Below are 72,089 nucleotides of genomic sequence, written 5' to 3'. Positions count from 1 at the left end.
CAAGATAATCCGGGCAGCGGAATGAAGAATAGACTGAAGTGGGGAGAGACAGGAGAAAGGGAGATCAGAGAGGAGGCTGACACAGTAATCCAGTTGGGATATTAGGAGCGCCTATACCAGCACAATAGTCATTTGGATGGAGAGGAAAGGGCGGTTCTTGGCAATATTGTGAAGCTAAAACAGGCAGGTGTTGGTGACGGATTGGATATGTGGGGTGAATGAGAGAACTGAGTCAGGGACGACACCAAGGTTGTGGACCTGTGAGACTGGAAGGATGGTAGTTCTGTCCACAGCGACAGGGAAGTCAGGGAGAGGACAGGGTATGGGAGGGAAGATAAGGTGCTCAGTTTTAGACATGTTGAGTTTTAGCTAGAGGGCAGACATCCAGGTGGAGACATCCTGGAGGCAGGAGGAGATACGAGCCTGGAGGGAGGAGGAGAGAACAGGGGAGGAGATGTAGATTTGGGTGTCATCTGTGTAGAGATGATAATTGAAGCCTTGAGAGCGAATGAGTTCACCAAGGGAGTCAGTCTAGATGGAGAAGAGAAGAGGGCCAAGAACTGAGCCTTAAGGAGCCCCTTACAGTTAGTGGATGGGAGGGGGAGGAGGAGCCTGCGAAGGAGACCGAGAATGAATGGCCAGAAAGATGAGGAGAACCAGGAGAGGACAGAGTCCATGAAGCTAGGATGAGATAAAGTGTGGAGGAGAAAGGGATGGTCGACAGTGTCAAAGGCAGTTGAGAGGTCAAGGAGAATTATATTAGAGTAGGAGCCATTGGATTTGCCAAGAAGAAAGTCATGGGTGACCTTTGAGAGGGCAGTTTCAGTGGAGTGGAGGGGACGGAAGCCTCATTGGAGGGGGTCCAGGAGAGAGTTGGAGTTGAGGAACTCAAGGCAGCGAGTGTAGATGACACGTTCTGGAAGTTTGGAAAGGAAGGGTAAGAGGGAGACAGGACGATAACTGGAATGGAAAGTGGGATCGAGAGAGGGTTTTTTTTAGGATGGGGGAGACATGGGACTGTTTGAAGGCAGAGGGGAAGAAGCCATTGGAGAGTGAGTGGTTAAAGATAGAAGTTGAGGAGAGGAGGGAAGGGGCGATAGTTTTTGTCCCTCTACAGTATGCTTTCTCTCCTGTGCCTGAGCTGCGGAGTGCTGTTGGAGAAAATACAGACATCACTCTGACTTTGTCCACCTAAAATTCATTCTTCTTGCTTCAATTCAGCCCTCTCCACTTCCAGACAACAATACTTCTCCTTTTAATTCACTCCCATACCCACTGCCCGCTCCACCTGTTCCAGATATTTAACTGCCTCCTCCTACCTCCTCCCCCGACCCACAACATCTCTTTCCCCTAATGACCTGGCTACATACTTCATCAACAAAAATGAAACCATCAGTCATGAGCTCCCTAAAATCTCCTCCGCTCCTCTCCTATCCCTCCCTCCTCTTCCACACTCTTCAACTCTCTCTATATTCCCTGAAGTAATTCAAGGTGAAATCTCTCTTCTCATCTCTAAATCTGCCCACTCCAGCTGTGCTTCTGACCCCATCCCTTCATATCTTTTTTAAAGCACTCACCCCTCGCTGAAGATCAGCCAACTAAGGTAGGAGAGAGAGTGCTACATTCCAATTGTCATTATTGATGATCCTGTTTTGTCATTTGAAGTGTAGTATGGTTTCTAGGTGACGTTGATGAAACTGAATTAGCCTCCTTTAGAAGGCTAAGGTAACACAGTCATAAAGAAGGTTAGATACCACTAGCGCTTTGTAGACCTTCAGTTTGCTATGAAGGGAACTCATTGCTAATAAATTCAGTCAATCATTTTTGGAAGGATAGGCTAGTGTTTTTCTTTTTTTTTTTTTTTTTTTTACTTTTTTTCCTGAAATGCATCTTTGAATAGATTTTTGTTTATGTAGCTGAATTCTCTGACAGCATTAAGTTTTGCATTATCGATTAAAACCACAGTTTTTCCATAGAATTCCCTTGTATGGGTTGTGTATAAACATTTTCTTTGAAAGTGATAGCTAGGGCACACATTACTAAACTATCTGGGAAAACAAACTTTAATAATTGTCTTTCTCCAGGCAAGGCATTCAAAAGAAGCCAAAGAGATAGACTCTGGCCAGAGTCCATAAAATACTTCTACGTATTTTGAAGAACTATAAAAGTTGGATTATTCAATCAACCAATCATATTTACTGAGTGCTTACCAGGTGCTAGGTATTAGATACTAAGCACTCTGCTCAGAAGCAATATGTGAATTGGAGATACAAATAGAACTTACCATCTTCCCACCTAAATTCTGTCCTCCCCCCTGACTTTCCCATCACTATTGAAGCAGCATGGCTTAGCGGAAAGAGCCCGGGCTTGGGCGTCAGAGGTCATGGGTTCGAATCCCGGCTCTGCCACTTGTCAGCTGTGTGACTGTGGGCAAGTCACTTAACTTCTCTGTGCCTCAGTTACCTCATCTGTAAAATGGGAATTAAGACTGTGAGCCTCATGTGGAATAATCTGATTACCCTGTATCTACCCCAGCGCTTAGAACAGTGCTCTGCACAAAGTAAGTGCTTAACAAATACCAACATTATTATTATTATAGCAACAGTCAGTTAATCATGTATATTGATTATGTATTGTGTGCAGAGCACTGTAGTAAGCACCAGGGAGAGTAAAATATAACAATATAACACTACCATCCTCCCTGTCTCACAAGTCTGTTACCTTGGTATTGTCCTCAACTTATCTCTCTAATTCAACTCAAATATTAAATCTGTTAGCAAATCCAGTTGGTTCTACCTTAAAATCTGCCCTTTCTTCTCCATCCAAACTGCTATCATGTTTATCCAAGAACTTATCCTATCTCACCTTGACTACTGAATCAACCTCCTTGCTGACCTCCCGGCTTCCTGTATCTTCCCACTTCAGTATATATTTCACTCTGCTTCCCAGATAATTTTTCTAAAAAAAATTCAGTCCGCATCTCCCCAGTCCTCAGGAGCCTCTAGTGGTTGCCAATTCTCCTCCGCATCAAACAGAAACTCTTTACCATTAGCTCTAAAGCACTCAAGCACCTTGGTCAGTCCTACCTTAATGACTTCCTACTACAACTTAGCCCCTCTCTATGCTCTTCTAAAGCCCACTTACTCACTGTACCTTGATCTCATCTATCTTACCACTGAACTCTCTCCAACGTCCTGCCTCTGGTCTGGAACTCGCTCCCCCTTCTGCCCACCTTCAAAACATGTTTAAAAGCACATCTCTTCTGAGGCCTTCCCTGATCTAGCCCTCATTTCCTCTTCTCCCATTTCCTTTTGCGTTACTCTTTTACTTGGATTTGTACACTTTACTCAACCCACCCTTGGCACCACAGCACTTAAATACATATCCATAATTTATTTTTATTAATGTCTGACTCCCCCTCTTTCCAGCCCCCTTGTGGGCAGAGAACAAGTCTACCAGCTCTCTTATATTGTATTTTCATAAGTGTTTAGTACAGCACCCAATAAATATGATTGGTTGATTGATCGATACAGTCAAAAAGAATGCAAGAACATAAATTCAAACTGTATTTCAAAATCACAAACTAAGATTCAGACCAGAAAAACTCCAAAATATCTTCCCCTCAGCTTAATTAGTGATATTGATATACTCAAGAGGGGCCAGACATGAAGAGGCTCCTCACTGCCAGTGTCAGGAGATTGAAGAGACATCAGAAATCCTTCCCCACCAATATCAAGACCAGGCAGGACCACCCACTACTGCAGTGGAAAGGTATGGTGAATCAGCACCTTTGTTTCATGCAATTTACCCTTTCCTTCCTTATAATTCCCATGCCAAATTTCAACAGGATCTTTTGGGTGACTTTTGGATGACTTTTGTACTGCTATCACTTAATGATTGGATTGTAATCTCCTACAGGGTAGCGATTGTATATACTTACTCTATTGGGACACACCATAGTTTTGCAGCTTGCTAACCTATGATTCCCAAGACAAATGAAATGCTTTTGGGAAACCTTTGTGATTTGGATTCTTCTGATTAAATCACTGGTTTAGGATCTGCCCTTCCCACCTACTCCTCTAATTGGTTTCCTAAAACAGCACCTGATAGGAGAGAAAATCTGCCTGTTCAGTCATGATAGCATGGTTTAAAGGTATGAAGATGAGTATGGTGGGAACTGAAAATTCACTGTAATTTGCTTGTCACTGCAGCAGGCAGTCTCTTTCCAAGGTCTTCTGGCTACCAGAAACTGCAGGAGATCCTTGAAACTTTATCCAACCTTGGATTCACTGGCACTGTTTTCTCTTGGTTCTCCTCCTGTCTCTTTGACTGCTCTTTCTCATTCTCTTTTGCTGGTTCCTTCTCTGCTTCCTACCCTCTGACAATAGGGGTCCCTCAGGGCACAGTTCTAGGTCTCCGTCTATTCTCCCTCTACACCCACTCCCTTGGAGAACTCATTCATTCTTATGACTTCAATTTCCATCTCTAGGCAGTTAATTCCCTAATCTACATCTCTAACCCTGACTTCTCTCCTTGCCTACAATTTCGTATCTCCTTCTGTCCTCAGGACATATTATCTGGTTGTCTTGCCAATACCTCAAATAAAACATGTCCAAAGCTGAACTCTTTGTCTTTCCACCCAAACCTTGTCTCCGCTGGTCTTTTCCATGACTGTGGACAACACCACTATCCTCCCTATCTCACAAGCCCATAACCTTGGCATAGTTCTTGACTCCTCTTTCATTCCACCCATATATTAAAACTATCACCAAATCCACCAAATTGGTTCTACCTTCACAACACTGCTTAAATCAGTCCTTTCCTCTCCATCCAAACTGCTACCATGCTGATCCAAGAACTTATCCTATTCCCCTTGACTACTGCATCTTCTTCCTTTCTGAACTCCTGTTCTTTTGTCTCTTTCCACTCTAATCCATACTTCACTATGTTGTACAGATCATTCATTAACAAAAATGTACAGTCCATGTCGTCTCACTCCTCAAGAACCTCCAATGGCTGTCCATCCACCTACACAACTAACAGAAACTCCTTCTCAGTGACTTTAAAGCACTGTCAGCTCATCCCATCCTATCTCACTTCACTGATCTCCTACTACAGCCCAGCCTGCACACTCCGCTCTTCCAGTGCCAGCTTATTCACTGGGTCCTGATCTCATCTATTTCTCCATTGACCCTTTTCCCACATCCTCCCCTTAGCCTAGAACTCCCTCCCCTTCCATATATGCCAGGACCATGACCCTCTCCACCTTCAAAGCATTAATAAGGTTACATGTCCTCCAAGAGGCCTTCCTTGATTAAACCCTCTTTTCCTCAGCTCTCTCTCCCTTCTGTGTCATCTGTGACCTTTGGACATTTGATTCTTTCCCCACCCTTAACTCAGCACATGTACATATCTTTAAATTATATATTATAAATTATTTATTTATATTAATGTCTGTCACCCCTCTACAATGTGTGTTCATTTAGGGCAGAGAATGTATCTGCTAATTCTGTTGTTTTGTACTCTTTCTTCCAAATACTTAGCATATTGCTCTGCATATAGTAAGTGCTTAATCAGTATGATTTAATGAGAGAGATGAGTTGAGGATAATGCCAAGTCTAATGGTTTATGAGACAGGAAGGTTGGTGGTGCTGCCTACAGTGATAGGAAAGTCATGGAGAGGATAGGGTTTGGGTGGGAGATAGGAATTTCTGTTTTGGACATGTTAAATTTAAGGTGTTGTTGGGCCATCCAAATAGAGATGTCCTGAAGGCAAGAGGAAATACAAGACTGCAGAGAAGGAGAGTGATGAGGGCTGGGATATAGATTTGGGAATCATCTGCATAGAGATGGTTGTTGAAGTCATGGGAGCAAATGAGCAAACTGAAGACTGCCCTAAGGGTCTTTGATCTGCCTATATTTTGTATTTCCTGGCAATTAGCACAGTGCGTGGCACATGGTAAGCCTTACCAAATAACGTTGGTATTTGTTAAGCGCTTACTATGTGCAGAGCACTGTTCTAAGTGCTGGGGTAGACACAAGGGAATCAGGTTGTCCCAGTGGGGCTCACACTCTTAATCCCCATTTTACAGATGAGGTAACTGAGGCACAGAGAAGATAAGTGACTTGCCCAAAGTCACACAGCTGACAAGTGGCAGAGCTGGGATTCGAACCCATAATCTCTGACTCCAAAGCCCATGCTCTTTCCACTGAGCCATGCTGCTTCTCTAAATACCACAATTACACATAGTTCCTTCATCACGGAATAAAAATGAGGACTTTTGTTTGAGTGTTTAGCGAATATTTGCAAGGTTGTTTCTGTTTTGTCTTATTTCTGTCATCTTAAAGAGTGCTAGAAACCCTGGTCCTTCCTATTTTATCCTTTTGGTTCATGGTAGGTGATATTTGGACAATTGCTTCTGTTTTTTTCTTAAAATTCCACTCTTTGCTTCATCATTTTGCATTTTAAAGAAATATATTATCATCAACTTTAGACTTAAATGGTGGAGCAATTTAACAGGTGTTCATTGTAGAACCTCTGTTTGCATTTTATTCAAGCATATATCCTGAATTTTTGTTAGTTTTACTGTAATTCTCAGGATGTAGACTCCAAAAAAGGCATTTTTCTTTTTGACTCTGTGGTGTTAATTAATAAATTCAACAGTACTTTATGTCAATGTTAAGAATTCTATTGAACAAGGGTTTTATCTCAAACTCAGAAGGGGTTTTAATGAAACAATCCCTTTAGCAGAAGGGGGATCATTTATCTATGTAATTGCTTCCCCAAGAGGGAGAAAAATGAACCCATTAGAAAAGAATATAGTTGTTGTTCCAAATATCCTTATTGGCCTTAAGCAGTGTAGAAGAGGGGATTGATAGAGAAGGTTGGCAAACATCCCTAGAGGCCAATAGCATAAAGTTCCTCATTAAGGCCTTTGGCATATGAAGAGCATTGATGAGGAGGGAGTGCAGTGAGGGGAGTTCAGCGACGAGGGGAAGCTCTTTCTATCAACCTCGAAGCTCATTGTTATCTTTTGGCCAGAAATATGTTTATTTTGTGTTTCAAATAAAATATATCTCCAGGGAAATAGGTCCTTTCGATGTATCAAAAAATAACCAAAAGGTGACTTCAAAGTGGATGACCTTAGCTTTGCAGACACCTTGGCAAAACTAAGGTCATTGACTTGGGAGGTGTCTCTAAGGGACTTGGAGGTAGTTATGTGTTCATTACACCACCCATTTTTCTTGATTTGCATCTAGCTTGTCCTTAAATAAATGAGCTTGTGCATATGGAAAGTGCCTATGTATCTACAGGCAGATAGCCTGGGGCTATGTTGTGTCCTCTTCCAAAGCTATTTAGATGCCTACTTCATATTTCTGTCTGCTGATATCATTTGAAAGATATTTGCTTTATCTATATATCTATCTATCTATGTGGAGTTATCACATAGAGGTATTTATGGAAATAGGATTATAGGGTCTTCTGAGGATAGTGCTGAGTGACCTTATTCAGATGCTGAGCTAAGAGCTAATGGGCATGGAATATTTTAGATTTTGTTGTTTTTATAACTATTTTGCATGTAAAAGTATAGATCAAAATCAAAAAATGTTGACAAACTAAAACATATATAGACTTAATATTTAAATATCTCATACCCACAGTCAGTTCAAGAATAACATGAGCTAATTAATATGTGGTTTTCAAAATTCCAACAGCATCTAAATAAATTGCATTAAATAAATCATAGGGAATATAAGGAATGCCATAACTATGTCAGACCAACGGTTCAACCAAACCACTATTGAGGAAGTGCCAGTACTTGAATAAAATGGGTGACATTTTCATCCTTGGCATATATCGGCTTCCTCACTGGTTTCCTGCCTCTACTCTTTCCCCTCAACAGACCATGCCTCACTTTTCTGCTCAGATCATTTTCCTAAGACATTGTACTGCATGTGTCTTCCCACTCCTAAAAAACCTCCAGAGTTTACCAATTCTTCTCATCAAACAGAAACTTTGTTGTGGTCAGAAAACATGTCTAAGCTCTCCCAAGCACTTACTACAGTGCTCTACACACAGTTAAGTGCTCCATAAATTCATTCATTTATTCATTAATCATATTTATTGAGCACTTACTGTGTGCAGAGTACTGTACTAAGCTCTTAGAATTCACCAACAGAAAGAAACAATCCCTGCCCAATGTCTAGAATGGGGGGGAGACAAAAATGAAAACAAGTAAACAGTCATCGCTAACATCAATATAAATTAAGATTATAGATATATGTACACATCAAAACACGTAAATGGCCATTAATATAAATAGAAGTATAGATACATACATATATTCATTCATTCAACCATATTGAATTCCATATTGAGTTCCTCAAGGGTCAGTTCTTGGCCCTCTTCTGTTCTCCATTTACACTCACTCCCTTAGTGAACTCATTCGCTCTCACGGCTTTGACTACCATCTCTACGCAGATGACACGCAGATCTACATCTCCGCCCCGTCCTCTCCCCTTCCCTTCAGGCTCGCATCTCCTCCTGCCTTAAGGATGTCTCCACCTGGATGTCGGCCCGCCACCTAAAACTCAACATGAGCAAGACTGAGCTCCTCATCTTCCCTCCCAAACCCGGTCCTCTCCCAGACCTCCCTATCACCGTGGATGGCACGACCATCCTTCCTGTCTCTCAGGCCCGCAATCTCAGTGTCATCCTTGACTCGTCTCTCTCGTTCACCCCACACATCCTATCCGTTACCAAGACCTGCCGGTTTCACCTTTACAATATCGCCAAGATCCGCCCTTTCCTCTCCACCCAAACGGCTACCTTACTGCTACGGGCTCTCGTTATATCCCGGCTAGACTACTGTGTCAGCCTTCTCTCTGACCTCCCTTCCTCCTCTCTCGCCGCGCTCCAGTCTATTCTTCACTCCGCTGCCCGGCTCATCTTCCTGCAAAAACGATCTGGGCATGTCACTCCCCTTCTTAAACAACTCCAGTGGTTGCTTATCAACCTCCGTTCCAAACAAAAACTCTTCACTCTAGGCTTCAAGGCTCTCCATCACCTTGCCCCTTCCTACCTCTCCTCCCTTCTCTCCTTCTACTGCCCACCCCACATGCTCCGCTCCTCTGCCGCCCACCTCCTCACCGTCCCTTGGTCTCGCCTATCCCGCCGTCGACCCCTGGGCCACGTCCTCCCGCGGTCCTGGAACGTCCTCCCTCCTCACCTCTTCCCCTCTTCAAAACCCTACTTAAAACTCACCTCCTCCAAGAGGCCTTCCCAGACTGAGCTCCTCTTCTCCCTCTACTCCCTCTACTGCCCCCCCTCACCTCTCCGCAGCTTAACCCTCTTTTCCCCCCATTTCCCTCTGCTCCTCCCCCCTCCCTTCCCATCCCCTCAGCACTGTACTCGTCTGCTCAACTGTATATATTTTCATTACCCTATTTATTTTGTTAATGAAATGTACATCACCTTGATTCTATTTAGTTGCCATTGTTTTTACGAGATGTTCTTCCCCTTGACTCTTTTTTTTGCCATTGTTCTTGTCTGTCTGTCTCACCCGATTAGACTGTAAGCCTGTCAAATGGCAGGGACTGTCTCTGTTGCCGACTTGTTCATTCCAAGCGCTTAGTACAGTGCTCTGCACATAGTAAGCGCTCAATAAATACTATTGAATGAATGAATTGAGCGCTTACTGTGTGGAGAGGACTGTACTAAGCACTTGGAAGGTACAATTCGGCAACAGAGAGAGACAATCCCTACCCAATAACAGGCTCACAGTCTAGAAGATAATAATGGTATTTGTTAAGTGCCTACTATGTGTCAAGCACTGCTCTAAGTGCTGGGGTAGGTACAAGGTATTCAGGTTGTCCCACGTGGGGCTCACAGTCTTAATTCCCATTTTACAGATGAGGTAACTGAGGCACAGAGAAGTTAAGTGACTTGCCCAAAGTCACACAGGTGATACATAGCAGAGCTGGGATTAGAACCCATGACCTCTGGCTCCCAAGCCCGTGCTCTTTCCACTAAGCCACACTGTTTCACACAAGTGCTGTGGGGCAGAAAGGGGTGGGTAGAGCAAAGGGAAGGAAGGGGAAGCTGAGGAAAAGGGGTGCTTAGTCTGGGAAGACCTTCTGGAGGAGGTGAGTCTTCAGTAAGGTGTTGAAATGGGGAAGTGTGGTTGTTCAGGTAATTTGAGGAGGGGAGGCATTCTAGGCCAGAGATAAGATGTGGGCCGGGGTTGATGGCAGGACAGGTGAGAACAAGGCACAAGGAACAAGGAGGTTAGCACTAGAGGAACAGAGTGTGTTGTAGTTTGGAATGTAGAGGGAGAGAACGGAGGTGATATAAGAGGGGGGCAAGGTGATCCCTATCAGGTTTTTGCTTAATAGTGAGGTTGTTAGGCAACCACTGGAGATTTTTGAGGTGGTGGTGGGGGGGGGGGGGGTGACGTGCCCAGAACGTTTCTGTAGAAGGATAATCCAGTCAGCAGAGTGAAGTTTAGATGGAAGTAGGGAGAGACAGGAGTTTGAGAGATCAGAAAGGATTCTGATGCAGTAATCTAGTTGGGATAGGATGAGTGATTGTACTAATGTGGTAGCAGTTTGGATGGAGAGAAAACGGTGGATCTTGGTGATGTTGTAAAGGTGAGACTGGCAGGTTTTGTTGATGGATTGGATATGTGGGGTGAATGAGGAAGTGGAATCAAGGATGACACCGAGGTTGCGGGTTTGTGAGACAGGAAGGATGGTAGTGCCTTCCACAGTGATGGGAAATTCAGGGAGAGGACAGGGTTTTGGAGGGAAGATAAGGAGCTCAGTCTTGGACATGTTGAGTTTTAGGTGGCAGGAGGACATCCAAGTAGAGATGATCTGCAGGCAGGAGGAGATGCAAGCCTGGAGGGAGGGAGAGAGAACAGGGGAGGAGATATAGATTTGGGTATCATCCATATAAAGATGATAGTTGAAGCCATGGGAGCCAATAAGTTCACAAAGGGAGTGAGTATAGATGGAGACTAGAAGAGGAACAAGAACTGACCCTTGAGGAACCCCTACAGTTAAGGGATGGGAGAGGGAGGAGGAGCCCATGACAGAGACTGAGAGTGACAGAGACTGAGAGATAAGGGGAGAGCCAGGAGAGGATGGAGGCAGTGAAGCCAAGGTTGGATAATGTGTTCAGGAGAAGGGGATGGTCGACAGTGTCAGAGGCAGCTGAGAGGTCAAGGAGGTCAATAGAGTAGGAGCCATTGGATTTGGCAAGAATGAGGACATTGATGACCTTTGAGAGGAAGGTTTCAGTGGAGTGGAGGGGACAGAAGCCAGTTTGGAGGGGGTCCAGGAGAAAGTTGGAGGAGAGAAATTTGAGGCAGCAGTGTAGACGACTCACACCAGGATTTTGGAAAGAAAGGGTAGGAGGGAGATAGGGCGATAAATGGAGGGGCTTTGGGGACAAAGGAGGGTTTTTTTAGGATGGGGGAGACTTAGTTTTTGATTGACTTCAAAGCACTCCATCAACTCTTCCTATTAATTATACACTATCTTCCCCCATGACAGACTGCTCTTAACTCCTTTTTTTTTCAAGCTAATCTGGTCACTCTGCTGCACTCAACTCTTCTGCTATCAACCTCTTTCTTGTACCCTTCTTCCTCCATGGAGGTCACTCTTCCTTCTTTACAAATTTCCCATCTTCACAGCCCTTCTGAAATCTCATCTTCTCCTGGACATGTTCCCCAGTTAATCTCCAACCTTTCCATTTTTTAGCCTCCAAACTGCCACAATTTTGGGCCACCCATGCAATTAAGTAGTCTGTCACCACACCTACTGAAGCACTTATGTATGTATCTTATGTACTCTATTGCTTATTCCCATCTCTACTTTTTTTACCTTAGTGTGTCTTTATCACTATGTTGTAAACTCTATGAGGGCAGAGATCACATGGACCAATTCTACTCATTCAATTAAATTGCATTTATTGAGTGCTTACTGTATGCTGGGCACTGTACTAAGCCCTTGAAAAGAACAATACAGCAACAAAGAGAGACAATCCCTGTCCACAAGTGATTAGTATAAGGCTCTACACACAGATCAACTGATTGACAGAATGAAGAGATAAAAAGGGAGAGGGACAACAGGAGATGTTAAGAGAAAGAAATAAAAAATGACAGTGGAAAAATAACTGCTCATTATTAGCTACAGAAAATATTTCAGTCCTCAGTTTCCCAGGATTAAACCGCCATGACTTTACCAATATTCTAAATGTTATGGAGATAGCCTTCTGTTTCTCCTCTGCTTCCGTGAGACAAAGATCTTAGCACATGGATAGAAGGATGCAGGTAGTTGCATTTTTTTTAATTTTAATGGTACTTGTTAAGTGCTTACTAGTGGCAGGCACTCTAAACTCTGGAGTAAATACAAGTTTTCAGGTTGGACACAGTCCCTGTACCACATAGAGCACACAGTGTAAGAAGAATCCTCATTTTACAGATGAGGAAACTGAGCCACAGAGAAGTTAAATGACTTGGCCAAGGTCACACAGCTGGCAAGTGGTGGAGGCAAAATTAGAACCCAGGTCCTCTGACTTCCAGGCCTGTGTTCTTTCCTGCTGCTTCCCTACACCTCACACACACATAAAAACCTACGTCAATGTGCAAAAACACACAGACACACACACACACACACTGCCCCCCCATACTAATTTCCTTGCTTGTTTTAGATGCTTTATCAGCTAATTTAAATCAAGTATAGCAGTACATTTTGGTGACAATATAACACTGCAGAATCATATACCATTTTTCATCCACTGAACCCCCTAGATCCTTTCCTGTGGTTATTCCCTTCTTGTCACATCCCCCCTCCCAATCTATTTTTTTTATGTTTTATTAGTACTTTCCTAATGAGCCATAAAATATCATTCTGTCTTGGTGACTTCAGCCTTTATTCTTATTTAATCAATATCAGCCAGTAGTTTTAATCATATCACCCAAACCTGGCCCCTGTGTCTAAATGGGGATCTTCTTTCCAGTTTTAAATTCTTTATGAATTTAAATCAGAACCTTTTTACTGCTACATGTCACATTGATATGGGAGGTAAATCTACTACGTTTGGTATTTTGAGTCACTTAAATTGTTCACATTCATTTATAATAATTGTGATTGATAACATTTAATTATTACAATAAAGATTATAATAATAATTTATAATAATAAGCACACTTTGTTCCTCTACTGCCAACCTACTTAATGTACCTCAGTCTCATCTATCTTACCTCCAACCTCTCACCCACATCATGACTCTGGCTGAAGCACCCTCCCTTTTCATATCTGAAGGACAATTACTCTCCCTACCTTCAAAACTTTATTGAAAGCACATCTCTTCCGAGAGGCCTTCCTTGTCTAAGTCTTCATTTCCTCTTTTCCCACTCCTTTCTGTGTTGACATGACTTGCTGACTTTATTCACCACCACCCCACCACCCCAAAGCCTCGCAGCCTTTATGTATATATCCGTAAGCAGCATGACCTAGTGGTTAGAGCATGGGCTTGGGAGTGAGAAGATCATGGGCTCTAATCCCAGCTCTGCCACTTGTCTACTGTGTGACCTTGAGCAAATCACTTTATTTCTATGTGCCTTGGTTCCCTCATCTGTTAAATGGGGATTAAGACTGTGAGCCATACTTGGGACAGGAACTGTGTCCAACCCAATTATCTTGTATCTACCCCAGCACTTAGAACAGTGCCTGGCACACAGTAAGTGCTTAACAAATACCATCATTTATATTTTTGCCCCCTCTAGATTATAAACTCATTGAGAGCAGGAATTGTGTTATAGTGTTGTACCTATAAGTGCTTAGTATAGTGCTTTATACACAGTAAGTGCTGAATAAATGATTGATTAAAAATCATTATTTTTTTAAATTATTCAGATAACCAAGACAACTGTGGTGGGTTTTAAGGAAAACCAAATTTCAGCATTTAGGTGATTTGTGATGGTTGGGATCAGTCAGTATCTCAGATATACAACCTTTTCCCTTGAACCCAGAGAGAAGGAGATTTGATAGTAGTTATTTTCAACATGAAAAGCCTGGCGTTTTAGGTGTATAATACTTTGAAAGGGGGTGAGGTTGCCTAAAAAAATTAAGTTGTTAAATGAAAGCTATGAATTTCATCCTCCTATTTTCAGAAGTAATATCCTTGTGGGATTAAAAAAAATACTTTTCAACTTAGGGCCTTGTGAGTGTCTTTAATAGAAATAGTTGTTTTTGTTTTTTTTAATAATAATGATAGTATTTGTTAAGCACTAGCTATGTGCCAAGCACTGTTCTAAGCACTGGCACTGTTGTAAGCACTGAATCTTTAATCAATATAATCCAAAAACAAGTATGGTTAAAATACTACAGTACCCAACCTGATAAGAGAAAATAAAGCAAAGTCAAACTTTATCCTAGAATAACTGCTGGCAATGTCACAACAAGAGCAGTGTGTTTTAAAACTCTTTTTAAACCAGGCTGGCCCTGTAACTGCAGACAAGGAAGCAGAAGTCCAGAACTACAAGACTACTTTGGTTTATACTTCCTAGAAGCTATTGGAGGAATCTGGTTGGGATTCCTGATTGGGAAGCAGCGTGGCTCACTGGAAAGAGCACGGGCTTTGGAGTCAGAGGTCATGGGTTCGAACCCCGGCTCTGCCACTGGTCAGCTGTGTGACTTTGGGCAAGTCACTTAACTTCTCGGTGCCTCAGTTACCTCATCTGTAAAATGGGGATGAAGACTGTGAGCCCCACGTGGGACAACCTGATTCCCCTGTGTCTACCCCAGCGCTTAGAAGAGTGCTCGGCACATAGTAAGCGCTTAACAAATACCAACATTATTATTATTATTATCTGGTTCTTCTGCTAATTTGGGGAAAGGTCCATTTCTCCTTTACCCAGATACCTGCAACCTCAATGTCATCCTCAACTCATAGCTGTGGACTCACACATTCTATCCAACACCAATCCTATCCAGTTTTCCCCCACTTCTTCTCCCTTTCTAGTCTGTAAGCTCCTTGTGGATAGGGATCATGCCTGCCAACCTTATTGTATGCATTTTCCCAACTGCTTAGTTACAGTGTTCTGCACACCATAAGTGCTCAGTAAATACCATTGACAGATGAGTGCTCAATAAATACCATCCCCCATTTTTCACCTTCAACTTCACCAAAACTGCCACCACCTGGAACAAACGTTGGTCCTACTGGGGATAGACTATTGCATCAGTCACCTAGCTGTATTCTTAGCCTCCAGCTTCTCCCCTTTACAAAATATATTACTTGGTGCTGCCTGGATCATCTTCCTGAAACATCACTCCTCCTACCTCTTTCGGCTCCTCGAAACCATCACTGGCTTCCTGTGTCTCTTTGCATAAGCAACAACTCCTCATGGTTGTCTTCAGGACTCTTCCCAGGTCACTTCATCTCACCTCACTTCATCTCACAGGAAGCAGCATGGTGTAATGGATAGAGCATGGGGCTGGGAGTCAGAAGGTCATGGGTTCTAATTCCACCTCCTCCACTCATTCCGCCTGCTATGTGACCTTGGGCAAGGCACTTCACTTCTCTGTGCCTCAGTTACCTCATCTATAAAATGGGGATTGAGACTGGGAGCCCCACGTGGGACAGGGACTGTGTTCATCCCAATCCACCCCCATGCTTAGTACAGTGATTGGCACATATTAAGCACTAAACAAATACCATAATTATTATTTATTAATATTATTAACTCATCTTATTTGCTCTCTTTATCTGCTCTTCCCCGACTCCTTTCTTCACTACCCCCATGCCAACCTTCTCGTTATTTCTGACTTCTGACTTACACGCTCCCAACCCCTCATTCACACTGTTTCCCAGTCTTGGAACACCTTTCTTCCCAGATGAGACAGATCATAGCTCTTCCCATATTCAAAGCCCTTTTAAAATCCTATCTCCAACAAGATGTTCTTGATTCATTTCCCAGCACCTTCAATCATCAGTTAATTTAGGATTTATGAATTTGTATTTACTTCTCGGCACTTGTGCATATATGTCTATTCAATTTTTACATATTTTTTAAAAATTTTTCCTGTGCTTGTATATAGTTTTATATTTGTGTCTTCCATTAGTGTTACCTCTTCATTCTGTACTTTGTAAGTGCTTAGTACAGTGCACTGCACCAAATGGGGACTCAATTAATATTAAAGCTATTACTTGGAGAGGATTTTTGGTTTTTAGCTTCTTGTGCTGCTGTGTGTAGTTGCAATTCTACATGATAATGTGGAATAATTCCACATGACAATATATTCCTATGCCTGAGGAAAAAGAAAAACTAGGGTGAGCTAATTTGGGGTTATTTTTGGCCCAAACCCTTTTCCAGCCATTTCCCCAAGCAGTACCTTCATGTAAGCATTTGGCCAAACATATGGTAACTGGTAATCAGGTGCTCAAGTTTGGAATTTGCTGCTTCCCCATTTTTAGATTCTTATTTGATGTCTGAGACTAACAGTGGCTACTGTCACTTCTTTTTACTTCAGACAGCCAGTCAAATGTTAGTTTTCACTTTCTTATGGTGGCTCCTGGGGAAAAAAGCCAAGTTAAAGGTATACAGGAATATGTTAGATTATTGTCTGCAGTTTACCAGCAGGAAAAATTTGGATTTTATCTTTATTCTGGATATTGAAATATAGGAAAGGAATTAGTAATCTGCTCTTGTTAGCATAATTTATATCCAGAAACTTGATTTATTGTTTTCGAGTCACAAACCTAACAGCATCAGGGTTCTGAGCCTGTATTGTGAGGGGTGCTGCAGGGCAGTTGATCTGTAGCTCTTAAATGGGAAACATAAGACAAGATCCTTGGTCTGTTTCTTTTGTATATAATTTCCTCTGCTACTTAAACTCTTGGACCCATTTAATAGTCATAACAACAGTTTCTAGGCTAACAACTAAATCAGCTGGGGAACTCTGCACTTGTAGACAAGCCTTATGATTTACAAAATTTAATAAGCTAACCTCTCATGACTTTTTTCAACATCCTGGTTTTATAATAGCTGCCAAGAAAGTTGTCAGAGAAGCAGAAACCTATTAGTATATTGAAACCCTCTTTTTTGTAGAAAAGCATTTAAATAAACTCTGACTATTGCTAATTCATTAACAATGAATCAATTCTAGAGAATTTTTCTGGCTGAATATCGCAATACATCAGTGACTTTTTAGGAATCACTGTATGGCTGGAATATTTTCGGTACTGAGATGGAGCAAGCAGCTGCCAAATGGAAAGCCAGCTGAACACTAGTGGCTTCCAGGGCCTCATTTGTACCTCAATTCATTTAAATCCAAGTTGCCAAAATCCAAATCTCTTGTCACAACTGGTTACATAGACAACAGGAGGAAGAATGTGTTTTGGGAGACTTGGTGCCCAGTTAGGCTTTTTTGGAAAGAATTTAACTTTTAACTTAAAAGGCTAGCAGTGTATATATTGACAGAAACACACTGTTTTTCTTCACTAGGATGTCCCTGTGTTGCTGATTCAGTTTTCTGTTTGGAGGAAAACTATATGTGAGGATTCTACTTTGTCAGATAGTCACCAAACTAATTTTGGACCCTCTGATCAACTAGGCCGGTTGCCGATTATGTAATCTTTCTGGTGGAGATACGTACCAAGGCCCATCCTTTCACTAGGTTCTATCACTCTGGCAGTATCTGGATAAATGCACACTTGACATAAATAAGTCTTGACTTCATCAACTTTGGACTGAGACAACACAGAGACCCTCAGTGCCTGTGCAGGGATTGATTCTTTTCCTGTTGAGATTATTAAAAAAAAAATTGTCATTGTTTCTGTCTTAATCACTCTTCCTCTTTAGAACAGTTTTCCTGGTATAAAAATAACTAGACATTCCAAACCTTTAAATTGATTTGTCTGCTGTGTCCTGTTTCCTGTCTTTCATTGTTTTTGTCCCATCTTTTCCCCCTAAGCATTGCCTTCAGATTTTTCCATTATATGATTCACATTCTGTAAATGAGTCCTTCCCCATCTCACTCAGCTTAGCCTGGAGGGGGTATACTGCCATTATTACAAATGTATGTTCCTTAGAGTTTGGGAAGATGAACCTAAATGCAGTGATAAATGTGAGAAAATAGGAGTGTTCCATTATTATAACCTGCCCGTTATATTTTATTTCCAGTACAGGGAGTTTTCATGGGTGCCTGACAAAACAAATTCCAATCACTTGGGTGTTTTCCGTTCTAGTTCTGTCATTCTGAATGATAAATGTGTATCTTTTTTTCTCAGAATGGTTTCCTTTTTATATTGCTTTCTCTATGTGTAGATGGGTGGTAAGCAATACCCAAAAGGAAATTATTGCAAACGTTCATTCTGAGATCGATGAAATAATTTATGTTCACATTTAAACACTGCAAAGACTGAATGGGACAGCTTTTAAGGTCAACCAAAAAGGAAGATTTTTCTCTCCTAACCATCCATCAATCTTGACATGCAAGAACAGGCCAGAGTAGCATAATTTAATATGCTTTCTCTGGGAGATAAATGTCTTTTTGACACCGTATCCTGACTTATACTCCAACTGAAGATTTTTGGGTGGTATATGTTCCGCTGCGTTGATTTCCTTTTATCATTTCTACCACAAATATTTCCCAGTCCCACTTCTTCCCAGTCATGCACCAAATAAGGAGAATAAAGGCTTACAAACCTTATGAATTACCCTGGCTTTCTATGCAATCAGAAGGCACAGTTGCCCCCTTGCAGATGGCAAGAACATTATTTCCAAGTTTTGTGTTCTTAGCAAGCTGCTTCTGGGAAAGCTGAATCTTTGTTGGTCTGTGCGTAAGCAGCAGGTCTGAGTGGCACAGTTTTGCAAAGACCTATAATTGGGCTCTGGTTCTTGGCCAGCAGGGGCTGCTGCAGGGCGGTTATTTTCTTGGACATAACCTGAAATCGTTTAACCAAAATTTGTGAATTGATGGGGTTAGCCTAACACTGAGATCCGGCAGAGCACGTTAGTCTTGCCTACATTTTGTGTGGAGTGTGTGTTGGGTAAATAATTACATTCCAGAAAGGTACATAAATGTGCAGCACATAGGAACCAAAAACAAACACTTGGGAAATGAAAAGAAAAAAGATGATTTGAAATGAAAGTTAAAGCTTAATAAGCAGATCTTTTCATGAATGCTAATCTTTGTTTTTCAGGGTTCAGAATCAGAAACACTTCATTGAGACTATGTAACTAGGCAGCAGTGAGTAAGTCTGCAGAAAATGGCATAATTTGAAGGGGGAGAAAGACTTGAGTGGAGGGCTGGAAATCTTTTTTTAGGTGGACCCTCACTCGGACCAGACCAGTGGATCAAGTCTAATTGTCCATCTTTATTTGGCTTTTTTTTAGGGCAGCATGTTTGTGAATCACTGTATTATAAAAATGTATGCACCATTTAGACAGATGGGCATCACAGGTTGCAGACTTCTTTCTGAAAAAGGTACCTGGAATATATAGCCTCCTGTTGATATGTGACATTTGAATGGGGACATTAAGCTGTGTTTTCCCAGAGTGGGAGCCCCATCTGGGATCAAAGATGCAGACTGTGCATATTGAAGAAATGTAAATGTTTCTGGCTGGATTAAGGGAAGGGCACATGACACAGTAAATAACACTTTCCCTCCACCTATCCTTGTGAGGCAAAGTCCCTTTCACAGATAGCAATAAAATCATCAAGGTGTTGAGGCTCTGTAGATCTCAGAGGAACAGTCCCTTAAAGGTCTGAAAAGGACAGGGGCTAGGCCTGGCAGTTAGCCATTGATTATTGGAAACATAATAAGCTGTACGAACCATGTGCATCAATAGCAGTTTCTGAGCCTGAAGTCCTGTCCTGGCAGATATCTTTGCAGAGATGGAAGTGCTTTTATGAGCTGATATCAGCACCATGCCTTTAGCTCCTGCAGTGTCCTCTTTGTGAGACAGACAGGCAGTTTGGATTGGGTTTGGGAAGGCGAGTCTCCAGAAGCAGTAGTGGCTGTTCAGCATGATGGTGGCAAAATGTGCTTCCTCTAAATTTGTTTGCCATAGGGCAAAGCTTTGTTGACCTTTAGGGAATCCACTGCTTAGGTAAATTAGGACCAAGATAGCCTGGATCAGTGTTTTGGAAATTTAAAAAGGAAATTTCTGTAATGACCTGCAATATTCCAACATATCTTAAATCTGATGTGACCCCTGCCAATGTCTCCCTTCTATAAGACTTCGAGCAAGTTCCCTTTCTGGACTTTGGCTTCTTCATCTATAAAATGGGTATAAGATACCTCTTCTCCCTCTCTCTCAGACTGTGGGACAGGGACTGTATCCAATATGATTATCTTATAACTACCCCAGTATTTAGCATAGTGCTTGGCACATAAATAATAAATGCCCTCATCATCATCATTATCATCATCAAGTTCCAACCTTAAATCATTCCCTTACTCTATGCTAATGTTTTACTGTACAAGAGACACTCGTCTCTCCCTGCCCCTTAGAGGTCCCTGACTCCCTGGTTATGTCTGGTGCCAGGGTGTCTATAAACCAAATGTGGGGGGCACTGCTGACATCCCAAAGAAAAAAGGATATTCATTGACTTGGGAAATAACAATTTTGATGTCATAAGGTGTGTGGCACAATTGTGTCATCCCATTCCAACTTATCTTTCCACCCAGACTGTAATACCTACTACCTTCAAATCCTTATTAAAAGCACATCTCCTCCAACAGTCTTTTCCCTAAACTCTCATTTCCTCTTCTCCCACTCCCTTCTGTGTCACCCTTGCACTTGGATTTGCACTTTTTATTCACCCATCCCTCAGCCCCACAACACTTATGTACATATCTGTAATTTATTTAGTCATATTAACATCTGTGCCCCCCCCAAATATTAAATTCATTGTTGGCAGGGAGCATGTCTAACAACTGTTTTATTGTACTCTCCAAAGCTCTTAGTACAGTGTTCTGCATATAGTAAGCACTCAATAAATATGCTTGGTTTACTGATAGATCACCTAGACTACATCTCTCTGTATAATTGTATTTGTTAAGCATTTACTATTTGCCAGTCACTGTTCTAAGCACTGGGATAGGCACAAAATAATCAGGTTGGATTACAGTCCCTGTCCGACAGGGAGCTTGTAGTTTTCAATCATTCATTCAATTGTATTTCTTGAGTGTTTACTGTATGCATAGCACTATACTAAGTGCTTGGAAAGTACAGTTCAGCAACAAAGAGAGAAAACCCTGCCCTCACTAGGCTTACAATTTAGAAGAGGGGAGAGGTAACTGAGGCAGAGAAGTTAAGTGACTTGCTCAAGGTCACACAGCAGACAAGTGATGGAGTCCTGATTAGAATCCAGATCCTATGACTCCCAAACCTGTGGTTTATTCACTAGGCCACACTGCTTCTGTAGTTTTCCGTAGCATCAAATCCACCAGAAAAAAGTAATATTTTCTCTCACACAACACAATCACTCTTTCTCTCTTTCCTCCCCTCTTCTTTCTCCCCTCACATGGCTGCAGATACTTTAGTAGTGAAGTCAGCACCAAGAGCCTTTGGTGGGTTGAGGGTGGGGGCTGGGGGCAGTGCTTCATAGGAGACTCCAAACTGCAGAGGACTGGGATATCCTGCCTGTCATTGGTGCTAATACTAGCCTGTTCACCCAAGGCCTCCACCAAAGTAATTGTACAAGATTCCTTAGTGGTCATGGTGCCAACCCCAGCCCAGGCACCTGTGCCCAGAGCTGCATCAGCAGCAGTTTGAAACCCCATGCCTGCAAGCACTCATGACTGAAGAAAGCTTGGAGATACCCATATAGGCTCAGTGGGAGTGGGAGGTGGTGGCAGTAGTGGTGGCAATGGACCATGGTGGGGGATGGGAAGTGAAGGTGGGAGGAGGAAGAAGTAGAAGCATGAATAATAGTGGCACCACCCCCATCAGTGTTTTAGCAGGACTTCTTTAAAGCCTTTACATTACAACAAGAGGTGGTGCTTCTGAGTCTGCATGGGCATGCTTGAGCTTGGGGCTTGCCGCTTAAACCATATGAACTCCTGTGGTAATCTGGCCCTGACTACTGTTCATTCATTCATTCATTCATTCAATAGTATTTATTGAGCGCTTACTATGTGCAGAGCACTGTACTAAGCGCTTGGGATGAACAAGTCGGCAACAGATAGAGACAGTCCCTGCCGTTTGACGGGCTTACAGTCTAATCGGGGGAGACGGACAGACAAGAACAATGGCACTAAACAGCATCAAGGGGAAGAACATCTCGTAAAAACAATGGCAACTAAATAGAATCAAGGCGATGTACAATTCATTAACAAAATAAATAGGGTAACGAAAATATATACAGTTGAGCGGACGGGTACAGTGCTGTGGGGATGGGAAGGGAGAGGTGGAGGAGCAGAGGGAAAAGGGGAAAATGAGGCTTTAGCTGCGGAGAGGTAAAGGGGGGATGGCAGAGGGAGTAGAGGGGGAAGAGGAGCTCAGTCTGGGAAGGCCTCTTGGAGGAGGTGATTTTTAAGTAAGGTTTTGAAGAGGGAAAGAGAATCAGTTTGGCGGAGGTGAGGAGGGAGGGCGTTCCAGGACCGCGGGAGGACGTGACCCAGGGGTCGACGGCGGGATAGGCGAGACCGAGGGACGGCGAGGAGGTGGGCGGCAGAGGAGCGGAGCGTGCGGGGTGGGCGGTAGAAAGAGAGAAGGGAGGAGAGGTAGGAAGGGGCAAGGTGATGGAGAGCCTTGAAGCCTAGAGTGAGGAGTTTTTGTTTGGAGCGGAGGTCGATAGGCAACCACTGGAGTTGTTTAAGAAGGGGAGTGACATGCCCAGATCGTTTCTGCAGGAAGATGAGCCGGGCAGCGTAGTGAAGAATAGACCGGAGCGGGGCGAGAGAGGAGGAAGGGAGGTCAGAGAGAAGGCTGACACAGTAGTCTAGCCAGGATATAACGAGAGCCCGTAATAGTAAGGTAGCCGTTTGGGTGGAGAGGAAAGGGCGGATCTTGGCGATATTGTAGAGGTGAAACCGGCAGGTCTTGGTAACGGATAGGATGTGTGGGGTGAACGAGAGGGACGAGTCAAGGATGACACCGAGATTGCGGGCCTGCGGGACGGGAAGGATGGTCGTGCCATCCACGGTGATGGAGAAGTCTGGGAGCGGACCGGGTTTGGGAGGGAAGATGAGGAGCTCAGTCTTGCTCATGTTGAGTTTTAGGTGGCGGGCCGACATCCAGGTGGAGACGTCCCGGAGGCAGGAGGAGATGCGAGCCTGAAGGGAGGGGGAGAGGACAGGGGCGGAGATGTAGGTCTGCGTGTCATCTGCGTAGAGATGGTAGTCAAAGCCGTGAGAGCGGATGAGTTCACCGAGGGAGTGAGTGTAAATGGAGAACAGAAGAGGGCCAAGAACTGACCCTTGAGGAACTCCAACAGTTAAAGGATGGGAGGGGGAGGAGGCTCCAGCGTAGGAGACCGAGAATGATCGGCCAGAGAGGTAAGAGGAGAACCAGGAGAGGACAGAGTCCGTGAAGCCAAGGTGAGATAAGGTATGGAGGAGGAGGGGATGGTCGACAGTGTCAAAGGCAGCAGAGAGGTCAAGGAGGATCAGAATGGAGTAGGAGCCATTGGATTTGGCAAGAAGGAGGTCATGGGTGACCTTAGAGAGAGCAGTCTCGGTAGAGTGGAGGGGACGGAAGCCAGATTGGAGGGGGTCTAAGAGAGAATGGGAGTTAAGGAATTCTAGGCATCGATTGTAGACGACTCGTTCTAAGATTTTGGAAAGGAAGGGTAGTAGGGAGATAGGACGATAACTGGAGGGGGAAGTGGGGTCAAGAGCGGGTTTTTTTAGGATGGGGGAGACGTGGGCGTGTTTGAAGGCAGAGGGGAAGGAGCCCTTGGAGATTGAGTGGTTAAAAATAGAAGTTAAGGAAGGGAGGAGGGCAGGGGCGATGGTTTTAAGAAGGTGAGAGGGAATGGGGTCCGAGGCGCAGGTGGAGGGGGTGGCACTTGCGAGGAGGGAGGAGATCTCCTCTGAGGATACTGCAGGGAAGGATGGGAAAGTAGGGGAGGGGGTTGTTGGGGGGGAGGGGAGAGGCGGAGGGGTGACTTTGGGGAGCTCAGACCTGATCGTGTTGATTTTCGTGAGGAAATAGGTGGCCAGATCATTAGGGGTGAGAGATGGGGGAGGGGGAGGAACAGGGGGCCTAAGGAGAAAGTTAAAGGTCCGGAACAATCGGCGGGGGTGACGGGCATGGGTGTCGATGAGGGAGGAGAAGAAGCTTTGCCTGGCGGAGGAGAGGGCAGAGTTAAGGCAGGAAAGGATAAATTTGAAGTGTGTGAGGTCGGCTTGGTGCTTGGACTTTCGCCAGCAGCGCTCAGCAGCTCGAGCATAGGAGCGTAGGAGGCGGACGGAGGAGGTGATCCAGGGCTGTGGGTTAGTGGAGCGAGAGCGGCGGAGGGAAAGGGGGGCGAGAGAGTCGAGATGAGTAGAGAGGGTGGAGTTGAGAGCGGAGACCCGCTCGTCGAGAGTGGGAAGAGAGGACAGGGCGGCAAGGTGAGGCGAGATGCTATTGGAAAGACGGATGGGATCGAGAGAGCGGAGGTCTCTGTGGGGCAGTAGCGAAGATTTGCAGGGGGAGGGAGTGTGAGAGATGAGGCAGGTGAGAAGGTTATGGTCAGAGAGAGGGATTTCAGAGTTGGTTAGTGAGGAGATAGTGCAGCGGTAGGAGATGACGAGATCGAGGGTGTGACCGAGTCGGTGAGTGGGCGCGGTATGGTGGAGGAGGAGGTCGGCAGAGTCGAGGAGGGATAGCAGGCGGGCGGCAGAGGAGTCGTCGGGTACATCCGTATGGATGTTGAAGTCTCCAAGGATCAGAGTGGGCAGAGAGAAGGAGAGGAGGAAGGTGAGAAAGGGGTCAAGGTGGTTGAAGAAGTCGGAGGTGGGACCGGGAGGGCGGTAGATGACGGCGACAAGTAACTGGAGTGGGTGGTAGAGGCGAATGATATGGGCTTCGAAGGAGGGGAAGGAGGGGGGGGAGGAGGGATAGTGCGGAAGCGGCATCGGGGCGAGAGGAGGAAGCCGACGCCTCCTCCCTTACCGGTGAGTCTGGGGGAGTGGGAGAAGGAGAGGCCTCCGCTGGAGAGAGCGGCGGCGGAGACCGTGTCTTCGGGAGAGAGCCACGTTTCCGAAAGGGCAAGGAGGAGGAGAGAGCGGGAGAGGAAAAGGTCATGGATGAAAGGTAGCTTGCCTGTAATAGAGCGGGGGTTCCAGAGGCCACACTTGAAAGTAGCTGTGGGTGCAAGGGGAGGAGGGGGGGAAGGGCGGGGGGAGGGGAGGGTTTGGATGGGAAGGAGGTGGCGGGGCCCTGGACGAGGAGAGGGGGATGAGGGGTGGCGGTGGGACAAGAGGACTGGGATGGGGCATGGGTGGGGAAGAGAGAAGGGGGGAGGGGGTGAAGAGGGGGTTAGGTGGGGGGAAGAGTAGGGGGAGGGGGAAGAGGGGTAGCGCTGGTAAAGTGGGGTTCTAGGGTGGGAGAGGGGAGGGGGGGAGGAGACAGAGGAGAGAGCGGGAAAGAGCTGAGCGAGAGAGGGGAAGGGGAAGGGGAAGGGGAGGATAGGAAGGGGCGGGAGGGGGTGGGGGGGAGGAGGGACATGGCGAGGCCAGAGAGGTGGGTGGCAGCACTGACAACAATAAACAGTAATAAACGAAATCGGTAATATAGCAACATGATACAATATGATACAATACAGTGGTGCTAATATAGCAACATGATACAGTATGATACAATATAGTCGTGTTAATAAAAGGGGTGATGACCAGGGTCGGGGGTAGACTCGATTAAGGGGCGACCTGATCAAATTCAAAATCTGACGACAATAAACAATAAAAAACGAGATCGCAAATATAGCAACATGCTACAGTAAGGCACACTACAATAGTGTTAATAAGCAGGCGATGACCAGGGTCGGGGGACGAGCCGACCCTACCCGATCAGACTCAAAGTCAAGCAGCCAGCGGCCGAGAGAGTCCCAGAGCTCATGACCAAATAACCCTGTGGCGGCGGGGGGGCCCTGAGGTTGTCCGGGGTGGGTGGCGGCCGTAGGCGGCGGCTAAGGCAAGGTAACATGGTGAGAACAAGGACGTCGTCGCCCGGGGCGGGGGCGGGAGGGATGAATCACCTCAAGAGGGAAGAGGGAGTGAGGCCTTCCCAAAATGGCCGCCTCAGGCAGAGGGGGGGCTTCACAAAATGGCCGCCTCGGGCGGAGTGGGGGAGCGGTTGGGGAGCACAATGTCCCCGGGCCCGAGCAGGGGGACACAATGTCCCCCGAGGACACAATGTCCTTGGGGCCGAGAAGGGGAGCACAATGTCCCCAGGATCGAGAAGGGGAGCGCAATGTCCCCGGGCCCGAGCGGGGGGGGCGGGTGGACTGGAAGCTGGTGGCTGGGGGTCTGTGGGGGCGAAGATCCGTAGTGTCGGAGTTCCCGAGCGGGGGTGCGGAGATCCAGGTTGTGAAAGGCTGAGGCGGGCGAGGGTCCGGACGATCCGAGGCTCAGCTCCCCGGTGGAGGCGGAGGAAGCGCAGATGAGTCAGCGAGCGGTAGGCGAAGGGGGGCTTGTCGGGAATCGGGGCAGGGGCCGGGTGGGCCGAGGCTGCGCCTCAGGGGAGCAGAGATCCCGAGCCCACGAGGTAATGGCTCCAAGGGTCCGGGCGATGACAAGGCTCAGCTTCCCGGGAGAGGGGGGGTTACTGTTGTTAGCAGAGACACCAAGCAGCCTTTCTCTGTAACGTAGTCCATGCAAGACTGTGAGAGTGATTGAGTTTCCCTGGAGAGTGACTGCAAAGTGAGAAGGGAAAGGTGTGGTGAGCCCACAGCAACATGACTTACTAGTGACTGTTTGTGATCCCACAAACAAAAACACGGAAGAGACTGGTGAAGGCCCTGATGGGCTCTACTTATGGACAGGTGGTTGCAGGCCTGTGGGGGTGGAGCATGGAGGAAAGCATGGTGGCCTTCTTTCCTTGCTTTACCCAGTAATGGGTCTGGACTAATCAGTGACTGCCATGTAGAGCCACAGCTGCAATGCCTATGGCAGATAAAAGGCAGTCACTTTGAATCAGGAGCAAGAATGTGGGGCAGAAGCATGTACAGAAGAAACATGCAGAGGAGAGGCAAGCATTGAGGAAGAAGCACACAGAAGCAAGCATTTAGGAAACAGGAGCAGGCACCTGGAGCAGAAGCCCTCAACAGAAGTAGCAGGAGCAGGATTCAAGAAAGAAGAAGCATTTGGCAGAATGGGCTCCCTTGACCAGGATATTAGTCAACATATTGGACCCTTGGTGGAGTGGTGTGAGTGTGTGTATGTGTCACTCCCTTGTATGTGGGTAAAATGAAGTAAACCTTTTCACAGTAACCTTGGTGGTTGGTAGTGTGGTTTGACTCTACTACATATCACTGAAGCTAACGTGGTCCAGGAGAGTCCTGGTTGGTATGAGCTAGGTGCTCACAACAAAGGGGACCTAGAGCAGAGACACCCTGTAGTTGGAGAAGAATTGGAGAAAGAGCTAGTGAAGGAGACTTCCCTGACTAAACCCACCTCTCCTCTTCTCCCACTACCTTCTGCATCAGCCTGACTTGTTCCCTTCATTCATCCTCCCTCCCAGACCCACAGCATTATGGATTCATTCATTCATTCATTCATTCATTCATTCAATAGTATTTATTGAGTGCTTACTATGTATAGAGCACTGTACTAAGCGCTTGGAATGAACAAGTCGGCAACAGATAGAGACAGTCCCTGCCGTTTGACGGGCTTACAGTCTAATCGGGGGAGACAGACAGACGAGAACAATGGCAAAAAAAGAGTCAAGGGGAAGAACATCTCGTAAAAACAATGGCAACTAAATAGAATCAAGGCGATGTACATTTCATTAACAAAATAAATAGGGTAATGGAAATTTATACAGTTGAGCGGACGAGTACAGTGCTGAGGGGATGGGAAGGGAGAGGGGGAGGAGCAGAGGGAAAGGGGGAAAAGAGGGTTTAGTTGTGGAGAGGTGAAGGGGGGGTGGTAGAGGGAGTAGAGGGAGAAGAGGAGCTCAGTCTGGGAAGGCCTCTTGGAGGAGGTGAGTTTTAAGTAGGGTTTTGAAGAGGGGAAGAGAATCAGTTTGGCGGAGGTGAGGAGGGAGGGCGTTCCAGCACCATGGGAGGACGTGGCCCAGGGGTCGATGGCGGGATAGGCGAGACCGAGGGACGGTGAGGAGGTGGGCAGCAGAGGAGCGGAGCGTGTGGGGTGGGCGGTAGAAAGAGAGAAGGGAGGAGAGGTAGGAAGGGGCAAGGTGATGTAGAGCCTTGAAGCCTAGAGTGAGAGTTTTTGTTTGGAGTGGAGGTTGATAGGCAACCACTGGAGTTGTTTAAGAAGGGGAGTGACATGCCCAGATCGTTTCTGCAGGAAGAGGAGCCGGGCAGCGGAGTGAAGGATAGACTGGAGCGCGGCGAGAGAGGAGGAAGGGAGGTCAGAGAGAAGGCTGACACAGTAGTCTAGCTGGGATATAACGAGAGCCTGTAGCAGTAAGGTAGCCGTTTGGGTGGAGAGGAAAGGGCGGATCTTGGCGATATTGTAAAGGTGAAACCGGCAGGTCTTGGTAACGGATAGGATGTGTGGGGTGAACGAGAGAGACGAGTCAAGGATGACACCGAGATTGCGGGCCTGAGAGACGGGAAGGATGGTCGTGCCATCCACGGTGATAGAGAAGTCTGGGAGCGGACCGGGTTTGGGAGGGAAGATGAGGAGCTCAGTCTTGCTCATGTTGAGTTTTAGGTGGCGGGCCGACATCCAGGTGGAGACGTCCTGGAGGCAGGAGGAGATGCGAGCCTGAAGGGAGGGGAGAGGACAGGGGCGGAGATGTAGATAATAACGTTATTAATGTTGGTATTTGTTAAGCGCTTACTATGTGCAGAGCACTGTTCTAAGCGCTGGGGTAGACACAGGGGAATCAGATTGTCCCATATGGGGCTCACAGTCTTAATCCCCATTTTACAGATGAGGTAACTGAGGCACAGAGAAGTTAAGTGACTTGCCCACAGTCACACAACTGACAAGTGGCAGAGCCGGGATTCAAACTCATGACCTCTGACTCCAAAGCCCGTGCTCTTTCCACTGAGCCATGCTGCTTCTCTAAAAGAGCGGAAGATAGAGAAGCAGTGTGGCTTAGTGGATAGAGCCTGGGCCTGGGAGTCAGAAGGACCTGGGTTTTATAATAATGTTGGTATTTGTTACGCGCTTACTATGTGCAGAGCACTGTTCTAAGCGCTAGGGTAGACACAGGGGAATCAGGTTGTCCCATGTGGGGCTCACTGTCTTCATCCCCATTTTACAGATGAGGTAACTGAGGCACAGAGAAGTTAAGTGACTTGCGCACACTCACACTGCTGACAAGTGGCAGAGCTGGGATTTGAACTCATGACCTCTGACTCCAAAGCCCGTGCTCTTTCCACTGAGCCACACTGTAGAGATGGTAGTCAAAGCCGTGAGAGCGAATGAGTTCACCGAGGGAGTGAGTGTAAATGGAGAACAGAAGAGGGCCAAGAACTGACCCTTGAGGAACTCCAACAGTTAAAGGATGGGAGGGGGAGGAGGCGCCAGCGAAGGAGACCGAGAATGACCGGCCAGAGAGGTGAGAGGAGAACCAGGAGAGGACGGAGTCCATGAAGCCAAGGTGAGATAAGGTATGGAGGAGGAGGGGATGGTCGACAGTGTCAAAGGCAGCAGAGGGGTTAAGGAGGATCAGAATAGAGTAGGAGCCATTGGATTTGGCAAGAAGGAGGTCATGGGTTACCTTAGAGGGAGCAGTCTCGGTAGAGTGGAGGGGACGGAAGCCAGATTGGAGGGGGTCTAGGAGAGAATGGGAGTTAAGGAATTCTAAGCATCGATTGTAGACGACTCGTTCTAGGAAATTGGAAAGGAAGGGTAGTAGGGAGATAGGGCGATAACTGGAGGGGGAAGTGGGGTCAAGAGTGGGTTTTTTTAGGTTGGGGGAGACGTGGGCATGTTTGAAGGCAGCGGGGAAGGAGCCGTTGGAGATTGAGTGGTTAAAAATAGAAGTTAAGGAAGGGAGGACGGCAGGGGCGATGGTTTTAATAAGGTGAGAGGGAATGGGGTCCGAGGTGCAGGTGGAGGGGGTGGCACTTGCGAGGAGGGAGGAGATCTCCTCTGAGGATACTGCAGGGAAGGATGGGAAAGTAGGGGAGAGGGTTGGTGGGGGGGAGGGGAGAGGCGGAGGGGTGACTTTCGGGAGCTCAAACCTGATTGTGTTGATTTTCGTGAGGAAATAGGTGGCCAGATCATTGGGGGTGAGAGATGGGGGAGGGGGAGGAACAGGGGGCCTGTAATTTATTTATCCATATGTATTAATGTCTGTCTCCCCCTCTAGACTGTGAGCTTGTTGTGAGCAGGAATTCTGCCTGTTTGTTATATTGTACTCTCCCAAATGTTTAGCACAGTACTTTGCCCACAGTAAGTGCTCAATAAATACAATTGAATGAATGAACTGAGAAGGGGAATGGTCAGAGAGATAAGGGTAAGTACTGGTGGAATGAAGAGGGCAGAACCCAGATGGAATGTAAAGACGTTGAAGGAGAGAAAATGGAGGCACAGAGTGTATACAACTCATTTGAGGAATTTGGACAGGAATGGGAGCCAGGGATCTATGATTTTAGAGGCCAAAGGAATACATATAAGGTTTGTTTTATTTTTTGTTTTTTGGTTTTTTTTTTCAGTTTAGGGGAGACAAAAGTATATGTGAAAGCAGAAGAGATGGAGCCACCAGTGAGTGAATGGTTGAATGTGGAGGTCAATGGAGGGAGGAAAAGCAAGGGCAAGTGTGTTTAGAAGGTGAGAGAGTATGGAGTCAGAGTAATGGGGTAGTGAGGGTAGATTTTGAAAGCAGGCAGGAAATCTCTTTTTGCAAGGTGGTGGGGAAGGAGGAGAGAGCAGAAGTACTGTGGAAAGGGTTTACTGGCAACTGAAACTTTGTAAGGTCTGTGGATATCTTCCAGTTGTCCTGTATTTGTTTCCATGGCCTAGTAGATAGAGCACTGTCCTGGGAGTTAGAAGGACCTGAGTTCTAATCCTGGCTCTGCTTGTCTGCTATGTGACCTTGGGCAAGTCATTTTACTTCTCGGTTACCTCATCTATACAATAGGTATTAAAACTCTGAGGCCTATGTGGGATAGGGACTGTGTCCAACCTGATTAGCTTCTATCTACTCCAGGGCTTATAACAGTGCTTGACACACAGTAAGCGCTAAACAAATACCATTATTATCCTTATTATTTCCTTACACATCATATCCATTATGCCCTTTGTGATAATAAAACCACCTTTTGATTCTGGGAGCTCATGTTTTCCAGTAGCCAATTCATCAGGGCTGTCGCAGTAATAAGGACAAGGCAATACCTTCCTGACTTGTCAGTGAAAAGTTATAGAATGTCATTGGATGGAATAAAAAGCTGTACTAATTGATAGATTATATCAAATGATTTACTCTTTGTGTTTCAGATCTGTCCTCTCTTACAGATGGAGATTAAATTGCTTTTGCATGATTTTATAGTCATAAAGTCATGTTGGTTGCTCCTTGGATCATATGCTCTTTTAGGATGTTAACTGATTGATGATGATATAATATCCCTCCAGATATTGATGACCAGTCTGTAATGACCTCGTCCTCTTGTTTTCCTTTGTTGAAGATCATCTCCATATTTACCCTTTACTTCCTCAGGGACTTCAAAAACAATGACTAGTGGCTCTGTAATAACAACTTCTAATTCCTCAAGAATCTCAGGATGCATAATATCAGGCCCTTCTGAGTAAACATGCCATTTCCTTCATCCTCTTTAACCATTTCCTTCCCCATCCTATTTTGGCATTCTAATGTTTCATCTTAAATGGGGCTTACCCTAGTCAGCAATTCACCGTTAATCTATTTTGACCTAAAGAAGGGAAATAAGCAACAAAAACATTTAAACTGACCCTGGCAGGGATCATCAATAGGATCAGAGAGAGCATCCAAATCCAGGAAGTGAAGCAATCAGGAAGTGGAGCAATCAGGAAGTGGAGCAAAGCTGCCTGGTTGAACCCCACAGTCAGAGTCAGGAAGGCAGCAGTTATAATAATGGCTTCTGTAAAGCACTTACTATGTGTTAACCACTGTTCTAAGAACTGGGTTAGTTATAAATTAATCAGATTGGTCATAGTCCCTGTCCCACAGGGACTTCAAAATCTAAGAAGGAAGAAGAATAGATCTTGCATCCCCATTCTACAGATAAGAAAACAAAGGACAAGAGAAGTGAAGTGAGTTGCCCAGGGTCACACAGCAGGCAAGTGGTAGACGTCTAAGTATTCTGAAGGAAGGTGAACTGGTTCCACACTAAAGTCAGGGCACCTGGAAGATTAACAGGGTTATTACTAGGGAAAGTTAGGGGGAGGTGGTGAATGAGATGGGAAGGTCAACAAGTAGAAATCAGAACTGGAAAATAGGGAAAAGCCAAAGCCTAATCTCCATAGAATACCTTAGCAGTCTGTACCTGATGGAAGTATGGTAGAAGCTAAGAGCCTTTTATAGGCTCTAATACAGGCTGCTTACAAGTAGGGGGCCTTCCAAGTTCTAGGTATTGACCTGTAATAGCTCTAATTCTGTTTCCAAATTGTACATTCCAAGCGCTTAGTTCAGTGCTCTGCACACAGTAAGTGCTTAATAAATACTAATGAATGAATGAATAAGAATAAACAAAACAGCTTTTGAAGATAGAGAAATAGTAAGGAAGAAAAGAGTTAATATTAATGGACAGTAATCCCAGTGTGGGCAAGGGATCGTCTCTTTATTGCTGAATTGTACTTTCCATGTGCTTAGTACAGTGCTCTGCACAAAGTAAGTGCTCAATAAATATGATTGAATGAACTTAATGATGATAGCATCAATAATAACTATTATGGTATTTAAGTGATTACTATGTGCTAAGCATTGTACTAGGCACTTCCTTGTTGAACTCATTCATCCATCTACACCCACTCCCTTGGTGAACTCATTCGCTCCCTTCAGATTGTGGCCTTCAGATTGTTCTTAAAAAGCACCAGAAAAGGAGACTATGTAACTGGAAGGGGAGTCACCATCCAGCTGCTAATATGATCTAAAGAGGCATTTTCTCAGAATGGATAGAAGCAAGTGGTGAAAACAGTAATTTGATCATTAGGCAGGTAGGCAGTTGGGCTTCTGACACCTACGGGGACCTAATCAGAATAATAGTTTTGGTATTAAAGTGCTTACTATGTATTAACTGTACTAAGTGCTGGGGTGGATAAAAGTAAATCGGGTTGGACACAGTCCTTGTCCCACTTGGGGCTCACTGACTCAATGCCCATTTTACGATGAGGTAACTGAGGCCCAGAGAAGTAAAGGGACTTGCTCAAGGCCACACAGCAAAGTGGAGGAAGGGCATTAGAACCCATGACCTTCTGACTCCCAGGCCCATGCTCTAACTACTACTCATACAGCATATCCATAGGCTATTCAAGGGGATGGAAAGAGGTTGATGATTGTGGTATATGGTAGTAATAACTGTAGTATTTGTTAAGCACTAATTTATACCAAGCACTGAACTAAGAACTGGGATAGATTCAAGGTAATCATCTCAGACACAGTCCCTGTCTCAGGTTGGACTCACGTTCTAAGTGGGAGGGAGAACAGGTTTTTATTTGAGCCTTTGTTTATAGAAGAGGAAACTGAGGCACACAGAAATTAAATGACTTGCTATAATGGTGGAAATAAACACATCTGCAAGGCAGGTAGCTTTCAATGATTCCAGTGACACAAATGAACCACCCTAAGCCAGCAAGTGCCACGCAGGTATTTATTCAAAGCAGCAGGAGCTAATGAGGCATTTTAATAGGAAAGGAATACTCATGCCCAATAAGGTGCAGGGAGATGTGGGTGCTGCATGGAGCACAGTGGGAAATTTTCAGGGACGGCCAACCGACTGGACATAATGAGTCTCAAAGGTGCTCTGGTCACGTGCTTACTTATGGAAGTGCACATACAACCCCATCTGTCCTGTCTGGGCTGCACCAATTTTCTTATCATGACAGATTTGTTCCAGGTGCACTGTGGAGTCACAGCTGCATTCCATGCACATGAGGGTATGGGGCAAGCCATGCCTTAGTGTCATGATAAATGGAGTCTTGGGACATCTCGGACCGTGTATCTGTGTTGCATCATTGATCCTTCCAACCAAAATGTTTGTATACACTCTGCACACTAGATTGGTTAAGTGCCACTTACAGTTCTCCTCTGCATTCTTTCTTTATTGGTAGTTGTTAAATGATTACGTGTCAAACACTGTTCTAAGCACTAGGGTAGCTACAAGTGAATTAGGCTGGACACAGTATCTGTCCCTCATGGGACACACAGTCTAAGTAGGAGGGAGAACAGAAGAACTAAGGCATGGAGAAGTTAAGTGACTTGTCCAAGGTCACACTGCAAGCACTTGACAGAACTTGGATTAGAACTCAGGTTCTCTGACTCCCCTGTCCGTTCTCTTTCCACTAAGCCATGCTGCTGCTTCTAGCTTCTCCCCTCACACTTGCCCAAGGTCATACAGCAGACAAGTGGTAGCTAGGACTAGAATGCTTGTACCAATGACTTAGGGAAGGGTAGCAGAAAAGTGCTAATAAATAAGATCAAATTTATGTTTTCAAATAAAAAATAGAAAGCTAGGATTTTCATGGATGTGTTTTCTATATTGAGGTCAGTTCCATGTAACAGGGTCTGGTGCTAGGGGTATCAACAACCGCATGTTTGGTTCTGATGTAGCCCTTACTTTGTGCAGGATACCTGACTAAGCACATAAGCTCATATCATAGAAAAGGACTCAGTCCCTGCACTCAAAGAACTTACAGTTTTGATGAAGAACTAACTCTCTTCCCCTCTTCAAAGCCCTACTGAGAGCTCACCTCCTCCAGGAGGCCTTCTCAGAGCCTTCCCTTTCCCCCTGCCCCTTCTCCCCTACCTGTTCCCTTACTCCACCCCTCTGCTCTTCTATTTATTTTGATGGTATTGATGTCTGACTACATGTTTTGTTTGTTGTCTGTCTCTCCCGTTTAGACTGTGAGCCTGTTATTGGGCAGGGATTGTCTCTATCTGTTGCTGATTTATACATTCCAAGAGCTTAGTACAGTGCTCTGCACACAGTAAGCAAGCGCTCAGTAAATATAATGAAATGAATGAATGAAGACATAGGCAGAGATTAAGTCCCAAAAGGTGGATGAAAAAGAAGGTGCAGAGAGGAGGAAGTTGTTGATACATTAGGAATTGGATGGCCCCCACCTTAATCAAAAAAGGCAGCCGACTGCTGCCCCTAATAATTTAAAGATATTAAAATAGTTTTAAAATGAAAACTGGAAGAAAGCTGGTGAGTGTAGGAAGAGAATTTTTTCCCAGGAGAGAAGTGATTCAGAAACTTGATATTACTGTTAGGTCCAGAAGAAATCAGATAGGCATTAGAAGAAAAGAGAATAGCTCATTAATGTTGGTATTTGTTAAGCGCTTACTATGTGCTGAGCACTCTTCTAAGCGCTGGGGTAGACACAGGAGAATCAGGTTGTCCCACGTGGGGCTCACAGTCTTAATCTCCATTTTACAGATGAGGTAACTGAGGCACAGAGAAGTTAAGTGACTTGCCCATAGTCACACAGCTGACAAGTGGCAGAGCTGGGATTCGAACTCATGACCTCTGACTCCAAACCCCGTGCTCTTTCCACTGAGCCACGCTGCTTCTCATTAGACTCCACATCAATCGAGGAAGCTGACATATATGGAAATAGGCCAAAAAAACCACCCCAAAACACAAAGCTAAAATATGTAAGTGCTTCATCACATCTACTAAATGCCCAAACAGTGATATTTGCGCATCTGTATGCTTGACAGCTAGTGAGGCCTGAGCTATAATTGGTATCTCTGAGATTTGGTGTGGGGAAGGCAACTAGGTAGATAGTGTTACCAGGCTAAAGGTCAGTAGGAAGAACAGGCATGGTACACAACCAGGGGAATGGTTCTGAATGCAAAAGACAATACACAGTGATACCCTAAGACCTTACCAGAAACAAGGTCACTAAGGCAACTCTTTGGATAGAAGCCCCATACTTACACAACAAAAATAGTGCAGTGGAATTGTTCTGTAGATCAAATTACCAGGATAAAGGAAGAAAGCCAAAACTGTAAGATTAGAGTGGATGCTGAAAAACTATTCAGAATGTGATATTGGTACTCTTCAATTATCCCCACAGAGATTGGGTGGGGAAGTGGAGATACTGTTGATGGATAGGATAAATGATTCTTTTCTGGAACAACTTGTCCTAGAAACCACAAGAAATGATAATTCACTGTATTTATTTCTGGATAGTGGACAGAACCTGGTGCAGGAATTACATATGAAAGAGTCACTGTGCACTGTGACCACAATTTAGCATTCTTTTTTGCTTCCCTTATTAGAAGCATAAAGATCATTAGAAGAACCCTCCTGGGAACCCCAATAAAATGCCTGTCATTAAACAACAAAAACAACCCCAAGTGTTCAAGCATAAACACTGTGTGGCTAGCTTGCAAAGTAATGAGATATAGAGGAAAAGTCATTTTTTAAAAATGGAAAGCTCTCCTGAGGGAGACAGGACTATCCATAAAGAGTGGCAGATCAAGTGCAAACAGGAAATTAGACAGGCCCCAAAGGGGTTTGAAATGCACTTTGTAAGGGATGCCGAAAACTGATAAAGGAATCTCCAAATTGAGCAAACATGGGAAGCCAATTTGGGAATCAGTAATGCTATTGATAATATTGGTGTAAAAGTTACACACAGGGATGGAATTGAAGTAATTGGGGTAATTGAAGAGTTCAGTGAATTCTTTCCCTCTATCTTTACAGGGAAATTGCTTTTTGTCCAAATTGTTTTCATAGAAAATCAAACAGTACAGGATGTTTTAGGCTAAATTGATGAGACAGCAGGAAATAGAGATGGAAAGAGAAATTCAAATGTCATTCAATCAATCAATGAATTATATTTATTGAGCACTTACTTTGTGCAGAGCAGTGTACTAGCACTTTGGTAAATGGTATTCGTTAAGGGCTTACTATGTTTCAGGCACTGTACTAAGTTCTGGGGAAGACACAAGCAAATCGTGTTGAATATAGTCTTTGTCCCACATGGGGCTCACAGATATGGATATAAATAAACTGTATTTGTACATAAGTGCTATGGTGCTGGGGGAGAGGCAGATATAAGGGGAAAGAAGAAAGGAGTGGGAGTAGAGGTAATGAGGACTTTGTTGGGGAAGGCCTCTTGGTGGAGATGTGCTTTTAATAAGGCTTTGAAGGTGGGGAGAGTGATCATTTCTCGAATATGAAGAGGGAGAGTGTTCCCAGGCCAGAAGGAGGATGTGAGTGAGGGGCCAGTGGTGAGATAGATGAGATCCAACAGTGCATAGGTTGGCATTAGAGAAGGAAAGTGTGCAAGCTGGATTGTAGTAGGAAATCAGGAGGTAAGGTAGGAAAGGGCAAGGTGATTGAGTGCTTTAAAGTCTATGATAAGATGTTATGATAAGATAGGGGATCCACAATTCTGATTACAGTGTGCATAAATAGACTGTCCTTTCTAGTGCCGTTTACATTTTTGCCTCTCTGTTTCATGATTCTCTTAAATCCTTTGTTCCACAAGAGCTACTTTTCTCAATTGCAGTGCACCTTGCTGGTCTGCCTGTTGGAGTTATCGCTCAGTTTTCAGCTGAGAGGAAATATGGTATGAATCTTTATTTTACTGTATCCTTAAAATATATCCTCTGTCCTCCTTGCTTTTGGTTTCCCAATTTCAGTTTACCAAATAGTAGCTGTTTAGATACCCTACTGACTTAAAGGACAAGTCAAGCAAGCCCTGATGAGAATATGGATATTTAATGTATTTGAGAATTGAAAAATTGCCATCTATAAGTATGGTTCCAAAAGGGATAGAAAAATTAACATTGAAAAAGTCTCATGAGAAGTTGGTAGAATAAAGTTTGATTTGTGAAAATATAGAAAATAGCAACCTCATGGGTCAATCAGTCAATTGCATTTAATGAACACTTACTATGTTGAGAGCACCATACTAAGTGTTTGACAGTGTACAATATAATAAGATATCAGAGACTTTCCTTTCTCACAAAGAGCTTACAGTCTAAGGGGCAAAAACAACTTCTGGAGAGAGAAAATCATACTTCCCCAAAATTCAAGAGTTCATTTGGATGAAGGGGAACTAGTTGGAAATCAGTGACCGTAATATACTCAAATTTTCAAAAGACATTTATATGTATGACACAAAAAGATTTTAAGAAAACTGAATAATAATGGGATTGGGTAAATGGATCATAATGAATGGAAACTAAACTAAAAAAGGGAAATTAAAGAGAGATAAGTGACTATTTTTGAAATGATCTGAAAGAGAATGAATTCCTCTGGTTCAGGTATTACTCTAAACTCTTCTGTCTGGTAAAAAAAAACTGTGTGGAAGTGGATAAGCTGCACAAACCGAACAGTGGCAGTTTTAGTGTGACTATGTTGGAGGTAATAACTCTAAGGATTTGATCCACACTACAGCTACATTCTCTGATCTACAATTATTAGTCATGATTGCCATCTTCAACTCTTCACTCTCCACTGTCTTCCCCACTGCTTTTAAACATGCTCATGTCTAACCTATCCTAAAAAAAAATACCTCCCTTGATACCATGGCTCCCTCCAGTTGTTGCCTCATCTTCCTCTTACCATTCTTCTCCAAACTCCTTGAGCCAGTTGTCTGAAGCCACTGGCTCCACTTCCTGTCCTCTAATTCTCTCCCTGACTACCCCTTCAATCTGGCTTCTACCCTTTCACTACAACAAAACTGCCTTCTCAGAGATCACCAGTGATCTTCTTCTTACCAAAACCAACTACATCTACTTTAAGCTAATTCTCTTAGACGCCTCAGCTGCCTTTGACACTGTAAACCACCTCCTTCTCTTGGAAATATTATCCAACGTTGGCTACACTGACACTGTCCTCTCCTAGGTTTCCTCCTAACTTTATGTCTATTTCACAGGCTCCTCTTCTATTTCCCACCCCTTAATTGTGGGAGTCCCTAAAGGCTCAGTTCTGGATCCCTTCCTATCCTCCATTTACACCCACTTCTTTGGAGAACTCATTTGGTCCAATGGCTTCAACTATCATCCCTGTGTAGATGATTTCCAAATCTACATCTCCAGCCCTGATTTCTCTCCTTCTCTGCAGTCTCACATTTCCCCCTGCCTTCAGAACACCTAAACCTGGACATCCCGCTGACACCCCCAACTTAACATATCCAAAATTGAACTCCTCATAGACCCAACCAAACCCTGGCCTCCCCCTGACTTTCCCATCACAGTAGGCAGCACCGCCATCTTCCCTGTCTCACAAGCCTGTAACCTTGGTGTTATCCTCAACTCCTCTCTCTCATTCAACCCACATATTCAATGTCTCCAAATCTTGTCAGTTCAACCTTCACAACATTGCTAAAATCTTTCCTTTCCTCTCCATCTAAATGGCTACCACATAAATGCAAACACTTATCTTATCCTGCCTTGACTACCACATTAGCCTTGTTGCTGATGTCCTTGCCTCCTTTCTACACTCTGCTGCTTGGATCATTTTTCTACAAAATCATTGAGTCCATGTTTTCCCAATCCTCAAGAAGCTCCAGTGGTTGCCCACCCACTTCTGGATCAAATAGAAACTCTTACCATAGGTTTTAAAGCACTCAAACACCTTGCCCCTTCCACCCTATCTTCCTGATTTCCAATTACAAGTCAGCCACACAGTTTGGCCTGGAAATGTGAGACCCGAGAAGACATATGATTGAAGTCTACAAAATCATGAAGATTATGTACAGGGCAAATAGAATTGTTTTTCACTAAAGCCCATGACAACAGAGGGAGTGGTCACCCCTGTTGCTTTATTACCACCACCAAGCTTGAAGGTGGTAAATTCCAAACAAAAATAGAAAACGCTTTTCTTCAAATGTATGGAATCAATTTATTAAACTTAGATGTGAGCCTCTTGTGGGACCTGATTACCTTGTATCAATCTCAGTGCTTAGTACAGTGCCTGGCACATAGTAAGCACTTAACAAATACCATTATTATTATTATTATGTTCTTTATCATTGTTGATTGATTATTGTCATTAGTGGGAAGTTGTGCAGGTTAAAAATAGCAGATTCAAGAAGGGTTCGTATACATTTATGGATGAATAACCTGTAATGAGATTTCTAAAGGAGGAGATTTGGATTAGATTAGGAAATTTAGAAGGTATATCCCTAATCACTAAAATGAATGTCAAGGAAGGTAACTATCCTGTTGCCAATGTGGATAATAAGGCTAATGCTTATTATTATTGCATTATTGCTTTGGGTCAGTAATGGTGTTTCTTGAGAAGCATCATGGTATAGTGGATAGAGCACAGTCCTGAGAGTCATAAAATCATGGGTTCTCATCCTGCGTCTGCCACTTGTCTGCTGTGTGCTTGGGCATGTTACCTTCTCAGTTAACTCATCTATAAAGTGGAACAGAGACTGGGTCCATCCTGATTTGCTTGTATCCACCCCAGTGCTAAATGCAGTACCTTGCACATAGTAAGCACTTAACAAATACCATTATAGAGAGGTGGCATGGCTCAGTGGAAAGAGCACGGGCTTTGAAGTCAGAGGTCATGGGTTCAAATCCCGGATCGGCCACTTGTCAGCTGTGTGACTTTGGGCAAGTCACTTAACTTCACGGTGCCTCAGTTACCTCATCTGTAAAATGGGGATTAAGACTGTGAGCCCCACGTGGGACAGCCTGTTTCCCCTGTGTCTACCCCAGCGCTTAGAACAGTACTCGGCACATAGTAAGCGCTTAACAAATACCAACATTATTATTATTATCATTATTATTATTATGTTCTTTTCAAAGTATCTTGTCTACCCCATCAATGTCCTCACTGGTCACCCTCCTTCCAACCTCTCCCCTTTCTAGTCCATATAATTTACAAAGTTTCCCCATTCACATTCTCATCATCTCCGTCTATTTATTCACTCTTTTTTATTCATTCATTCAGTCATATTTATTATTAATAATAATAATAATAATAATGTTGGTATTTGTTAAGCGCTTACTATGTGCAGAGCACTGTTCTAAGCGCTGGGGGAGATACAGGGTAATCAGGTTGTACCACGTGAGGCTCACAGTTAATCCCCATTTTACAGATGAGGGAACTGAGGCACAGAGAAGTGAAGTGACTTGCCCACAGTCACCCAGCTGACAAGTGGCAGAACCGGGAGTCGAACCCATGATCTCTAACTCCGAAGCCCAGGCTCTTTCCACTGAGCCACGCTGCTGCTTACTGTGTGCAGAGCACTGTATTAAACACTTGGGAAAGTACAATACAACAATAAATAGTTACATTCCATTCCCACAGTGAACTCACAGTCTAGAGAGGGGGAGACAGATGTCAATAGAAAAAACTAAAATTACGGATATATACATAAGTGCTGTGTGGCTGTGAGAGGAGGAAATGGCCAAGGGAGCAAGTCAGGGCACTGCAGAAGGGAGTGGGAGATGAGAAAAAGTGGGGCTTAATCTGGAAAGGCCTCTTGGAGGAGACGTATCTTCAATAAGGCTATGTAGAGGGGGATAGTAATTGTCTGTCAGATTTGAGGAGGGAGGGCATTCCAGGCCAAAGGTAGGAGGTGGGCCAGGGGTAGGCAGTGTGACAGGCAAGATCAAGGCACAGTAGGAATTCTAGTCCTAGAGGAATGAAGTATGCGGGCTAGGTTGTAGAAGCAGAGAAGTGAGATGAGGTAGGATGGGGCAAGGTGATAGTGCTTTAAAGCCATTCATTGGTGAGTTTTTGTTTGATATGGATGTGGATTAGCAACCACTGGAGATTTTTGAGGAGGTGGGGGTGTCATGTCCTGAATGTTTTTGTTGAAAGATGGTTCGGGCAGTGGAGTGAAGTATGGACTGGAGTTGGGAGGTTGGGAGGTCAGCAAGGAGATTGAGGTAGTAATCCAGGCAGGATAGGATGAGTGATTGCATTAACATGGTAGAAGTTTGGATGGAGAGGAAAGGGCAGATTTTAGCATTGTTGTGAAGGTGGGACAAACAGGATTTGGTATCAGATATGTGGGTTGAATGAGAGAGAGGAGTCAAAGATAATGCCAAGGTTAAGGGCTTGTGAGAAGGGAAGGATGGTAGTACCATCTATAGTGATGGGAAAGTCAGGTAGAGGACAGGGTTTGAGTGGGAAGATAAGGAGCTCCATTTTGGAGATGTTAAATTTGAGGTAACTGGAGGATAACCAAGTAGAGATATCTTGAAGGCAGGAGGAGATGAAAACCTGGAGAGAGGGAGAGAGATCAGGGGAGGACATGTAGATTTGGGTATCATCTGCATAGAGATGGTAGTTGAAGCCGTAGGAGTGAATGAGTTCTCCAAGGAAGTGAGTGTAGATGAAGAATAGAAGAGGACCCAGAACTGAACCTTGAGGGACCCCTATAGTTAGGGGGTGGCAGGCAGAGGAAGAACCTGTGAAGGAGATTGAGTATGAATGGCCAGAGATATAAGGAGAACCAGGAGAGGACAGAGTCAGTGAAGCCAAAGTTGGATAACGTTTCCAGAAAAAGAGGGTAGTCTACATTGTTGAAGGCAGCCAAGAGGTCGAGGAGGATTATGATGGAGTAGAGGCCATTGGATCTGGCAAGAAGGAGATCAGTGAAGCTCTCAGTCTCCATTCTTCCCAAGCTATCTTCTCACTGAGCCCTATTCTTGACCCTTCCACCATGTTGGTGCCCTTACTGCTGCCTGGAGTGCCGTCTCTTCTCAAATCTTCCAGATCACAGCTCTCCTCCTCATCAAAGCATATCTAAAAGACCACTTCCTCCAGAAGACTTTCCCTAACTCATTTTTCTTTTCCCCAAATTACATCCTCCCTCCTATCTTCTCAGCACTTTTGCATCACCTTAGCACTATTGTACTCACTACATCTAGTTGCACTTTTGTAAATATCATTTTACATACTGTATTTGACCACTCCTATTTGTCTCTCTCTCCAAACTGGATTTTCAGCTCCCTAAAAGCAGTGATAATGTCATCTTCTTCTGTTGTACTTTCCCATGCCCGTAGTAAATACAGTGTTCTACTAGATTGTAAGCTCTTGGAGGGCAGAGATTATGTCTACTTTCTCTGTGGTGCTCTCCTAAGCATTCATTACAGAGCAGAGCACACAGTAAACACTCCTCAAATACTATTGATTGTACTCAATAGATAATAAATACTACTGATTCATTATGGGAATTTCCTTTCTTTAAGAGAATAGCCCTTCTCTATTGCCTTTAAAGAGCTGAATCTTTGAATCCTAAAGCAAGGAGTGCAGAGGAAGCATTTTAAGGACATAGTAAAGCTGACCGTCAACTCCTGAGGACATACTTGCATGGCACACTGCCATCAAAAAGGTAGTTGCTATCTTCCAGAAGAAGCTTAGTATGGAGAGGTAAGAAGGTAAAAGAGAATAGAGTGCCCAGCATAAAAAAATAAAGAAAATAACACAAAGGACAGCTTTTTTGGGTGCCCAGGCTAGTGGGGTTTGTGGATTCCTCATTGGCTTTTCCAGCCACACTTACAAACACACACACATGCATAGTTAAATTTAACTGTCAGTGGTGTCCTTTTCTAATCTAATTTGAGGGACAACTATGAATATAGCATAATTTAAAAATACTGGGATATCTCTGTCTCATGCTAGTTGAATCTCCTTTCTCACTTTAACTTTTGTAAACATGCCCCTAGTCAGTTTTGCTATTACAATATTTAGTTATAGAATTAATAATTATATGTAATTATAACATAATTATATAATATTGCTAATACCAATAATAATGATAATGATTATAATTGCAGTATTTGTTAAGCTGATTTTACTATGTGCCAAATAGTGTTCTATTTGCTGGGGTAGGTACAAGATAATCAGGATATACAATATGAGTCAGAGGGAAAACAAGTATTTAAGCCCCATTTTAGAAACTGATTAGAAACTGAGGCAAGAGAACTTAAGTGACTGGCCAAAGTCAGACTCAAGTCCCACAGGCAAGTGGTGAAGCTGGTAGGACTTGTATAATTACTTACCTGCCCGCCCCCCCTGCCCCGCCATTTTAAATAGTTTTTGGAAACCCAATACAAGGGAAGGGCTATTATGTGGGAAATAAAGTCTAGCCATAAGAAGGATAGGAGAAAACAGAGAAGGGAAATAAGAGGAGTAGGAAAAGGAAGGTAAGAGGACACTGGTGAGGTGAATACTTACATAACTCCTATTGTCCTCTAGAGTAGTGAATATAATAGGCATTCATGAAATAGCCTCCACACCCATGTTGGGTTTTTGTTTGTTTTTGTCTTAATGCTATTTAATAAGGACTTACTATCTGCCAGGCTCTGTACTAAGTGCTGGGGTAGTTACAAGATAGGTTGAACACAGTCCAAGTCTCATGTGGGGCTTAATCCCCATTTTATAGATGGTGTAACTGAGGCACTGAAAAGTTAAGAAACTATCCCAAGGTAACACAGCAGACAAGTGGCAGAACCTGATTAGAACACAGGTCCTCTGACGCAGAGGTCCAGGCTTTTTCTATTAGGACATACTGATCTTCATTCTCATTCTTCTGCTCCTCCTACCCTACCTTGGCCTAGTGAAGGCAATTTTGAGAGAAAATGTGGTGTTTTATATTCAGTCAGCTGATCAATCAAATGGTTTATATTGAACCCCTGAATGCTAAGTACTGTACTCAGAACTTGGAGCTTACAATGAGGGAGACAGACATAAATAATTTATAAACAGTAAAAATAGGAGTAAGAAAAAGAAGATAGCAGGAATTAGGATAATTTAACTTGACTCTATGGTCAGGTTTAACTTGAACTTTCTGAAGTTTCTCATTTGAATTTTCAGGTGTTTCGGTTTAGCTGAGTTAGCATCTGGTTATCCTTTTTGTCCTGTTGAGGAATTGGTGTGGTGTGTTCCTGGGCTTACAGAACCATCTTTTAGGAAAAAAAAAAATCTTGGACTCCTTTGCCTTTTAGAAAAGTCTTTCTAAGATTGTTGCCTAAGATTGATGAAGCAAGTTTTACTAAAGATCGTCTAAAAACTTTTAACACATTTTCTCCTTTCAGGAGAGCACAATCAACTTGTGACCATCTCCACTTATATATAATCAATAATACTTTCATAGTAGTAAGATTTAAATCAAGAAGGGTCTTACATGATTTTTCTACTTTTTGTACTAGGAGGTTATCTCCTGTGCAATCAAAGAGCAGTGTGACAATTTGTGACCTCCCAAATTGCTTTTCCAGCACATATCTTGATAGCCCAGGTCTCCCATCATCACCAGATAATGACCCCAAACCATTTTGATGAATTGTTCAAAGAAGGCCCCATCCATCTTTTCTTCCACAGTTTGGAGGTCTATAATAGGATAGGATCGAGCTTCTTATTCTTTTCACCTTACCCTTCCCACCTACTCTGACAGGTAGTTTTGTGTTATTTCCCATCATTTATGGCAAATCATAGTGTTCGAGTCATCAGTCATTCAATCACATTTATTGAGTGCTTACTGAGTGCAGAGCATTGTTCTAGACACTTGGGAGAGTATAATATAACAAGTGTAGGTAGACATGTTCTAATTCCGCAAGGAGTTTATAGACTACAAGGGAGGCTGACATTTAAATATGTTTCAGACAAGTGATGTGGGGTTGTGAATAGAGACTACCAAGAGCTATACGGGTACAAATCTAAGTGCAAGGGTGACACAAAAGGAAGAGCGAGTAGGGAAAATGATGACTTACTTGGGAAAGGCTTATTGGAGGAGATGTGACTTTAAATAAAACTTTGAAGGTGGGGAGAGTGGTGATCTGTTGGATATGAAGGGAGTTTCAGGCCAGAAACAGGATGGGGGTGCAAAGTCAGGGATGAATTAGACAAGATCAAATTACAGGGAGTAGGTTGGTGTTAGTGTAAGAGTTGCGCAGTGAACAAATCAGATTGTAGTAAGAAATTAGCTAAGTAAGACAGGAGGTGGCAAGGTGATTGAGTGCTTCAAAGCCAATGGCAAGGAGTTTCTGTTGGATGCAGATGTGGTGGGTAATCACTGGAGGTACTTGAGAAGTAGTGCAAGATAGACTGAATTTTGTTTTAGAAAAGTGATCCAGGCATCATTGTGAATCAATCAGTTGTATTTATTGAGCCCTTTCTGAATGTAGATCACTGAACTAAGCACTTGAAAGAGTAAATACAGAGTTGGTAGAAACATTTCCTACTTACAGGAAGCTTACAGTCTAGAGTGGGAGAAAGACGTTCATTTGAATAAATTATGGATATGTAATAATAATGATGGCATTTGTTAAGTGTTTACTATGTGCCAAGCACTGTTCTCAGTGGTGGGCGGGGGAGGTACAAGGTAATCAGGTTATTCCACATGGGGCTCATACTTTTAATCTCCATTTTACAGATGAGGTAACTGAAGCACAGAGAAATTAAGTGACTTGCCCAAAATCACACAGTTGACAAGTGGCAGAGTGGGATTAGAACCCATGACCTCTGACTCCCAAGTCTGTGCGCTTTCCACAGAGTTATGCTGCTTCTCTATGTACTCAAGTGCTGTGGAGCTGAGGGTGGGGTGAATATCAAATGCTCAGATGGTATAGATCCAAATGACACAAAAGAGAAAGGGAACTGGGAAAAAGAGGGCTTAATTGGGGAAAGCCTCTTGGAGATGTGACTGAGATATGACTTTAGTAAGGCTTTGAAGGTGGGAAGTGTGGTGGTCTGATGTAAATGGACAGGGAGGAAGTTCCAGGCCATAGGGAAGATGTGGGGAGGAGGTCAGCATAAAGATAGGTGAGACTAAGTAACAGTGAGCAAGCTTAGTGCTAGAGGAGGAAAGTGTGCATGCTGGGCTATAGTAGGAAATCAGTGAGGTAGGAAGAGAAAATCTGATTGTGTACTTTAAAGCTGTTGGTAAGGAGTTTCTATTTGATGTGAAGGTGAATAGACAATCACCCTCAGTTCTTGAGGAGTGGGTAGATGTGGACTGACCGATTATTGTAGAAAAATGATCTGGGCAGCAGAGCAAAGTATAGACTGAAGCCAAGGAGGTCAATGAGGAGTCAGATGCAGTAATCAAGTCAGGATTAGGTAAGTGCTTGGATCAGCATAGAAGCAGTTTGAAATGGAGAGGAAAGGTTGGATTTTAGTAGTCTTGTGAAGCTGGAGCCAATCCTTGCCCACTCGTACCCCACCTCCCTTTTCTCCTTCTACAACCCAGCCTGCACACTTTGCTCCTCGGTGCTGACCTTCTCACTGTGCCTTGATATCACCTGTCTAGCTGCCATTCCCCTGGCCGACATCTTACCTCTGGCCTGGAATGCCCTCCCTCCTCAAATAGCTTAGACAATTACTCTCAGCCCCGCCTTGAATACCACAATTTAATTATGAAAGAAACAGAATGAGAGGCCAGCGAGATAGGAAGAGAACCAGGAGAGGACAGTGTTAGTGAAGCTAAGGGAATGAGAGGCCAGCGAGATAGGAAGAGAACCAGGAGAGGACAGTGTTAGTGAAGCTAAGGTTATATAATGTTTAATTAATTAATTAATGGTGGTATTTGTTAAGCGCTTACTATGTGCAAAGCACTGTTCTAAGCACTGGGGGATACAAGGTAATCAGGTTGTCCCACGTGGGGCTCACAGTTTTAATACCCATTTTACAGATGAGGTAACTGAGGCACAGAGAAGTTAAGTGACTTGCCCAAAGTCACACAGCTGGCAAGTGGCGGAGCCGAGATTCGAACCCATGAACTCTGACTCCCAAGCCCACGCTCTTTCCACTGTACCACGCTGCTTCCACAGTGTTGAAGGCAGCTGAGAAGTCAAGGAAGATTAGGATGGAGTAGAGGCTGTTGGTTTTGGGAATTTGGGGGTTGCAATCTCTACATACAGGCTGGAAGATAGGTGAGAGGGGCAGTGATGAGCCTCCAACACTCCTGGGTGTTCGTCAGTTCCTGCTCACTCACAAAGGCAATATCAAGAAAAAAAGGTACCCTGTAAGAGCAGAGTAAATCTGAAACAATTCACTTTGAATTTAGAAAATGACCAAGTAATCCCGGTCTCCACATGCCAGTTTAATTGACAGCCAGCGAAATATACTGTGCATTGTTGATTGTGAGTGGTACTTTGTTGTGACTGTTGAGGATGAATTATAAATGAAGGTGCTAGTAGTAAGTTCTCTCAAGTGCCATACCTCTCTCTCTCTCTATATATGTATATATATTTTTACACACACACACACACACACACACGCAAATACACACACTTACTCAGTTTAGATGCCAGTTTCCTTGAGGGACATCCTGAAAGGAATAATACCAGAGCATATTAATGGAGATGGTTCATTAAAAACAATCCCTGGAATCGAATTTGGGTAGAAATCCTCAAGGTGTCAGAAAAGAGAGTGAAAACAATACAGCCACATTGCTTTTATCTCTTTGATACCATGTCCAGGTTTAGCATAGGCCCCAAACAGTGCTTAAGCTGTAACTCCATTACAAGAGGAGATATTGACTTTGGCATTATGGGAGACCTAATGCCAGTTGTTGAAGCTAGGTTTTACTGATTTTTACAACAGACAAGATTTTTGTAAAACCAGACCTGCAGTTGTCTTCTTTACAACAATTTTTGCTGGACCATCTCACCTTTCCCTCCCCTTGGCAGCTTGACAGCAATTGCTCATAACCTCACTAATGCAAACATAATTGAAGGGAAATGTGGAATGTCAGAGTGAAAAATATTTACTGAACCTAATTTGCCTGGCCCTGCCGGCAGGAAAACTTGCTAATACTATTTTTTCTTGTATTTCCCTTTATGTAGTTGCCCTTCATATTCAAAGAAGATACTACTGATGATGAAATTCATCTATGAGTACAAATGAGGTTGTAAAGGCCCAAGTGGGATCCACACTTCTGGCCACATTGTTCACACTAAAAAGCTGTACTTTGTTGTGTTACACTTGATATTTGCAAAGCCCATAACCTTGGCATTATCCTCGAATCACCTCTATCATTCAATTACATATTCGATATGTCAATCAATTACATTTTTGATATGTCACTAAATCCTGTCACTTCTACCTTCATAAGCTCACTAAAATACATCCTTTCCTCTCTATCCCAATTGCTACCATGCAGATCCCAACCACTTATTCAAACAATAGGGAAGAGGAGTGGTGTAGTGGATAGGGCCTGGGAGTCAGAAGGTCATGGGTTCTAATTCCGGCTCTGCCACTTGTCTGCTGTGTGACCTGGGGCAAGTCACATAACTTCTCTGTGCCTCAGTTACTTCATCTGTAAAATTGGGATTAAGACTTTGAGCCTCATGTGAGAAGGAATATATCCAACCTGATTACCTTGTATCTACCCCAGTGCTTGCTACATAGTAAGTGCCTAACAAATGCCATTATTATTGTTATTATTATTATTATTATTATCCTATCTTGCCTTGACTACTGCATCAGTCTCCTTGCTAATATCCCTGCCTCCAATCCATACATCAGATCAGATTGTTTTCTAAAAAAAAAGTCAGTCTATGTATCTCCCTCCACAAGAATCTCCAGTAGTTGTCCATCAACCTTTGCATCAGAAATAAATTCCTTACCATTTGCTTCAAAACACTCAATCACCTTGCCTCCTTCTATCCTATTTCATTCCTACTGCAACTCGGCCTGCTAAATTCCCTCCTCTAATGCCAATCTTCTCACAGCACTGTCTCACCTATCTTGCCTTCACCCATGTCCTGCCTTGGGCCTGGAACTCCCTTCTTCATAACTGACAGGCCACCACTCTCTCCACCTTCAAAGCTTTATTAAAATCACATCTCTTCCTAGAGCCCTTTCCCAATGAAGTTCTCAGTGTTCTGCACACAGTAAGTGCTCAATAATTATGATGATTGATTATTTTCTCTTTTGCCTCCTTGTCTCTTGTTCCTTATGAAAGTTTCACTAAAAGAAAACAGCCGCTTTTTTGATAGCAGTGTGTCCTACTGATCATCAGCTATGTGTCTGTTTTCAGCTGGGATACCACACTGACTTACGAATCATGTCCTTAAAATATTTCTTGCCCTCCTTGGAACATTTTGTTATAATTCAGCATATAACCCAGTAGGTTGAGGCATTGCAAGCAGAGTTGTTATTTTTTTCCAAGCAGGACTTATATTTGCTTTCCAGTAGACTTGGATATACGTCCATCTATAAGTGCTATCCTGTGTTGGTTGAGTCTCTACCCAAGAGGCTGCCATCAGGCTGCCTACATTCTCAGACTTGACCTGAAGTGTGGTAGGGTAACCGTCGAATTAGAAACAGCGTCGGACATAAACATGATATTAGAGTTCCTCAGGCAGGTTGGAAGGAGGGAATAAATATTTCATGACAACCTATTCTGTATTGTCAAATAGGACAATCCCAATTCAATTTAGCCTGGCCAATTCTAATTAGGAGTGGAAAAAATAAACCCTTTCAGAAAACCAATAAACCATTCATATTCAGTGACTGCTTATTGTGTGCAAATCACTGTTCTAAGCACTTGGGAGAATATAATATAACAGAGTTGGTAGACCTGTTTCCTGACCAAAAGGAACTTAGAGTCTATAGAGGGACTTAGTCTTGCTCTGTTCAGACGCAGCTAATGTTTAATAGAGGAAAAAGTGCTTTAAGTTGGTCAATCAATGGTATTTCTGGAGTGCTTATTTTGTGCAGAGTTCTGTACTTAGTGCAAGGGAGAGGCTTGTTGTCTGTCCACAATCCATCCATCAACTGCATTGAGCACTTACTATGAGCAGAGTACTGTACTAAGAATTTGGAAGAGTATAGTACAAAAGAATCGGTATACACGTTTCCTGCCCATAATGAGCTTACAGTAGATTTTTGATATAAGCAAAAGTGGTATGGGTGGTTATGAAGTGTATAAGTTCTGAGCAGGTGCAAAAGTACTAGGTTGGGTGGACACATCTAAAGAGAAGAAAAATTAATTGGTCATAGCCTCTTGGAGGAGGTCATATCTTAGAAGGGCTCACAGGTGTTCAACTAAATACTACTGGTTGTTAAATTCTGCAAGTTTTGCAAGCCATCATAGTGTTCAGTGAGTGCTTACTGTGTGCAGAGGACTGTACTAAGTGCCTGGGAGAGTACAATAAAATAATGAATTGGTCTAAGCATAGTGTAACTTGTATTCAATCATATTTATAGAGCACTTACTGTGTGCAGAGCACTGTACTAAGCACGTGGGAAAGTACAATATAACACTCTATGTAACAGTATAACAGAGCTGGAAGACACATTTCATGACCACAATGAGCTTACAGTCTAGACAGATATTAATATAGAGGACTAAATTAAGGTTATGTACTTAAGTACTGTGGGCCTGAGGGAGGGGTGAATAAAGGGAGCAAATCAGGGAGATGCAGTAGAGAGTGAGCAAAGGGGAAATAAGGGCTTAGGGAAGGCCCTTTGAGGGAGATTTGCTTTCATTGAGGCTTTAAAGGTGGGGAAAGTAACACTGTTATAACACTATTTCAAGGGGAGTCTCAATAGGAGGAAAAAGTGCTTGTAAACATTTCATCAGACTTGTCTTACTCCTTTAATCCCCTGTGGAGACATACATAGATAAATAACAGTTGTGTTGTGTAAGGATGAATATTCAGTACATCATTGAATAAATACGCTATTTATAAATGTGTAATGCTTCTCTATACACATGTATGCTACATATTTTTAAACCCACGTAAAATAGTGCATAGAGTACTTTTCCAAATCACAAGTCATAGAAATGTGAGAAGCCTGAAGAAGGCACATCTTATGCTGTCAAAGCAGAAAATCAACTCAAGTAGTAAGTACTATTACCATAGCATGAACTCTTAGCTCAGGTTCAGGGTGGTTGTTTAGATCATTTTAGCTGTATTAATGTCAGAAAAATTGCGTTTGAATTTATGCCTTTTCTTTAATGTAATGTCCATTCATGATTAACCAAAATAGTAGTAAGGAAGTTTGAAGTGTAGTCCTAATCACAGTTTAATTGTGCGGAGAACAAGCTCCCTCTGCTCAGTGCTAACTTAGATCTTGGGAATGTCAAGCTAGACTTAACATGCCAGTATCTCTCTCATTCTTGCTCCTATTGAATGATCTGCACCTGAGCTCTCCGTATATTTTCTGACACTTATTGACAATCTACAGGCCTGAGAAAACTGTTGAACAGTTCACCTGTGGTAATGATGACAAACGATGACAAGGCAGCAGTGTGTAGTGCTAACTGAACAAAGGTTTTGGGTAGCATCCAGGCCTCAAGATTGTGGCAATGCAGACTCCCATTTTATTGACATCAGCAGGTGGATTTTTATCTATGGGTTCTGAATGCTCACTACCTGCTAGAATCTCAGGTGTAGGAGTTAGAAACTTGCTGCCATTAACCCACCTACCTCATTCATGTTTCAAGATAGACTTCTATTGGCTTCACAGCGTGGCACAGTGGAAAGAGCCCGGGCTTGGGAGTCAGAGTTCATGGGTTCAAATCCCGACTCCACCACTTGCCAGCTGTGTGACTTTGGGCAAGTCACTTAACTTCTCTGTGCCTCAGTTACCTCATCTGTAAAATGGGGATTAAAACTGTGAGCCCCACATGGGACAACCTGATCACCTTGTATCTCCCAGTGCTTAGAACAGTGCTTTGCACATAGTAAGTGCTTAACAAATACCACCATTTATTTATTTTTATTTATTTTTTCAAAGCTCTCCACCACCTTGCCCCCTCCTACCTCACCTCCCTTCTCTCCTAAATCCCAGCCTGCACAGTCCACTCTTTTGTTGCTAACCTCCTCACTGTGCCTCATTCCCGCCTGTCCCACCATCAACTCTTGGCCCATGTCCTACCTCTGACCTGGAATGCCCTTCCCCCTCACATCTGCCAAACTAACTCTCTTCCCCTCTTCAAAGCCCTACTGAGAGCTCACCTCCTCCAAGAAGTCTTCCCAGACTGAGCCCTCCCTTTGTCTCTGCTTCTCCTCCCTTCCCCATTGCCCCTACTCCCTCCCTCTGCTCTACCCCCTTCCCCTCCCTACAGCACTTGTATATATTTGTACATATTTATTGCTCTATTTTATAAATTATGTCAATTTCTCTATGGTTCTATTTATTTTGATGGTAGTTATCCCTGTCTACTTGTTTTTTGTTGTCTGTCTCCCCCTTCTAGACTGTGAGCCCATTGTTGGGTAGGGATTGTCTCTATCTGTTGCTGAATGGTACTTCCCAAGTGCTTAGTACAGTGCTCTGCACACAGTAAGTGATCAATAAATATGATTGAATAAATGACTGAATGAAAGATAAGATGCTGAAGTAGTTCCATGAGGCAAATGAACAAAGGAAGGCATTAGGCATCTGCTTACATACATCCAGGCAATTGGTTGACAGCCCTGTCCTGCTATTTTAAATTGAGATGGAAAGACTCAAGGCTCAGATTTACTGAGTGTGGAAACACATAGCTTACTTTTATTTTCTTTCTTCCTCTTTTGTGAAAATCTGCTTCATAAAGAACTAGGTCTTATTCACTAAAACAATTACTTTGATTTTTCAATCATTTGCATTCTCTGGAATCTACCAATATTAATAATACCTTGTGTGTGTGTGTGTGTGTGTGTGTGATAAAGAAGGAGAAAAAGCAAATTACCATGTTCTTTTCAAACTGAACATTTTCTAGGTGCTTGAAAGGGAAATTAAGCTCTCAGAGAAAGTGTAATCTTAGAAAGCATTTATCATAAAATGCCCCTTTCATTATTATTTATTGAAATTCAGAAAATATAGTTCAGCCTGGCTGCTTGAAAAGAATAGATCTAAAACTTTTCTTTTGTTTCAATTCTTATCATATTCCATGAACCAATGGATTTTCTCTTGTAATATTTTCCTTTAAATCAGGCAAACTTCCAGTCGGTCTTCTACCTATGTGAAGAGGCACTGTAGTGCCTCTTAGCTGTGAGTCTTCTTGGGGATAGAACTACCTTAAAGAAACTCATCTCCAGTCCCCTAGATGAAATTGGGGACAAAAAAAGAAAATTCCAAATAATTTCCAGAAGTTGTGAACTGTTCCCACTTTTCCTCTCTTCCCAGGCCTCCCATTCTCTTTGGTATAATACTTCAGGTAGGTTGTGCAGACTGCCCACTGAACCTCCTTCTCTTCACCCAATTAAATAGGACAGCTGTCACTTGCTGTCAATCAATCAGTGGTATTTATTGAGCACTTACTATGTGCAGTGCATTGTACTAAATGCTTGGAATAATAATAATAATAATGATGATGTTGGTATTTGTTAAGTGCTTACTATATGCTGAGCACTGTTCTAAGCATTGGTGTATTCATTCATTCATTCATTCATTCAATAGTATTTATTGAGCGCTTACTATGTGCAGAGCACTGTACTAAGCTCTTGGGATGAACAAGTCGGCAACAGATAGAGACAGTCCCTGCCGTTTGACGGGCTTACAGTCTAATCGGGGGAGACGGACAGACAAGAACAATGGCAATAAATAGAGTCAATGGGAAGAACATCTCGTAAAAACAATGGCAACTAAATGGAATCAAGGCGATGTACAATTCATTAACAAAATAAATAGGGTAACGAAAAATATATACAGTTGAGCGGACGAGTACAGTGCTGTGGGGATGGGAAGGGAGAGGTGGAGGAGCAGAGGGAAAAGGGGAAAAAGAGGGTTAAGCTGCGGAGAGGTAAAGGGGGGATGGCAGAGGGAGTAGAGGGAGAAGAGGAGCTCAGTCTGGGAACTCCTCTTGGAGGAGGTGAGTTTTAAGTAGGGTTTTGAAGAGGGAAAGAGAATCAGTTTGGCGGAGGTGAGGAGGGAGGGCATTCCAGGACCGTGGGAGGACGTGACCCAGGGTCGACGGCGGGATAGGTGAGACCGAGGGACGGTGAGGAGGTGGGCGGCAGAGGAGCGGAGCGTGCGGGGTGGGGTGGTGTAAATACAAGTTAATCAGGTTGTCCCACGTAGGGATCACAGTCTTCATCCTCATTTTACAGATGAGGTAACAGGCACAGAGAAGTTAAGTAACTTGGCCAAGGTCACACAGCTGGCAAGCGGCGGAGCAGGGATTCGAACCCATGACCTCTGACTCCCAAGCCTGGGCTCTTTCCACTGAGCCATGCTGCTTGGAAGAGTACAACAGAATTAGTAGACATGTTCCTTGCCATCTAGACTTTAAGCTTACTCTGGCATAGAATATGTCTGTTTTTATTAAAATATTGTACTCTCCCAAGCATTTGGTACAGCGCTCTGCATACAGTAAGCGCTGAATACCTGAAACACACTCCCTCCTCAAATCTGCCGGACAATTACTCTCCCTGCCTTCAAAGCCTTTCTTAAGGCACATCTCCTCCAAGAGGCCTTCCCAGACTAAGCCCCACTTTTCCTCATCTCCCACTCACTTCTGCATCACCCTGACTTGCTCCCTTTGTTCTTCCTTCCTCTCCCCACCCCACAGCACTTATATATAAATCTGTAATTTTATTCATATATATTGTCTATTTGTATTGATGACTGTCTCTCCTGCCCCCTAACCATAAACTGTGAGCTTGTTGTGGGCAGGGATTGTCACTCATTATTGCTGTATTGTACTTTCCCAAGTGCTTAATACAGTGTTTTGCACACAGTAAGTGCTTAATAAATGCAATTGAATGAATGATTGACTGACTGCCCTTCTCAATCTCTCTTCCCATTGTTCTGCTAAGGGAAACTATTGGGAACCTTGCTGTCTTCCCATTGTGACATTCCAGACTTCCATGAGGGGCTGCTTAGGTTTTAATCAGTGGCAATGTGTGGCCTATACCAATTTTAGGCTGCCTCTAAAGGTGCCCCTCACTACTGGCCTTTTTGTACTTGTGGAAGCAGTGACCTTCCAATCAATCAGGGGGCCAGGCCATTTTGCCAGTACGTCGTGTCACCCTTACTACATCATCCCAGTGCCTAGATCCTGACTTGTCTTTCCTTATTTCTGCAGAGGGATTGAGCATGCTGCCTCCACAAAATGAAGAATAATTGGCTACAACTGTGGCAGTTACTGTGACTATCCTGCTGAGCTGAAAAAAGCCCCAAACTGTGCTCTTGAAACCACAGGACTCAATGGCTTTTATTTTATTATTGTATTTATCCCTATCCTGGTCTTTTAAGCTATATTGTGTTCTGATTGTTTAGTTTTTTCTTTATGTTTCTGTCACCAGTCCCCTTTCCTCCTTTTTTCTTAGACTGCAAACCACAGGAGGGCCAAGGACCCCGTTGAATTCTCACTCAGTGCATTCTTTCCCAGTGCTTATTACAGTACTTTTCTCACCATTAAATGCTATTATTATTACTACTACTACCACAGTCATCGGTAATGATAATTTCTTGTTCAGATTAATTTGTTTGCTACTTATGTCATTTTCAAATAGTGAATAGAAAATGTTTGTATTCTTCAGGGCAACAGAAAATATCACCCTCGTCACCGCCAACCAGTACTTATTAAGGGATCATCACATAAACAACACTGTACTGAACACAGAGAGTTGGATGTTAATTCCTATTGAGAATGACAGATTAACTTTAGTCTCGGTACTTTAGTATCTGATTATAGGGCTAGTGGCATGTACAGCGTCACTATCATGGTCTCATCCCTGCCAGTTGTGGTTTTCTGGCACAAAGAGAACAACTGAGTAGGGAAGCAAGAGGAAAGCACATTGGGAAGCTCGAACCAAAGCTTTTTATGTGAAAGACCCATTTAAGGCTGGGGAGGCCAGAGCACTGTGCCAGTGATGTGGTGATAGTGCCAAAGCCATGCTACTCTAAGGCACAAGAAATATGCCTTGGTAGCTGCTCTGGTCATATCAACCATCTAATTTCAAGATTCCTGCTGGGTCTATCCACCTCATTGGAACTACCCTAGCTGGTCAGAAAATTTTGCCAATGATGGCTTAGCCCCAAAAGGCAGAACTTGATTTAGAAGTCAGGTCTTCTCATGCACATAGAAGTGACCTTGCCAGTGGATTAGCAGCAGGACTTCTCTGAGCTCTTACCCAGCCTGCAGATTCCACTCCTCTAACACCATCTTACCCTCTGTACCTTAATCTCATTTCTTCCACCATCAACCCTATGCCTCTATCCTCCCTCAGGCCTGGAACTCCTCCCATCATATCTGACAGACCATCTTTCCCCCCACTTTCAAAATCTTCCTAAAGTCACATCTCCTCCAAGAGGCCTTCCCTGACTAAGCCATCATTTTCTATAATAATGATAGTAATAATAATAATGGTTTTTTGTTAAGTGCTTACTATGTGCCAAGACTGTTCTAAGCACTGGGGTGAATACAAGGTAACCAGATTGTCCCATGTGGGGCTCACAGTCTTAATCCCTCCCTTCTATTACACCTATACACTTGGATTTATATCCCTTAGGCACTTTGATATTCATTAACTCCAGCCCTAAAGCACTTAGGTTTGTATCTTATGCTCTACTATTTCCCCTATCTCTAATTTATTTTGATGTCTCTCTCTTCAAGGAGACTGTAAGCTCTTGTGGGCAGGGATTATATCTACCAATTCTATTTTACTGTACTTTCGCAAGCACTTAGTATAATGTTCTGCACACACAAAGTGCTCAGTGAATACCATTGATTGATTGAAGGATGGTGAAATGATATACAGAGAAAAAAAGTCCATGTTCAAAATCTGCATTGAAAAAACTACAACAATTAACCACATGAAAAACCCAGGACACTAGCCTGGGAGTCAGGAACCCTGGGTTATAATCCTGGCTCTGCCATTTACTGGCTATATGATCTTGGGCAAATCACTTGAATTTTTTGTGCCTCAGTTTCCTTACCTGTAAAATGGGGATTATATACTTGTTCTCCCTCCCTGCTAGGCTGTGAGCCCAGCTCCATGTGGAACAGAGCCTGTGTCCATTCTGATTACCTTGTATCTACCCCCAGGGCTTGGCACATAGTAAGAACCTGATAAATTCCATTGTAATTATTAATATAATGATTATTGTTATTATTTCAAGCTCTGTTGATATCTGTCATATCCCAGGGACTGTCTGATTAGGCTTTGACTCATAGCTAAGAGGGAAGTAGTGTGGATCTCTAGAACTGTAGAGAGTGCAAGAGACCAAGCATTAAAACTCAGGAACTGAGTATGAGATAGAAATGATATAAACAAGTTTTGATGTGTACAAATTAGCAGATGCTAAGCAGTTCTGTAGGAGCTTCCTCCTCATAATTTTTTTTTTCTAAACAATTTACATGATATACAATTTAATGTGGTTCTTTTCCCTTTTACTTGTCCTTCTGGTGTTTGTCCACTCAGTTTGAAAAACATTGCCTTTTAAGAGATATTGGTATTTAAAAGCAAATCCCAGCATCTTGAAGTTGCAGTTGTATTTAGAATAATGGAATGGATGATAAATAAGAGAGATTAAGAACACTGAAGCTGGGCTATAGAGGAACAAAAGAAAAATTCTCACTACATTCTTTCTAAACAAACAAAAAAGCATAATTGGAAAAATTCATTTTTATGTTCTCTTACTTTAGATGGTACCACTGAGTGAAACATTCACTGATGAAGTACTCCTGTAGTCTGTGCAGGAAAAAACAGCTACTGGCAAATTAAAGAGTCCTGGAATGGAGCCATGAGAACTAAATGGCTAAAAATGAAAACAGGCAAACATTTGAAGAGTATTCTACAGAACAGAGATCTTTCAACACCTCCCCCTTCTTACTGGTTAATTCATTGTCATGGAAACTGAATTTATCAAAATGTTCTCGTTCACTCCTAAGTGACCCAGTGAGTAGACTTACAGAGCTCATGAAAGGTAACTCAGGCTGAAGCAATTTTTACAAATGATATGCTGCAGTTCATAAATCAGTGAATTTTGAATGGTACCATTGTGTCTGTTGAACAGGTTCCCCTAGTATCAAAGATCTTTTTTGTTATCTGGTTTTTCTTCTTTTTTTTTTTTTAAACCCTGCCTGGCCAAGGAACCAAAAACCCTTTGCGGTTGAGCTAGCACGGAAGACCAACCCCATGGAAGTGGGTGGTTTAAACTCACCTCTCCCCCTTAATTTGTCTTCCTTTTCTTCTCTGATGAATTCTGGTTTTAATCTTGTATCAATAGTTTCCCTGTAGCTCCTTCATTTGCCTTAGAAGTTCCTTTTGTTGTTCTGCAGTCCAAGGATGCAAAAATCCTTTAGCACCACATCACAATCTTTTACCTTATTTTTAGTAGAGGGTAGGTGTTTACAATCGAAGTCTGACAACTAATGACAGCTTTAGGTTCACATCTCTGCTAGGCCTGAATTAACCTTGAACCAGGACACTTTCCCCATTCCTTGGAAAGTAACTGGAGAGTTCCCCACCCTGATTTTTTCATTTTGCAGAAAAATGCCATTTTATTTCATTTTCTTCAGGCATTTTTTTCCTTACTGTTGCAATGTAGCTGCCAGATTCAGTCAAGGTTGATTTTTACTTTGTTAGCAATTAGTGACTTGTTGTCATGGAAACCACACTTCACATGATTCTTGAACTTAAATGGCTGAATGTTATCAGATTCAGTCTTTCTTGTTTTAGCTTTAGTAGATGTCCCTTTTTTGATTTTCTTGATTATAGACTTACATAAAATATCCTATAAACATGCAAAATAATAGCACAAGGCAACCCCAATTAAAACTGAGTATTCAATAATTCATTCTTTAATTAAGGTTCCTTCCTTGTTTCCAGTAGCTATAACCTTTCAAGTGGTAAAACAGGCAAAAGAATTGATCATTTGGAAAGGGAAAAAATATTTTCTAATTAGCAGTTTATGATTCACTAATGAAGAAAAACAAGATTTGAAATTTCTGCCTAGATTTTAGTGATGAAATGACAGACTTCATATATACAAGATATGTTCAAGGTGAAAGAGCTACAATCTGTGGTGTCTTTGTTTAAGAGAAAAGTTGGGGTAGGATATTGCATTCAGTGTCCAGACATAGCTAGAAATAATTAATTTCCATGGAAAAGGCAGGACGTTATTAACTGCAAGATCACTGTAGATAGGGAAGATGTCTGCCAACTCTGTGTTGTACTTTCCCAAACACTCAGTACACTACTCTGTACATAGTAAGCACTCAGTAAACACTCGGTGATGACATGGAAGTGCCTTTTATTAACATGTGTGGGTGCTGTTGTTGGTGATGGGAACAGAAAATCAGAAGTTTGTAAATTCTAATCCCAGCTCTGCCACTTGTCTGCTGTGTGATCTTGAGTAAGCACTTCACTTCTCTGTGCCTCAGTTTCCTCATCTGTAAAGTGGGGATTGAGATTGTGAGCCCTACATGGGACAGGGACTGTGTCCTACCTGATTTGCTTGTATCCACCCCAGTGCTAAGTACAGTGCCTGGCACACAGTAAATGCCTAACAAATACCAGAGTTGTTGTTCTTATTACTAGAAACATTATCAGAGAAACTCATCTTTTAAAGGGGATATTCAAACTATAAACAATCTGGATTTATTTGTGGACCACTTGTCGAATACAAATGTAACCACTTTTGAGATATACTGCTCTGTCCCCAGGTATACAGAGCTTTCTTACATATATAGACTGTTTGCATTCTCCAGGTGTGAAGAATTAACACATCTAGCTATTGGAATGCTAATTTATTTGAGAAAATACTCGCATACATATTTGAGCAAGAGGTCTGGTAAAGGCTGTCTGAATTGGTGGTCACAGTGGCACTCTAAGTTATGAGAAGAAAGAGAGTTGATTTTGAATATGTTGGTAATTAATGCACAATGTGAGACTACAGTAGGATTTATTACTATAGGATTTATTCAAATGAACACAGAGAACAGCAGCAATTGCATTAAGGAAATAGTTATGATTAAGTATCATAGCAAAATAGTGAAGTGCCTGGTGTTATTTGGAAATTAGTGTGAAGCAAAATCACAGCTGCTTTAGAGAAAACATACCCCTTATTGTGACTCTAAGCATCGGCTGAATGACAATCTGCACATTGACTAGCCAGCATTCCACTATTGGTTATGGAGTTCAGGAATTATGGGACAGTTTTCCAACTGTAATACAGCTTTTGTATGAATATTGAAGCCCATGAGATTTACTAATGCAAGCCCCGATTGAACCTGAGGATACCTGAAAGTTATTTCTCAATCCTACTCTTATTGTGTCAAGACTTTCATGGACTCAGTTTCCCTAGCTTTAAAATAGGGAAATCATGTTTAACGTCTACCAATTACAAAGGGATGAAGATGAAGTGGTCTAAGTAGTCAGAGCTCTGGATACAAGTGCCTAAAATGCACCCTTGTACCTGGACAGATGAGTGGAGGCTTTACTATAATCCCCTGACCAACTTCCTCCTCCACTGCAAAAGAAAAGAGAAATGTGCTGACATGGGCATGCTTTTCGCTCCCTGTCTGGCTCTCCCCAGCTGAAATGTGTGTGCATTTCAGTGAACAACTTATTTTTCTTTAGGTGCTGTAGGAAATGCTTTAGGACATGAGGGAGGGGCTTCCAGGAGGACTCCCCATCCCAACATGCCTTGGCTGGGGAAGGACTCCCTGAATCATCCCCCACTCAAGCCCCAGGGTTGGATCCAGAGGAGACCCAGGGTTGAGTGGGGTTTCCTTACTTGGGCAGATATGGCTGGGGCAGCCATGGCCCATAGTCCAGACAACTCCAGAGGAGCAGCAATGAAGCAGCAGCGTGGTTTGTGGAAAGTGCCCGGGTTTAGGAGTAAACAGGTCGTGGGTTCTAATCAGGGCTCTGCCACTTAATAATGTTGGTATTTGTTAAGCACTTACTATGTGCAGAGCACTGTTCTAAGCGCTGGGGTAAATACAGGGTAATCAGGTTGTCCTACATGAGGCTCAAAGTCGTAATCCCCATTTTTACAGATGAGGTAACTGAGGCACCGAGAAGTTAAGTGACTTGCCCATAGTCATACAGCTGACAAGTGGCAGAGCTGGGATTCAAACCCATGACCCCTGACTCCCAAGCCCGGGCTCTTTCCCCTGAGCCATGCTGCTTCTCTCACTTGTCTGCTGTGTGACCTTGGGCAAGCCACTTCACTTCTCTGTGCCTCAGTTACCTCATCTGTGAGCCCCACGTGGGACTACCTGTATCTACCCCAGCGCTTAGAATTGCTTGGCGCATAGTAAAGGCTTAACAAATACCATCATTATTATTAATAGATAGAGCACGGGCCTGGGAGTCAAAAAGAACTTGAGTTCTAATCTTGACTCCACCACGTCTTCTGTGTGACCTTGGGCAAGTTACTTCACTTCTCAGGGCCTCAGTTACCTCATCTGTAAAATGAGGGTTAAGAGTGTGAGCCCCATGTGGGACAAGGACTGTGTCCAACCTGATTGCCTTGGATCTACCCCATTGCTTAGAACAGTGCTTGGAACATAGTAAGTGCTTAACAAGTACTGTAATTATTTATTACCTGAAGCTAGTGTAGTGGTAGACTGGACAAACCCTGAAACATTGGGACTTTCATGCTTAGGTGAGATGTTTGGCTCTCCTAGACAATATTGTTGCATGTGAACTAAGGGAGTCTGGCAGCCTGTAGCCTTGTGACTACTGTTATAATTACAAATTACCTATTTATTCATATTAATGTCTGTCTCCACCTCTCAACTGTAAACTCATTATGGGCAGGGATTGTGTCTACTAATTCTGTTGTACTCTCCCAAGCGCTTAGTCGAGTGCTCTGCACATAGTAGGCACTCAATAAATGACTGATTGATTGCTGCTGAGCTGCTGGGGTCATAGAGCAGTAGGAGGAACAGGGAAGACTGCATCTCATTTAAATTTCTCACTGTGCAGCCTCAGCAATTATCTGAAGATCATCCACAAAGATGATGTCTATAACTGCTGGGATCCTAGTTTTACACTCTAGTAGTAATAGGTGGTGCAGAGAAGCTGGCAAGGCTGCACTTCGAGATTCAATTAGCTAATGTTTTTAGTTACTTCACTGACATATGAACTGTATAACTTACTGAATGGCGCGCCAGGTAAGGGGACTCTCCATTGGTGCTTAGAAAAAGAGGGTGAATTTGATTCAAGAAAGACTGTAGGGAGATTACTGAAGCAGTGTGATCTAATGGAAAGAACTCAGGCCTGGGAGTCAGAGAATCTGAGTTCTAATCCCAGCCCCTCCTCTTGTTTGTTGTGTGTCCTTGGACTCATTCACACCCATGGCTTCAACTATCATCTGTACACTAAAATAATTCCCAAATCTACTTCTTCAGCCCTGACCCCTTCCTCTTCTTTGCTGTATTGCCTTAGTGCCTGGCTGGATGTTCCTTCAGTAATTTGATACTCATCCCAACCCCACAGCACTTATGCTCCTATCAATCAATCATATTCATTGAGTGCTTACGGTATCTGGAGCACTGTAGTAAACATTTGGGCAAGTACAATTTAACAAAGTTGGTAGAGATGTTCTCTGCCGCAAGGAGCTTACAGTCTAGAGGGCTCTACTATTTCCCCTTCCTGCAACTTATTTTAATGTCTCTTTCCTCTACAGACATTATAGACATCCTTATGGGCAGGGATCATGTCCATCGTCAATACTGTACTTTCTCAAGTGTTTAGGACTGTGCTTGCACACTGTAAACAGTCAATAAATAAATCCTAGTAACTTATGAATTGATCTGCTTTTAGTCCTCTACCAACTCCATCATTCCTAGTCTCTTCACCTGCTACATCCCAGCTCCCACTCTTTGCTTCCCACAAGGTAAGCTTCTTCCTATACCTCATTTTCAGTTCTCCTCCTTCTGACCTTTCTCACTTTTTCCTTGAACTCCCTCTTTGAAATTAACCAGATCACAGTTCTTCCCATCTTAAAGCCCTGCTCAAATCCCTTCTTATCTAGCAGGCATTCCTTGATTAATTATATCATTCCTCATCATGAAATTCCAACAGCCACACTTAACACTTAAATATATATATATTAATTCATGTTATGTAATAATAATAATAATGTTGGTATTTGTTAAGCACTTACTATGTGCCGAGCACTGTTCTAAGCGCTGGGGTAGACACAGGGGAATCAGGTTGTCCCACGTGGGGCTCACAGTCTTAATCCCCATTTTACAGATGAGGTAACTGAGGCACCGAGAAGTTAAGTGACTTGCCCAAAGTCACACAGCTGACAAGTGGTAGAGCCGGGGTTCGAACCCATGACCTCTGACTCCAAAGCCCGTGCTCTTTCCAGTGAGCCACGCTGCTTCTCTAGCCACGCTGCTTCTCTGTAATGTATCAATTTAATATGCCTGTACTTTTTCTACTATGAATTATTTCTATATCTTTCCTCCTGCTCCCATAAATATGATTTTTCTTGCCTATTTTCTCCATTGGATTGTAAGCTCCTTGAGAGCAGGAGCTCTTTTACTTGTACTACACCAGTTGCCTACTACAGAGTGCTGCACCTGACATATTTGGAGTTCGTGAAATATTCCAACTCTGTTGTATTGTACTGTACCTCATAATTAGCACAGGGCTCTGCACACAGTAAGTACTCAATAAATCCATTAATTGATTAATCCCATCATTTTAAATGAGGAATTTGCTCAGTTATTTTCTCCCAGTCTAGCTCTGAGACCCTTTAGCAGTGTTTTACAGCTTCTACCGGGGCAATGAGGAGGGAGTTGAAGCAAAGATGCTCCTAGCTCTGTGAGGCTTCATTAGGGGAATAGCAGAGGCTTAACATTCCAAAAATGCTGGACTGTGCTACAGCCCTTAGCTAGACCAGAAGCACCCTCTCTGATCAGATCCATACCAGAGAAGAGCTGCCTCACCTTCCCTAGGTGTTCAATAGTGCTCTCCAAAATTATCTATGAAATTAGCAGTCAATAGCCCACATCACCTGTGCTGGGTAGCAACAGCATGGGGAAGAGTCAAAGGCAGGTGATCAAGCAATCAAAATGTTGATCAAAGATAACAGCAGAGACTCAAGTTTTTACTTAATGGAAGAAAGCAATGGTAAACCAATTCTCTATCTTTACCAAGGAAACACTATGGATTCACATACCAGAACAAACTTATGACAGAAGATGGGACTTTCTGAAGTGGATGTGTCCATGGAGTTGCTATGGGTTGGAAATGATTTGATGGCATTTGAAGAAAAGGAAACCCACTTCTTAGTGAAGTTGAATGTTGAATGGGCACCAGTTACTTTGGGAGGTTTGACTCCAGTGGATTTCACCTAGAAAAGAAAGCCAAAAGCCTCCACTCCCTCCTCAGTAGAGTTGTGTAGATTCTCTGGAGTATAGGCCCTTCTCTTTTTAGAAAAAGACATAAAAATATTTACTTTAGGTACAGAAATATTGAATTCATCATAGGGCTCCCTTAGCTAGGAGAGAGTAAACACAGCAGAAACAAAAATTAAGTTTTTTAGAAATACATAAAATACAAGTTTTATAGAAATACATTGCAGATTTAACCATGTTCCAATCCTAGCCTAGTAATAGATGTCAACTTAATGGTATATATTGAGTGATTAATGTGTGCAGAGCACTGTACTAAGCTCTTGGGAGAGCACAATACAACAGAGTTGGTAGACATGTTCTCTGCCTACAGTGAGCACACAGTCTAGAACTCAACCTGAGTTCTCCAAAAGTTAGTAGAATCCATTTATCTGAACCTGATGGAGGCATTTCAGCATGGCTCTTCTAAGGTCATAGCAATCCCTTCAGTTTCAGTGACAAACAGAGGACAAGACACAAGAGGAACAACTGTGTCCACTGCCTCTTCCTTTAAATACTCTCTTCTTCCTATCAATTCAGTGCTTGCTTGGAATTGGCTAATCAATCAATTAATCAGTGGTATTTAAGCTTTGGCTTTTGTATCACCCAGACCCCAGGTGATTGGGCCCCTCTGAAGGTGACTGTCTTTACTATATGCCTGGGTGTGTCACATAGCCTGCCCCTGCAGTACCCAAAAGCTGCAGTGTTTCCTGCTTGTCATCTCCATGTGTAAACTAGATTACCACAATGCTCAAGTGAAGGAATGAATGAATGAATCGATCAATCAGTATCTATTGAGAGCTGTGTGCAGAATATTGTATTAAGTGCTTGGGACAATACAGTATAACAGAGTTAGTAAGCCCCTTACCTCCCCACAACAAACAGTCTAGAGGGGGAGACAGACATTAATATAAATAAATTATGGATATATATATATATATGCTCTAGGGCTGAGAGTAATGTAAATAACAAGTGTCCAAAGGGCATGGATTCAAGTGCAAATCCAATGAACCAACAACCTGAAGTTCTGCAAAGCTGTAATTGTGTTCTGAGCTCTCTACTCCTGATCACCATCTGGAGATTAAATCACTCCTGACCCTGCCGGGAACAGAAGTGGGTTGAAAGCTAGCATTGGGGTGGCTGCAAGAGGTGGCAGTGAAAGATCATCTTGTACTGGATGGTTTATTCATTGTCCACTCTCTCCTTGCTCCACCTACCTGGGCTTTACTCCCTCACCTACCCCACTAAAATCTCACCTCAAAAAACACCATCTAGCACCTCATACCCTTTATCCCCATATTCTCACCTGCCACCCTGCCCTGCCTTAAATACATTTTCCTGAGATCTGTAGAACTCTTACTCCATTAAGGGCAAATTTTCTTCATCTTTGACCTGTCCCTGGATCACTCTTCGCCACTATTGACTCTCATATGATAACTGTCTAACCTACTGCTCTCTTTTGTGGGAACCTCATCTTCTTCCACTCTACCAGAATGGGAGAAGAGTTGGCCTGTTTCAGAGCTTTCAGTGGCATTTTCACTCATCCCATCATTCTTTTTTTTCTCTTATTCTTCCTCTGAATCCCGTATCATTTGTATTTAACATCTTCTGTAACTGCTAGTCATTGTTATCTCCCACCCTCCAGATCCCACAATTGCTTTTCTGACTGATTTTAATCCTTTCTATCCTTTCTACTCTCACTGCCTTCTGCCACTCTGATCCTATGGGATTTCAATCTCCATGTTGATTATTCCTCCAACTTTCTAAACATCCATTTATCTTCACCTCTCAATTCTGCTCACCTTAATCAATCCATCAATCCTAATTATTGAATGCTTATTCTGTGCATAACACTGTACTAAGCAATTGGGAGAGTACAGTAGGTTAGTAGATACTATCTCTGCTCTCTAGGAATTTACAGTCCAGCAGGGGAGAAATCACCTCCCATTTCATTCCACCTAAGCCATGTGATGTAGAAACTCATTTCAAATACTGTGCAACACTAGCTTAACCAGCTCTTACCACTCACTGACACAACTTCTAACCTGTCATCTCATCCGCACTCCTTGCCTTTCAAATTCACTCCTCACAACCTATCGTGACCTCTCTGCCCTCTCCCCCATCTCAACTCCCTTGCTTCCCTTTCCCTTCATCGCTGTCATGATACCACCATACAGCTGGGTCAACCCCCATGGACTGCTTCCTACATTCTTGTGCCTACACAGAGCAATGCCACTGCTGAAAATCTATTCACCAGCTTCCCTCATGTTTCTGGCCTAAGGCCCTTCTGTTATTCTCATTGGGAGAGTCCATTTCCATCACCATTAAATGGCAAGATGGGCCCACCATTATTGAGGTCCTGGAATGTGCTCTTTTCATCAACATTGAGTCAATGCTCAGTTCCTTCTTGGTTTTCTCCTCTATGTTTTGTATATCTCCAAATGTGAATGATGGAAGTATTTATCACAACAAATGCTTGTTAGAGCATGGCATGGCCCAACAACTTCAGAGCCCTATCATTCACCCTTTTCCAATCTCAAATTTTTGTGTGAGTCTGAGCAAATTACTTGACCTCTGTTTCCTCATCAGGGATAAGGATTCATCTAATCCCTCAAAGTGAGATAATTCAAAGACATTTTTGAGATGCTAATGACTATTGAAAACTTTTAGAGTGTGGAGTGCTCTATAAACTTTAAGTAATACCATCCATTAGTTCATTTCAGCTTTGACACTATGGCACTTCAATCCAGAATGTATGTATGTGTAAAATATTGAGTTGATGCCCTCCCAATAGGATTTAATTCATTTTCTAAAAACTTATTATTTTCTACTCTCAAACCTGTTATAATTTCAGGTAACTGACCCCTGACTTCAATTTCTTAGGAATAATTTGCAGCCAGATATACCCTTGAGAAGGTATTTTCTCATAATCATGTTTATCAGTAGGATCTACTCTACTAATAAATGAAAAAGTCTTTAAAATTGAAAATATAATATCAATAATCATATTAAGGTGGTTAACATACTACAGTAGATAGTTTCTTAAGCAATTTCAGTGTGTTTTCATTTATTGCATAGCTTGAGTGTATTAACACCTTTTTCTCATTGTGCTAATTTAATTGTTTTCCTGAACTTATCAAATTTTATCTCTGAGTTCATTAAAAACATGCTGGGTGAAGAAGATCAGCTTACTAATTCAAGTTTATAAAGGAACAAAACATTTGCCCTTGAATTTATATTGTAGTTATTGCTCTGCAGTGGCTTCAGAGAGAAAATAAACCGTTTGTTGCAGCAATATTTTTACCCTTTAAAGTCACAAAATCACTTCATAAGATCAGCTATTACACAAACCTCAAGATTTTCCTCCATTTATTCATTTATTTTACTTTTGAAAAAAATCACTTGTGTTGGGAAAAATAATTGGATGTGACAGTCTCCTTGACAGGTTGCTAACACAAATGAACCTCATTTTAAGACTGGCTGGATATGACCATCCCCTTTTACCCTTGCTTAATAATGCTTTCTCAGGTTGTGGGACCCTTTGAAAAAGTATTTTTATTTGAAGATTAGTTGTTCTGGGCAATGTCAATTCTGCTGAATTTAGAGTTCTGTTAAACTTTCCATGAAAGACTTAGTAATTTGCTTGGTTGGGAAAATGCTTATCTGTGTATTGATATAGTTCCTGTTGTAACTGATTTTAAGCACTTTGATAGGAATGATATTTCTTCCTCCAAATTTAGTGACTGAGGAAATAGTGTTGATGGCTGAAGTAGCCTGATCAAGAGCTGCCAGATCTAAGCTCAGAGCATAAATTTGTACCAGGGCTCAACCCAGGCACCCCTGAATTTAGCAGTACTACATAACCCTGACATCTCTAGATTTGAAAATCTGATCATCTTTGTAGTAAGGCCTTTAAAAGCCCTTGGTTTTAAAGCACCCCCTCCTCTCTTCAGCTGTTCCTGCTTGTCCAACTGTGTTCTTATCCAAAATTTTTGAATAGACTGCCTTGTGTTGTTCCTCATTTACAGATTAATATGCTGAGTCAGTCATGTAATGAGATGGAGTTCCACAAGCAAGTTGGTTCAAGTCAAGTTCGTTCCCAAGCATTCTACTTCCAGAGCCCCACAGTTTTGAAAACACCACGAATGGCTGAAGATCCTAATCAATAGATTTTCTTTATTCCCTCATCTTCTAAAGTCCAGTTGCTGCTACTGACAGCCTTGGAAAGTCAACAGTGTTCTGCACACAGTAAACATTCAGTAAATGTGATAGACTGATGAAAATTCTCTTCAACTGGGTCTGGAGAGTATGAGTATCCCATTGCCCCATGTCTTTTCTTCTTCCCTATTCTTATATTTCTCACCTTCTTCTCTGTTGTGGCTTTCCCCTTCTGTGTTCATTTGTTATGTTTTCCCCCATTTCGTGTCCATTCCCTAGTTTATTTACCCAGTTAGCTGAGAACAGGCTCCTCTTCGAGGATACCACCTTGTGGACAAGCAGAGTCCCTGAAGGGCCATCCACCTTCCTGCCCTTCTTCTAATCTCTATCATGGCCCCAACTCCATCAGCTAAACCACAGCTTGCTTCTACTTCTACCCTCACTCTGAACCAACCACCACTAACATTACCACAACATTATTAGTATCAGGGTGATTTGACATCTTGTATTGTGCTGCCTTTCCCTCTCCTGAAGAACCATGCCCTGAAGAACCTTCATTCGACTTGAGTACTCTCACCTTCTAGATCTGCTCCCAATTCATTGCCTGCCTGTCTAGGAGAGTTTTCACCTTTTCTTATTTCCTCACATCATGAGATGACCTGAGTGATGAGGGGATGGGAGGCTGCTTCTTGCCTTCCAATTTCAGATCACTTACGTTCTTGCCATTCTAAGTTCACACCTTCTGCTGTACTACCTTCCTGAAGTAGTAGTGTCTACTATCCTCCTGGACCCTCTGTTATATTTCTCTGTAATTTTGAGGCCTCTCTCTTCTCTACTGCATCATCTTTATTCACTCACTTGACAATTTCACACATTACTGGGCTCTGCCAAACTCCAACTTAATTTCAAATAGGCCACTCAACAATTTGGGTATACTTTCCACCTTGTCACTAGGAGATAATACTTTGTCAATACATCACAGATTCCATTCTCTGTACCTTCATCTCCCAGCCACCTCCTTTACTTCTGCCCTTGCACAGCTAAATGATACTGGCAGAAATCCTGCAAACAGGCTAGAATTTGACACTACAAATTTTTTTAACTTTCATAATAAATCCATCCATTCACCTGCAAAACAAAACTGCTTTTCCTCCTTCCTTAGTTTTCACTACTGGTTACAGTATTTAATAATAATAATAATAATAATGGTATTTTAAGCACTTACTATGTGCCAAGCACTGTTCAAAGCACTTCAACTTCCTCATCAAGCCTCTAATGCTTCTATTTCCTCCCAACTCCTGATGATTTAACAAATAATTTCATTAGTATGGTAGAGTTCATTATCTTCCCCAATTCAATTTTCTAATCTACTTACATCCACTTTGTCCTCCTTTCCAGCTACTCTCCAAACCATCCTGCCCTCAGAAAATTAATCACTTTATTTGTATGTCCTGTCCCACTGTTTGAAAATCTCCATACCCTCCTTCTTTCACCCTCTCACTATCTCAATCTCAAATATATCCTTCTCTTCTGTACCCTTTTCTGGGCTTCACATGTGCCCAAAGCTCTCTTGTACTGAATAAGATCTTCCCTTGGGCCCACCATCCCTTTCTCTCCTCAGTTGCTCTTACTTGCTCAAATGCAAAATTTTTGAATAGACTGACATGTTGTTTCTCATTTGTAGCCCAATATGCTGAGATAGCCCTATACTAAGATGGAGTTCCACAAGCAAACAGTAAGCAAGCAGTCACTTGCCTACTAAGGAGGTGGAAGAACTCCAGGATAGTTTTGCACAAACTATAGTCCCATCTGGGAGGAATTTAAGAGTCAAGAAAATGAGACATTGTAATGTGACGTAGCTCCTGACACCCAAGTTAATACTCAGCTCACTTGGTCAGGCCGTTTCTAAAAAAGACTCATCTCCCAGAGATCATCCATCTCTCACTTTGGTAACAATAGTAGGTGAATGACCTTATTGTGCCTTTCTACCATCCCTTCCAAGCTCATAGTCATTCAGGAACAAATTGCCCCTCCCTCTATCGGTATCATCTTTCTTTGATGTGGTATGTCAGCATATGACCTCTTTGTCTTCAATTCCTAGGTTTGAGAGATTTGAAGTTTAAACTATGTTTTATTGCTTTACCTTTTTGACATCAGCAATTGAAAAGCTTAGGTTGAAAATGAAGAGTGAAAAAGAAGATGCACTTCCTTCTCCCTGAGCTTGAACCTTATTATAGTTCTTTAAAAGCTTTTCACTTCCTGAAAAAGTACTTTTTGTTCTTTGGATGTGAAGTTGTTTTGCAATTTCAAGTTTTTTTAACCCCTCCTGCAGATCTGGAAAGGATTTCTCCATCAGTAACATCTGTATCCTTTAAACACTTTATATCTATGAACCCTAATTCTGCATTACTAATGT

General features: G+C 43.0%; 1 long non-coding RNA gene across 1 annotated transcript; it reads left to right on the top strand.

Annotated features, from left to right (window-relative positions):
- Nucleotides 1-30,561: 30,561 nt before the first annotated feature.
- On the top strand, nt 30,562-56,570 carry LOC114809171. The gene is made up of 3 exons (XR_003756941.2): nt 30,562-30,919; nt 37,808-37,867; nt 56,234-56,570. It is a non-coding gene; the product is annotated as an uncharacterized LOC114809171 (long non-coding RNA).
- The last annotated feature ends 15,519 nt before the right edge of the window (nt 56,571-72,089 follow it).

The sequence above is a fragment of the Ornithorhynchus anatinus genome, chromosome 2 (genome assembly GCF_004115215.2).
Source record: "Ornithorhynchus anatinus isolate Pmale09 chromosome 2, mOrnAna1.pri.v4, whole genome shotgun sequence".
Taxonomy (NCBI): domain Eukaryota; kingdom Metazoa; phylum Chordata; class Mammalia; order Monotremata; family Ornithorhynchidae; genus Ornithorhynchus; species Ornithorhynchus anatinus.
Note: the sequence above shows the minus strand (reverse complement) of the source record. Positions and strands in the feature narration are given on the sequence as shown.